General features: G+C 59.6%; 6 protein-coding genes across 9 annotated transcripts; 4 read left to right on the top strand and 2 right to left on the bottom strand.

Annotated features, from left to right (window-relative positions):
* The first annotated feature begins 6113 nt into the window (after positions 1-6113).
* Positions 6114-11399, top strand: CHLRE_08g373349v5 (uncharacterized protein). Of its 3 annotated transcripts, XM_043065079.1 has the most exons (13): positions 6114-6704; positions 6924-7016; positions 7326-7515; positions 7896-7990; positions 8286-8325; positions 8522-8588; positions 8814-8868; positions 9009-9103; positions 9432-9613; positions 9701-9832; positions 10091-10134; positions 10386-10549; positions 10779-11399. In XM_043065079.1, exons 3-13 carry the CDS (start codon positions 7389-7391, stop codon positions 10834-10836), a joined length of 1059 nt encoding a protein of 352 aa, XP_042922081.1. In that variant the 5' UTR covers positions 6114-6704; positions 6924-7016; positions 7326-7388; the 3' UTR covers positions 10837-11399. The 3 variants fall into 3 exon arrangements, with proteins under 3 accessions (XP_042922081.1, XP_042922082.1, XP_042922080.1); XM_043065080.1 differs by lacking the exon at positions 6114-6704 and having other exon boundaries at positions 6914-7040; XM_043065081.1 differs by lacking the exons at positions 9009-9103; positions 9701-9832; positions 10091-10134; positions 10386-10549; positions 10779-11399 and having other exon boundaries at positions 9432-9649.
* On the top strand, positions 11064-14859 carry CHLRE_08g373348v5 (uncharacterized protein). Of its 2 annotated transcripts, XM_043065077.1 has the most exons (3): positions 11064-11150; positions 11477-11645; positions 11958-14859. In XM_043065077.1, exons 1-3 carry the CDS (start codon positions 11095-11097, stop codon positions 12105-12107), a joined length of 375 nt encoding a protein of 124 aa, XP_042922079.1. In that variant the 5' UTR covers positions 11064-11094; the 3' UTR covers positions 12108-14859. The 2 variants fall into 2 exon arrangements, with proteins under 2 accessions (XP_042922079.1, XP_042922078.1); XM_043065078.1 differs by lacking the exons at positions 11064-11150; positions 11477-11645 and adding an exon at positions 11694-11879.
* Positions 14860-19284: 4425 nt separating this feature from the next.
* Positions 19285-22093, bottom strand: CHLRE_08g373347v5 (uncharacterized protein). The gene is made up of 4 exons (XM_043065076.1): positions 21689-22093; positions 20885-21334; positions 20265-20351; positions 19285-19813 (listed from the first exon to the last, which is right to left on the bottom strand). The coding sequence occupies exons 1-4, from the start codon at positions 21710-21712 to the stop codon at positions 19607-19609; spliced, it is 768 nt and encodes a 255-aa protein (XP_042922077.1). The 5' UTR covers positions 21713-22093; the 3' UTR covers positions 19285-19606.
* Positions 22094-39503: 17410 nt separating this feature from the next.
* CHLRE_08g373346v5 (uncharacterized protein) lies at positions 39504-41742 on the top strand. The gene is made up of 6 exons (XM_001702044.2): positions 39504-39814; positions 39879-39888; positions 39943-40264; positions 40316-40597; positions 40656-40753; positions 40808-41742. Exons 1-6 carry the CDS (start codon positions 39713-39715, stop codon positions 41272-41274), a joined length of 1281 nt encoding a protein of 426 aa, XP_001702096.2. The 5' UTR covers positions 39504-39712; the 3' UTR covers positions 41275-41742.
* Positions 41743-45133: 3391 nt separating this feature from the next.
* Positions 45134-48589, top strand: CHLRE_08g373345v5 (uncharacterized protein). The gene is made up of 2 exons (XM_043065075.1): positions 45134-45389; positions 45551-48589. Exons 1-2 carry the CDS (start codon positions 45332-45334, stop codon positions 45664-45666), a joined length of 174 nt encoding a protein of 57 aa, XP_042922076.1. The 5' UTR covers positions 45134-45331; the 3' UTR covers positions 45667-48589.
* Positions 48590-58991: 10402 nt separating this feature from the next.
* On the bottom strand, positions 58992-61553 carry CHLRE_08g373344v5 (uncharacterized protein). Its single transcript, XM_043065074.1, has 2 exons — positions 59752-61553; positions 58992-59492 (listed from the first exon to the last, which is right to left on the bottom strand). Exons 1-2 carry the CDS (start codon positions 61004-61006, stop codon positions 59482-59484), a joined length of 1266 nt encoding a protein of 421 aa, XP_042922075.1. The 5' UTR covers positions 61007-61553; the 3' UTR covers positions 58992-59481.
* Positions 61554-63259: the final 1706 nt, after the last annotated feature.

Below are 63259 nucleotides of genomic sequence, written 5' to 3'. Positions count from 1 at the left end.
CGGCACGCCGAGGGCGCGCGCGCGGCCAGAGCAGCGCTGCCACGCGCGCGGGCGCCGGCGCCGTCATCGCGCGGCGCCCGCGCTTGGGTCGCGGCGGTTGGGCGGGTTCTCGCGCTGCCGCGCGCGCCGCGCGCGGTTTCGCGGGGTTATAGGTGCGCGGGGCTGCGGGCTTTCAGACTAGCGCGCCGGGCGCGCGAACGAGGGCGCGGCGCGGCGTCTATGGCGCCGAAAGCCAAAAAATCTAGCGAGACCCTTAAGAGCGGGGGCAACAAGGCCTCTAGACCCACATGCCCCCGCCCGCCCCCGAGGGTGGCCACATGAAAGAGCCGGAGTGCGGGGGAGCATTTGAGGAGGGCGTAACAAAGGTATTCCCGCAGGGGGGCCAGCCCCCCTGCACCCCCCGGAAATGGACAGGGGGGCGGCGCCCCCCTGTCGACCCCCCTGGAACGCGGCGTGAAGTGCAGCATTAGCATTGTTGGGATGATCATTACCATTGATCCCTCGGGCCCCGGGTTCTCTCTTTGACAGGGGGGCGGCGCCCCCCTGTCGGACCCCCCAGGGATTGAGGGGCAGGTGGAGCACGGCGAGAGTATGGTCCAAGGCAAGTTACATGCAGGCCGACTTTGGGGCGACGTGTGGCAAGGCAGGGGCAGACTGGAAGGGGTGAAAGCTCTGCCGTGCGCTTGGAAATAGTTTGTGGCACGTGCGGTCATGCAGCATCGTGTGGCAAGGTATGTGAACGGGTGGGTTATTAAGCAAACCTTGTAGCGGCAGCAACGAAGTCAACTATGAAGACATACGTTAGGAACTTCTATTTATTATGGCACGAGAACCGTATGTGCCAGCAGCGTTGCTGGAACTGTTCGCGCCGTTAAAAGTATGCCAGGAGGGTTAGCTAGCGTGTTGTACACTTTGAACTCTGCAACACCAGGTGTAGGAAACGGCCCAGGCTCCACTGCACAGTAGTGGCGCGCCGCGCAGCCTGGTTGCGTTTGCAGTAAGCCTCAACTGCAGCGGGACAAACAAAAGGCAGGGGGGCAAGCGCTTTAAACCATGCGGCCCACAAAGTACCTTTGTGCACGCACGAACCCAGCTGAATAATACCCCGGCCACGCACGCGCACGTTGGACTACTCACAGCCAACGGTCAGGAAAAAAGCCAACAGCGTCAGCGCAGCGCCTGCAGGCATGCACCAGCGCGGGTTAAGAACGTCCATATCACACACGAGCAGCACGCCAGCACCGCACTGGTGCATTGATGGCTGCCCTGCAAACACGCCGAGCAGGATACGGAGTGAGCCCAGCTAGCACCAGCAAGGGAACTCAGGCCACGCCTATCTACAAGCAGGCAGCAAGCGGCTAGCTCACCTGGAACGCCACGCCGCGCCTGCACTGATGCCTGCAGCTGTGTGTTGCCGCGTGCACGGGAGAACGGTAAATACAACGTATGTGTGTGCGGAGCTGAACCAAGGAGCCGCCACGGGTACACAGGGCAGCAACCGCGCGCTGGCTTGTTTTGCTTGCTGCAGGGGCGGCCGTGTGACAGGCCGCTGTCATTGGCCGCTTGAAAACGCACCTGTCATCAGCAGCTTGCCCTCGGCGCGCGGGATTTGCGTGCTGTGCGCAATTACTGCATGGCTGCGAGGCGGCCCTAGCTAGTTATTAGTGTGCTGCAATGGGTTGAGCGGGCGTGGCAGCACGGAAACATGCTGACAGGTGACCCACGGGCGGTGCGGCAGCCGCCAAGATCCGCGGGTTACAACTGCACGTACGTCGGCGGTACAAGCACCCGACCAACGCGGACCCGCAAACTGGTGCCGCAGCACCGGTAGGCATGTGAAGGCTGTGCAAACAAAGCAGCGGCATAAAACGGGCCACCGCCGGCAGCGTGCAACCCTTCCTCGGAGTTACAAACGTGGGCTCCAACGTTTGCGTGCGTTTTTCCAACGTTCGCCGCGCCAATATCATGAGCCATGTAATGAGCAATACTGTTCACGTGTATCACCAGCGGATACACTCGCGGGTGCATGGCGAGAGCACCGCCAGCGGTGGTGCCAGTGATCATCGACAGCGCGGCGGCGGAATCACGGCTATCCTGGGCACCGCGCTGCACGCGCGTCAGCGCGGCTCACGCCTGCGTAAAGCCAACCCCGGCACCTGTGCACCGAGGGCGCGCGTGCGGCCACAGCAGCGCTGCCACGCGCGCGGGCGCCCGCGCCCGGATCGTGGGGCGCCCGTGCTTGGGTCGCGGCGGTTGGGCGGGTTCTCGCGCTGGCGCGCACGCCGCGCGCGGTTTCGCGGGGTTATAGGTGCGCGGGGTTGCGGGCTTTCAGACTTGCGCGCCGAGCGCGCGAACGAGGGCGCGGCGCGGCGTCTATGGCGCCGTAACCCAAAACGTGTAGCGAGACCCTTAAGAGCGGGGGCAAATAATACAAGGCCTCTAGACCCACATGCCCCCGCCCTCCCCCGAGGGTGGCCACATGAAAGAGCCGGAGTGCGGGGGAGCATTTGAGGAGGGCGTAACAAAGGTATTCCCGCAGGGGGGCCAGCCCCCCTGCACCCCCCGGAAATGGACAGGGGGGCGGCGCCCCCCTGTCGACCCCCCTGGAACGCGGCGTGAAGTGCAGCAATATCACTGTTGGGATGATCATTACTACCTATCCCTCGGGCCCCGGGTTCTCTCTTTGACAGGGGGGCGGCGCCCCCCTGTCGGACCCCCCAGGGATTGAGGGGCAGGTGGAGCATGGCGAGAGTATGGTCCCAGGCAAGCAAGGTACATGCAGGCCGACATTGGGGCGGCGCGTGGAAAGGCAGGACTGGAAGGGGCGAAAGCTCTGCCGTGCACCTGGAAATCGCTTGTGGCACGGGCGGTCCTGCAGCATCGTGTCGCAAGGTATGTGAACGGGTGGGTTATTAAGCAAACCTTGTAGCAGCAGCAACGAAGTCAACTATGAAGGCATACGTTATGAACTTCTAATTATGGCACGAGAACTGTATGCGCCAGCAGCGTTGCTGGAACTGTTCATGCCGTTAAAAGTATGCCAGGAGGGTTAGCTAGCGTGTTGTACACTTTGAACTCTGCAACACCAGGTGTAGGAAACGGCCCAGGCTCCACTGCACAGTAGTGGTGCGCCACGCAGCCTGGTTGCGCTTGCAATAAGCCTCAACTGCAGCGGGACAAACAAAAGGCAGGGGGGCAAGCGCTTTAGACCATGCGGCCCACAAAGTACCTTTGTGCACGCACGAACCCAGCTGAATAATACCCCGGCCACGCACGCGCACGTTGGACTACTGACAGCCGACGGTCAGGAAACAAACCCACAGCGTCAGCGCGGCGCCTGCAGGCATGCACCAGCGCGGGTTAAGAACGTCCATATCACGTGCAAGCAGCACGCCAGCACCGCACTGGTGCATGGATGGCTGCCCTGCAAACACGCCGAGCAGGATATGGAGTGAGACCCAGCACCAGCAAGGGAACTCAGGCCACGCAAACAAGCAGGCAGCAAACAACAGCTTACCTGAAACGCCACGCCGCGCCTGCGCTGATGCCTGCAGCTGTGTGTGGCCGCGTGCACGGGAAAGCGGTAAATACAACGTATGTGTGTGCGGAGCTGAACAAAGGAGCCGCCGCGGGGTAAACGGGAAAGCAACTGGGCGCCGGCTTGTGTCGCTTGCTGCAGGGGCTGCCGTGTGACAGGCTGCTGTCATTGGCCGCTTGAAAACGCACCTGTCATCAGCAGCTTGCCCTCGGCGCGCGGGATTTGCGCGCTGTGCGCAATTACTGCATGGCTGCGAGGCGGCCCTAGCTAGTTATTAGTGTGCTGCAATGGGTTGAGCGGGCGTGGCAGCACGGAAACATGCTGACAGCTGACCCACGGGCGGTGCGGCAGCCGCCAAGATCCGCGGGTTACAACTGCACGTACGTCGGCGGTACAAGCACCCGACCAACGCGGACCCGCAAACTGGTGCCGCAGCACCGGTAGGCATGTGAAGGCTGTGCAAACAAAGCAGCGGCATAAAACGGGCCACCGCCGGCAGCGTGCAACCCTTCCTCGGAGTTACAAACGTGGGCTCCAACGTTTGCGTGCGTTTTTCCAACGTTCGCCGCGCCAATATCATGAGCCATGTAATGAGCAATACTGTTCACGTGTATCACCAGCGGATACACTCGCGGGTGCATGGCGAGAGCACCGCCAGCGGTGGTGCCAGTGATCATCGACAGCGCGGCGGCGGAATCACGGCTATCCTGGGCACCGCGCTGCACGCGCGTCAGCGCGGCTCACGCCTGCGTAAAGCCAACCCCGGCACCTGTGCACCGAGGGCGCGCGTGCGGCCACAGCAGCGCTGCCACGCGCGCGGGCGCCCGCGCCCGGATCGTGGGGCGCCCGTGCTTGGGTCGCGGCGGTTGGGCGGGTTCTCGCGCTGGCGCGCACGCCACGCGCGGTTTCGCGGGGTTATAGGTGCGCGGGGTTGCGGGCTTTCAGACTTGCGCGCCGAGCGCGCGAACGAGGGCGCGGCGCGGCGTCTATGGCGCCGTAACCCAAAACGTGTAGCGAGACCCTTAAGAGCGGGGGCAAATAATACAAGGCCTCTAGACCCACATGCCCCCGCCCTCCCCCGAGGGTGGCCACATGAAAGAGCCGGAGTGCGGGGGAGCATTTGAGGAGGGCGTAACAAAGGTATTCCCGCAGGGGGGCCAGCCCCCCTGCACCCCCCGGAAATGGACAGGGGGGCGGCGCCCCCCTGTCGACCCCCCTGGAACGCGGCGTGAAGTGCAGCATTAGCATTGTTGGGATGATCATTACCATTGATCCCTCGGGCCCCGGGTTCTCTCTTTGACAGGGGGGCGGCGCCCCCCTGTCGGACCCCCCAGGGATTGAGGGGCAGGTGGAGCATGGCTGAAGTATGGTCCAAGGCAAGTTAATAATAATAATAATAATAATATGTACGCGGTTCACGAAGGAGGCCGCGTTTCTTAAGGAGGAGTGAGTTTTGCTCACCCCACCGTGTCAAAAGGTGGAAAGTTAGCCTGGATCGCGAGGGCTGGGGCCAGCAGCCGTGGCGCCGCCAGTGGGACCGACTTGGCGTGAGTTCACAATCCCCATTTCGCGCTCAAGGCGGTAGTAGAGGAGGGATGTGGTGCGCAGGCTGATGACACTGTGCATGTGTATGCGCAAGCAGCAGGATTTTGCTGATGTGGTGGTGGCACCCAGCGACCGAAGGAGGGGTTCCAAGGTGTTTGACACAGTGCCGCCGTGGCCCAGCGTCACAATCTGCTCCTTTTTATATACTACTTCCCAGCCTGCATCCCGCAGGGCGTCGGCTAGGCGAGTGTGCTGGGCTTGTTTCTGGTCACACTTTTCGCTGTGGTGGAGGTCCGATGTGTAACCAACTTCTATCAGGTAAACTTTGTGTTGCCGTCGGCCGGCGGTTGTAAGGCCGCGGGGTCCACTAGCCCCCACGTCGGAGCATGGTAGGGATGGGCTGAACAGGATGTCAGGCCTCATCAATTTTCGGTCGGCCTCGGGGATATTGTTGCGCAGCATCCATTTGGGGGGGCAGGTGCCCGCACAGTATTCGGGGCGTGCATCTGCACTGCTTGCGTCCATCAACATGTACCCGCCACCGTTGGCGCCATGGTGCAGGCATTCCGCGATCATACGGACGGCGGCATTGTGTTTGGCGATGCGGGCCCCAACAAGTTGGGGGTGCGCACAGTGGCCGGCAAGGTGGCCTGCGTTGCCCCGTTCGGGGGGGGGATCCAGCGCGCTGGTGAATCGGGGCGCAGAGTGCACATGTGTCACTCGCACGTAGTTTGAACAGCGCAAGCCGGGCGGGGCAGATGAGGCCTCCCTGCCTGGCATTCTGGATGAAGCGTCGGAGGCTGTGCCCAGCGCCGGGGTGCGTCATGTAGGCGGTGCTGGCCCTAGTGTCCAGGTGTGGGGCGGACTCCGCCCACTTGGTCGTGTAGAGTGTGTGTTTGGAATGACCGCCATGGGAGGAAGGGTCTAGTGTTTTCAGGAGGCCCCGATTGAGGTCCGAGATGTAGTGCACGGTGGTAGAGCCGTCTTCCCGCGTCCGGGTCTTTGCTGGCCACCAGTGTGCGGCGTGGGGGTTATTGTCAGCGAGCTCCGAGACGTCAGCCGGTTTAGTGTTTGTAGCTACGTCTGCTGCACCTTTATCGGCTTCTTCATTACCGTGCAGACCCGTGTGAGAAACGACTTTGAGGAAAATGGTGTGTGCGTCCCTCTTCGCTCGTGCATGGAGCAAATCGGCGATCGAACTCAAAAGTGCCTTATGTTTGCTCAGATGTAAGCGACGTGGTTCGTTAATAGCCCGTTTAATTAGATACAAGCTTGCAGCTGAGTCACTGGCAATGGTTAGCGTTTTCTTCGCGAACATACTAGTTTCACCTCCGAATTCTTCCAGGGCTGCACGAATTGCAGCGAGCTCGGCGCGTGTAATAGTGTTAGTGCAGCCAAATCCATTTGGGTTTACGTAGACAACACGGTCTTTATGCCAAGCACAAGCCCCAGCCACTTGTAGTTCTCTACCGTTTTCAGTAGTTATCTTGGATACCGAGCCATCGGTCCATACAATTTCCTCGGGGTTGTGGGCCAGCGGCAGTGTACGTTGGAATTGTGTCCGATTCAACCTCGGTGTCACTGGAGCTTCGTCAGGCGTGACCACAGTGGCAATGTTCTGGTGAGTTGCGAGGTACTTGGCATGTTTGGAGGTGTGACGTGGGATGTGGGGACACGACGTGTTTAACGTACCTGACCCGAGGTGGGTGTCAGCGACGGTTGCGGGCGCGTGGGGACCGGCTACCAGTGAGGAGCGAAGGCCTTTCCAGCTCTGCGTGAAGGCGTTTAGCCCAGCTGTGTTGCCAACGGCAACCAGTATGGCTCCGCGTTGCTTCTGCAGGGGCACGTCAGTGCCGAGTCCAGGCTCCATCCCAGCTGTGCCTGGGGAGTCCAGTTCTCCGTTCGTCCAGGTGGCGAGTCGGCGGCAGAGCGGGTGGGTTAGCCACTGTGTGTGTGGGTAAGTTGCGCACTTTGGGAGGACTAGAATGGTCAGTGTGGGTTCCGGGGAGTTGTTGACTGTCTCGGCACTGGCGAGGGCCCATACGAGGGCCTGTCGTGAGGCATCAGGGTTTGCAGGAGGGTGTGCATAGTGGAGCCCCGTCCATGCAGTGCTGTAGGCATCGTGTTGGGCGCCGAACACCACATCAGCGGCTTCCCGGCTCCAGTATTCATCGGCATCGGTCGTGTGGTTCAGGGGTGAGGCAAACATTTCCTTGACCCTCCCCCTGCCGGTGTTTCGCAGGCTGCGCACAACGGCTCGGACGGTTGCCGAGGGGAGGGACGTCTGGTGCTGTGGTGCCGTCTTATGGTCCGTTTGCCCCGGGTCGCGCCGGTATCGGTGCAGCAGGGCAGCCACCGCCACCTCGAAGGCCTTGGTCCGGTTGTTGTTGGTCCGGTTGAAGCTTTCCCAGAGCGTTTGAAGGCGTGTGTAGGTGAGCATGCCGAGCCAGCGTCCGCTGGGTTCATAGACATGGGCCTCTCGGGGGAGGGCCCGGCCTGCTGTGGGGGTGGTGATGGCGTAGCTGCCTGGGGGGGAAACGTCGTGGTAGGGATCGCTGGGGACGGTAGAGATGGTGGTTGCTGCGCGGGTCACCCGTGCACGCGTTGCTTGATCGTCCGGGTCGTCATCGTGTCGGCCCTGGCGTTGCCGCATTGTCAGGTTGCGATCTTTCGGAGGCCGTGTGGGGCGGGCGGGTGCATCAGGTCCCGCTGCAAGTCGGTTGGTGTATTCTGAGATCAGCTCCTCCCACTCCAGGTCATGCTTAAGGTCACGCTCACGCTCATTGCTGTTTGCCCACGTAACTTGGCGCAGGAGACGAGTCGACCTCGATGAAAAGAGGGCCGCACGTGGGGCAGGTGTTGTCTCGAGTGGCCCGGGCGCAGGTGCGGTGGGCGGCGCGTGTGCAGGTAGGATGCCAGCGGGTTGGGCCGCTGTTGCTGTGTCTGCGTCTGTCGTGCCGGCCCCGTCTGGGTGGGGCTGTGTCGCGTGTGGGCGAGCCTGCAGTGGGTGCTTGTAGCAGCGCACGTCTGTGACCGTGGCGTAGCCCATGCGTGAGAAGGCGGTGACTAGGCCGGGTGGGATGACAGATGGCTTCCATTGGACCGCGAAGTATGGCTCGCGGGTGTTGGTTGTGTCCTCGCCCGCTTTGCGTTTGCGTGCAATTTCCTTATCTGTGACAGTTTGTTGGTTTGTGCGGTACAGGATGGCCGCCAGCTCCTGGCCATCATTATCCAGGTCGTAGGTAAGCTGCGCATCTCCGTTGGTGCAGTCATCGGTGGGAGGGTGGACCAGGTCCTTGACTACACGTTCCCGGGCTAGTTTCCAAAGTGTTTGCTTGCCCCGCCGGCGAGACAGCCTGAGTGGTGAGGCTTGCTGCCTATCGTCCGCTTCCATCAGGTCGTGCTGACTATCGTCCACTTCCATTTGGTCGTGCTCAGGTGCTGCGGCGTCGACGTCCATTGGGTCCTCAGCGGCGGCCGCGGCTGGCTGCCCTTGGTGGAAAAGGTACGTTTGCACGGCGCCAGTAGACGGCATGGTTGCATTCGCAGTGAGCAGAGTGGTTATTGCGGGGGCCAGGGGCCGTTGCGTGCGGGTAACCGGGTTTCGGTTATTGAATGAAGGGGGGTCCCTTGGGTGGGGCTTGCAGAGGTGGTTGTGCCTGCTCATGTCTTTTGCCAGGGCCGTGAACACTGAACGTGCCGTTTCGTACCCTCGTGTGCCAACGGCCAGGCTTTCGTCTCCATTTGTGAGGCGCATAGCCGTGCTGATTGCGGCTTTATCACCGGTGAGCAGGTCGTCGGGTGTTGTGCGCGTGTTTTCTGCAATGCGGGCCTTTTGGGCGGCGTGTTTCGTGACGCGGCGGGAGTGGGCAGTTGGGTGTGTGGGAGTGCGCATGACGGGCGTCTTCCGTGGCCGTGTCCGCAGGTTGGCTTCGGGTTGGGCGACGGGAGCTGCGGTATCCGCGGCTGGGGCAGGAGTTGGGGCCATCTGCCCCAAGGCAGTTGGCGTGTGTTGCAAGGGCGGGTTGTGATAGAGTGGGCTGGCTTCTTCAATGTCCATTTGGGTTGTTGTGTTTGGGGCTGGGGTGAAGGGCTGTGGGGCGGGGCCTCCCGTCATGAGTGCGGTGAGGGGCGGTGCCATGCCCGGGGGTCGAGGGTCGTTCCGTGCGGAGAGGGCCTGGAGTTCTTCCAGGGGTGGGATCACACGCTGGGTAGGCGGAAGCGGGTTCGGGCTCCCGTGTTTTTCCGGTGGCATTTGGTCTCCGTCCAATCCCGCCGTGGCAACCAGGGCCAGACTCAGCCTGTTGAGTGCAACCTTGTGTTTGTGGCGGACCCTGCTTGCCCCCAGGAGTTTCTCGAGCTCCCGGGTGCTAATCAGATGGCGGCTCGTATTGCGGTCGACCAAGTGGCTGAATTCGAGCTGGAGTTCCGCTAGCGGGAGCACGTGTTCGACAGGGGGGGGTGCTGCCGCACGCGCTGCAGCTGCGGCGTCCAGGGCCTCGACAATTGACCAGGTAGGGGTGGTATACGGTGTGCCCTTGTAGAAGAGCTGTATACCATGCTCACGAGCGAGGGTCATCTGTTGCAGAGTTGTGAAGAAGCGCCCTCTGTCTGCAGGTAGGTGGTGTGCGAGGCTCGCACCCGCCAGGCTATGCTGCCGTGGCAGGAGGGCACGGGTAACCACGCCCAGTCGGCCTGTGTCGTTTAGAGCAAGGACAAGCGCGCGGTTGGCCACACGCGCGTACTGGGGTAAGAGTGAGCCCAGTCCTAGGCCATATTCATCGATTGGGAGAAGGGTGGTACGGGTAGGGAAGCTGCGTGGCAGCCCATAGCACCGTTTTGCGTATCCGGCCAGTGTAGCGTCAAAGTTTGCGATGTCCTGTTTCGTGTATGGCATCGCAGCAAATGCATAGGCGATTGAGGTGTGGACGCATTGCTGCAGCATGCGTAGGCGTTGTGCCGGCGTGGCCAGTGACGTGGCTATGGCCGTGCCCTTTTCTTTCACAGTTTCCGTGACGTGGGAGACTTGCGCCTTCCAGTCTAGTGAGAAGGTGAGTTGCACCCCCAGGTATTTGTAGGGTTTTGTGGGCGGGTAGTACGGTACAGTGGTGTTACCAATTCGTAGCTTGTTGGTCAGTTCACGGTGCATCGCGTTCAGCGTGGCTTGGCCGGTGGGTCCGTCAAGGGTCGGGGTGGACCGGGACTTGTTGTGCCAGATGGCGGTAGTTGCGCACTTGGTGTGATTGACTCGCAGGCTTGCCCAGTGTGCATAGTCCGAGATTTTGTCACATTGGATCTGCAGGTCTTCCAGCGTTGTGGTCAGGGCCGCCAAGTCGTCAGCGTACGCGGCGGCGCTGCAGTGGTACCGTGCATTGTCTTCCGGGCTGAGGCATCCGTAGCGGTAGCCCCGCCCACCTGCGTGGAGCCACCGCACAAGCGGTTCCATGAACAAGATGAACAGTACAGGTGACAGGGTGTCACCTTGCACCGTGCCACGTTCTATTGGGATGGCGGATGTGCATCCATGTTCAGTACGAATGCGGGTGGTGGCGTGCGCGTATAGGCTGCGGACTGCGCGTATCAGGTCGTCAGGCAGGCCCAGATCGAACATAATCTGGAGTAGCCTGTCCTGATCGATTGTGTTAAACGCAGAGCTGTAGTCAACATATACTGCGTATACGTCTTTCCCATACAGGGCAGCGTCCTCCAGTACATGCACAAGGTTCAGTATCTGCCGTTCCGTGTTGCAGTAGGCCCGGAAGCCCTCCTGTGATTCGCTGAACAGCTGGAGTGGGCCTGCCAGTTCGCCGATGCCCAGGGTGAGCATAGAAGTGTACAGTTTATAGCAAGTGTTGGCTAGAGCGATGGGCCTCTTGTTCTTGATGTCAAGAGCGTCCCCAGGTTTTGGGAGCAGGACCGTGTCCGAAGTGGCCCAGGACTCCGGGATTGTGGACTTGACGTACATGATCTTCAGTGTGTTGTGTAGGGCTCGCTTCATGCCATGAGGCAAGATGCGGAGCAGCTCGTTCGGAATGCCGTCTGGGCCCGTGGCTTTGTTACGAGAGAGGTGGGCGATACAGTGGTCGAAGTTGGCGGGGTCTGCCATGCTAGAAAGCATGGAGTGTGCTTCCGGGTGCTTGTTACGCTCAAGCGTAAAGGCATCCGTAGCGTTAGGTAGTTCGAACGGGTACCCACGCATTGCGCCAGGCGACAGGCGATATTCACCTGTGCGGGGCCCTCGTGGGGGGGCTGACAGTTTGCGGAAGTGGCCTTCCAGGGCGGTTAGAATGCTGGGGGGGTCGGTTACCACCTCACCTGTTTCAGGGTTGCGGACCGCGGGGAGGCCACGTTCAGTTGCTTCTTTCTGAAAGATGCGTTTGTGCCCTTGCGCAGGCCTGGTGGCGAGCGTGTGCTGGAGGGCAGCGGCAGCAGCTTCACGCTGCGCTTTGGCTCGGTCCGCCACCAACTGGCGGTGTTGGGCTTGGCAGTCCTTTATCTGACCTCGTATGGTGGCAGCCTCTCCTTCCGTTGTTGTGTCTGGCGCTGCACCGCCGGCTGTCAGGTTAGTGAGGGTTTGCTTGAGTTCCACCTCCTTGTCCCATAGTGGTTTAAGATGTCGGGCAGCTGACCGGGAAAGATGGTGTTTCCCAGTGTGTGGCGGTTTTAGTGTGCACTCTTCAAGTAGGCAGGTGAGGCCGTCTTCGAGAGCCTTGCCTAACCGCTCAGCTAGCTGGTTCACGTCGGTTTGTTGTACAATTCTGTTATGCGCCAAGTCCCAGTGCATTGTATTGGCCGGGTAGGTGGTTGGGTTTTTAGTGTGCTGTTTTAGAGCATTGTCGATCACCTGCACCGCGCCCTTGCTGGCATTGTGCAGGTCTGCCGTGGCCTCGACCATTATGTCCTCCAAGTGGGCGGCAGCGGCGGCCAGCTGCTTCTTGGTGATTGGAAGCGTCACACGAGACCAGCGTGGGCTGTCTTCAGATGTTGTTGCTGGTGGCGCTGCGGGCTGCGGTGCTTCCCATAGGTGCAGCGCGTCAGCAGGCAGTTTTACGTGTACAGGTTTATGGTCGAAATTGCCCGCGACGGTACTTACGTGCTCGTGTGGGCTGGGGCACGCGGTGAGCGTTGTCGTGCACATGAGTATGTCATCTATGCGGCTGCGGTGCGTTGAGACACCATGTTGCGTTTGTTCATAGGACCATTCGGCCGCTGTGGTCATGGTGCCTCGTGCGGGTAATAAGTCAGTTTGTGCCAGAAAGCGTTGGTGCAGTCGGTCAGCAGAGTCAAGCGGCCCTGTGCGATCTGCAGCGTTAGCTACAGCATTGAAGTCTCCCGCCACAACCAGGTGTTGTTCACAGGCGCTAGTGTGTGTCAGGGTGGTCTGGCAGTAATGGTAGATGGCCTTGCGGATTGCCGTGTCTTCAGGCGCGTATACACCCAGGACTGTAAGGGGCGTGCTGCCCCGTGTGCGGATCTGAATGTGAGACACATAGCCGTGTAGGGTGACTGGAGGAGTGTGGTGGGTAATGCTATTCAGGTTACTGTACCGTGTGGACACGGCAATGGCGACGCCGGCGCTGCCTCTTTCCGTGGTGTTACGTGGAACAGAGCTGCAATACAAGCGGTACCCTTCATTCATGAAGGCTCGCTTTAGTGGGTCGTGTCGGTGGCCAAGCTTAGTTTCAGTCAAAATCACAATATCGGCGTTCCAGGCAGCAAGATTGCAGAGTGTGAAGCTCAGGTTTCCCGGGGCACCTGCGGCTGTTACTTGTGAGAGTAGGCCCCGTACGTTGTGTGTGACAACATGTAGTGTGCGGGCCTGTGTTTGGTCTGGGCTAGGTTGTGCAGTAGTTGTGTCTTGCCGTGCTGTCGGTGCGGTTTGCTGTCGTTTGAATAGGTCGGTGAGCGTGTTTGTGCGCCCTGTCCAGCGGGCCAGCGCTGTCCCATTGGTGGCGGCGGCGGCGGCCAGGGCACGTATGGTTTGTATTTGGGCGGTTATGTTTGGGGCGAGGCGTTGGGCAGCATTTGTTGTGTTGTTTGGGCTTGTAGCAGTGTTCCCTTGTTCAGGTTGAGTGATGTCTATTTCAATGGGGGCATTTGTGCGGTCTGTTGGTGTTGCTGTGGGCAGTGGCCTTGCTTCTTGTGGAAAGATGTTGTAGCAAGGGCCGAGTGTATTGCGCACGGCCTCCATGTCTACAGTGGAGACAGTGCCGAGGTAGTAAATATGGCCTTCCATAGCACTCCATCCATCGTCTTCGAGGAGAGTGTTGTGGAGTGGTGTATTTTCTGAATCAACTATGCGCCATTGGCCTGCCTCAAGGCGGACTGCATAGACATGGGGCCGGCTATTCATGAGGACATTGAAGCCGAGGCGGCGTGCCTCGCGTGGTAATGCGGCGAGTACGGAGTCTTTGGAATGAGGGGGATCCCCTGGTGTGTCAAAATGTGACACGGCGCAGCGCATGACTAAACGCTTGTTGAGAAGTGCGTTTGCATTCCCGATTGTGGCGTTATAGTAAAGGTAGTGGTTGATGATGCTCATGTCAAACCTGCCGGCTTGTGTGTAGGCGTTTGCCCACCCGTCGCGGTTTGGATGTTGCATTTGGTTCAGTACAGCTGTTACTGCGTTGGCATGTCTCAGCACATCGAACGGATCAATCCAGGAGAATCCTAGCATGTTATTTATGGCATGGATGCCGCAGAATCCGAGTTGCTGTGTCTGGCGGTAGCTTGTGTTTGAGAGGCCGGGGGGGTAATGTAGTGGCCGTGGACGGGTCGGATTGGTGGGTTGGGCTGTTGTTTGGCGGACAGCTGGCCGGGTCTCCCAGGCCCCCCGAAGGGGTGGTGACCTTGTGGGATCCGGAAGTGGGGTGTGTGCCGTGGTGGGGTGGGGTGCACTTGTGAGCCACAGGGCGGCCTGACCCATGGAGGCCGAGCCGGTGACCATAGTCGGAACCCATGTTTGCAGGGCGGTGCCCGGCTGGTGGTCTGTGCAGAGAGATGGGAGGTGTGTGTACATTGCACACAAGGTGATTAGCATGGCTACTGTGCCTATGACGGCGTTTCTGTACGGCCATATGGCTGGTGCGGGCGGGCGGGCAAGGTGTGCGCTGTACAGGAGCATTGCCAGGGCCAGAATAGTGCCGTCAGTTGCAATTGTTAGTGTGGCGATCCCGAGTGGGATGGCGGCTGCACTGTAGAAAAGCATAAGGAAGCAGAGTGGAGTCATAGCGAGGCTGATGCAGAGCGGTCCAATAAGTAGAGTGGTCAGCGCAGCCCCATTGGCGTACAGCTCTGTTGCCGCTGTCCTTGTGTGTGTTTTCCTGCCAGCAGCACGTAGGTGCTTCAAGAGCAGGAAGGTAAGCGTGATAGTAGCTAGCGCCGTTGTGCCAATCATGAGAGCATTCAGCGTAAGTCGTGTGCACGCCGCTGCCCATACTAGGAATTGCTTTAGGGGGGTGGAGAGTCGGCTGCATGTGGCTAGGAATAGCTTCAGCGTCAGTGAGTGCCCTTGGTATGCAGCTCGCACCAGCCCGTTTCCCATCCAATGTGCTAGGGTTATCATCGAGATATGAGCACAGAGTGAGTTCCAGTCATGTTCAGCCTTACACACAACCACTGGGTACGGCCCAATCAGACTCTCTCCGCAAGCAAGCGCAATCTCAGTAGTAAACCGCATGCTGTCCATCCAGGCGCTCCTGGCGGTCTTCATTGAGTCCCTTAATATCACCCTTATAAGCTTAACTGCTGCGTTCTTGGTGTATTCGATCATCCGGAGTCGTCTGTGAGGCTGCGCCCGGGCAGGTTCCCAGGTCGAGTCCATTGTTTGCCCCGGAATGCCGCTCCCTGCCCTGCTTGGCGAGAATGTCGCAGTTGCCGAGTAATATCAGCACCAGCATCAGCCAGCCCCTGATTCCTTTGGTCCAGCGTCCCTTCGCTGGCATGTGTCGCGATCCCTGCTTCTTGCCCTCCACGATAGCACCGTTTGTGATAGTCTGAGTGTCAGCCGCCGAGCAAGGTGCCGTTCTGGTGGGTACACAATTGCCGTCACGGTGCAGCCACGAGGGACTGACGGATCGGCAAAAGGCTTTGCACACAGTGGTCCCCTTGCTCGTTTGGGCTTTAAATAGAACGTCCATATTCTGCTGCGGCATGCACAGCTCCTATGTTCGCCTATTTCACTTGTTCAGAAATTCAAACCGAGCTCGTTGGTGTATGTCGGGCGTAGTGTAGCAGTATGTATCGTATTATTATAACCCCTGCCTACGAACAACCCCAGTGCATGTGTACGAGCGGTGGTGCTAGTGATCATTGACGGCGCGGCGGCGGAATCACGGCTATCCCGGGCGCCGCGCTGCGCGCGCAGCAGCGCGGCTCGCGCCGGCCTAAAGCCAACCCCGGCACCGGCACGCCGAGGGCGCGCGCGCGGCCAGAGCAGCGCTGCCACGCGCGCGGGCGCCGGCGCCGTCATCGCGCGGCGCCCGCGCTTGGGTCGCGGCGGTTGGGCGGGTTCTCGCGCTGCCGCGCGCGCCGCGCGCGGTTTCGCGGGGTTATAGGTGCGCGGGGCTGCGGGCTTTCAGACTAGCGCGCCGGGCGCGCGAACGAGGGCGCGGCGCGGCGTCTATGGCGCCGAAAGCCAAAAAATCTAGCGAGACCCTTAAGAGCGGGGGCAACAAGGCCTCTAGACCCACATGCCCCCGCCCGCCCCCGAGGGTGGCCACATGAAAGAGCCGGAGTGCGGGGGAGCATTTGAGGAGGGCGTAACAAAGGTATTCCCGCAGGGGGGCCAGCCCCCCTGCATCCCCCGGAAATGGACAGGAGGGCGGCGCCCCCCTGTCGACCCCCCTGGAACGCGGCGCGAAGTGCAGCATTAGCATTGTTGGGATGATCATTACCATTGATCCCTCGGGCCCCGGGTTCTCTCTTTGACAGGGGGGCGGCGCCCCCCTGTCGGACCCCCCAGGGATTGAGGGGCAGGTGGAGCACGGCGAGAGTATGGTCCAAGGCAAGTTACATGCAGGCCGACTTTGGGGCGACGTGTGGCAAGGCAGGGGCAGACTGGAAGGGGTGAAAGCTCTGCCGTGCACATGGAAATCACTTGTGGCACGTGCGGTCGTGCAGCATCGTGTGGCAAGGTATGTGAACGGGTGGGTTATGAAGCAAACCTTGTAGCGGCAGCAACGAAGTCAACTATGAAGACATACGTTAGGAACTTCTATTTATTATGGCACGAGAACCGTATGCGCCAGCAGCGTTGCTGGAACTGTTCGCGCCGTTAAAAGTATGCCAGGAGGGTTAGCTAGCGTGTTGTACACTTTGAACTCTGCAACACCAGGTGTAGGAAACGGCCCAGGCTCCACTGCACAGTAGTGGCGCGCCGCGCAGCCTGGTTGCGTTTGCAGTAAGCCTCAACTGCAGCGGGACAAACAAAAGGCAGGGGAGCAAGCGCGTTAAACCATGCGGCCCACAAAGTACCTTTGTGCACGCATGGACCCAGCTGAATAGTACCCCGGCCACGCACGCGCACGTTGGACTACTGACAGCCGACGGCCAGGAAACAAACCCACAGCGTCAGCGCGGCGCCTGCAGGCATGCACCAGCGCGGGTTAAGAACGTCCATATCACGTGCGAGCAGCACGCCAGCACCGCACTGGTGCATGGATGGCTGCCCTGCAAACACGCCGAGCAGGATATGGCGTGAGACCCAGCACCAGCAAGGGAACTCAGGCCACGCCTATCTACAAGCAGGCAGCAAACAACAGCTTACCTGAAACGCCACGCCGCGCCTGCGCTGATGCCTGCAACTGTGTGTGGCCGCGTGCACGGGAAAGCGGTAAATACAACGCATGTGTGTGCGGAGCTGAACAAAGGAGCCGCCGCGGGGTAAACGGGAAAGCAACTGGGCGCCGGCTTGTATCGCTTGCTGCAGGGGCTGCCGTGTGACAGGCTGCTGTCATTGGCCGCTTGAAAACGCACCTGTCATCAGCAGCTTGCCCTCGGCGCGCGGGATTTGCGTGCTGTGCGCAATGACTGCATGGCTGCGAGGCGGCCCTAGCTAGTTATTAGTGTGCTGCAATGGGTTGAGCGGGCGTGGCAGCACGGAAACATGCTGACAGCTGACCCACAGACGGTGCGGCAGCCGCCAAGATCCGCGGGTTACAACTGCACGTACGTCGGCGGTACAAGCACCCGACCAACGCGGACCCGCAAACTGGTGCCGCAGCACCGGTAGGCATGTGAAGGCTGTGCAAACAAAGCAGCGGCATAAAACGGGCCACCACCGGCAGCGTGCAACCCTTCCTCGGAGTTACAAACGTGGGCTCCAACGTTTTGGTGCGTTTTTCCAACGTTCGCCGCGCCAATATCATGAGCCATGTAATGAGCAATACTGTTCACGTGTATCACCAGCGGATACACTCGCGGGTGCATGGCGAGAGCACCGCCAGCGGTGGTGCCAGTGATCATCGACAGCGCGGCGGCGGAATCACGGCTATCCTGGGCACCGCGCTGCACGCGCGTCAGCGCGGCTCACGCCTGCGTAAAGCCAACCCCGGCACCTGTGCACCGAGGGCGCGCGCGCGGCCACAGCAGCGCTGCCACGCGCGCGGGCGCCCGCGCCCGGATCGTGGGGCGCCCGTGCTTGGGTCGCGGCGGTTGGGCGGGTTCTCGCGCTGCCGCGCGCGCCGCGCTCGGTTGCGCGGGGTTATAGGTGCGCGGGGTTGCGGGCTTTCAGACTAGACTAACCAGGCCTCTAGACCCGCATGCCCCCGCCCGCCCCCGAGGGTGGCCACATGAAAGAGCCGGAGTGCGGGGAAGCATATGAGGCGGGCGTAACAAAGGTATTCCCGCAGGGGGGCCAGCCCCCCTGCACCCCCCGGAAATGGACAGGGGGGCGGCGCCCCCCTGTCGACCCCCCTGGAACGCGGCGCGAAGTGCAGCATTATCATTGTTGGGATGATCATTACTACCGATCCCTCGGGCCCTGGGTTCTCTCTTTGACAGGGGGGCGGCGCCCCCCTGTCGGACCCCCCAGGGATTGAGGGGCAGGTGGAGCATGGCGGAAGTATGGTCCCAGGCAAGCTACATGCAGGCCGACATTGGGGCGACGTGTGGAAAGGCAGGACTGGAAGGGGTGAAAGCTCTGCCGTGCACATGGAAATCGCTTGTGGCACGTGCGGTCGTGCAGCATCGTGTGGCAAGGTATGTGAACGGGTGGGTTATGAAGCAAACCTTGTAGCGGCAGCAACGAAGTCAACTATGAAGGCATACGTTAGGAACTTCTAATTATGAGCTGTATGCGCCAGCACCGTTACTGGAACTGTTCGCGCCGTTAAAAGTATGCCAGGAGGGTTAGGTAGCGTGTTGTACACTTTGAACTCTGCAACACCAGGTGTAGGAAACGGCCCAGGCTCCACTGCACAGTAGTGGCGCGCCGCGCAGCCTGGTTGCGCTTGCAATAAGCCTCTACTGCAGCGGGACAAACAACAGGCAGGGGAGCAAGCGCGTTAAACCATGCGGCCCACAAAGTACCTTTGTGCACGCATGAACCCAGCCGAATAATACCCCGGCCACGCACGCGCACGTTGGACTACTGACAGCCGACGGTCAGGAAACAAACCCACAGCGTCAGCGCGGCGCCTGCAGGCATGCACCAGCGCGGGTTAAGAACGTCCATATCACGTGCGAGCAGCACGCCAGCACCGCACTGGTGCATGGATGGCTGCCCTGCAAACACGCCGAGCAGGATATGGCGTGAGACCCAGCACCAGCAAGGGAACTCAGGCCACGCCTATCTACAAGCAGGCAGCAAACAACAGCTTACCTGAAACGCCACGCCGCGCCTGCGCTGATGCCTGCAACTGTGTGTGGCCGCGTGCACGGGAAAGCGGTAAATACAACGTATGTGTGTGCGGAGCTGAACAAAGGAGCCGCCGCGGGTAAACGGGAAAGCAACTGGGCGCCGGCTTGTATCGCTTGCTGCAGGGGCTGCCGTGTGACAGGCTGCTGTCATTGGCCACTTGAAAACGCGCCTGTCATCAGCAGCTTGCCCTCGGCGCGCGGGATTTGCGTGCTGTGCGCAATGACTGCATGGCTGCGAGGCGGCCCTAGCTAGTTATTAGTGTGCTGCTGCAATGGGTTGAGCGGGCGTGGCAGCACGGAAGCATGCTGACAGGTGACCCACGGGCGGTGCGGCTGCCGCCAAGATCCGCGGGTTACAACTAACTGCACGTACATCGGCTGTACAAGCTCGCGACCAACGCGAAACAGCAAACTGCCGCAGCACTGGTAGGCATGTGAAGGCCGTGCAAACAAAGCAGCGGCATGAAATGGGCCACCGCCGGCCGCGTGCAACCCCTCCTCGGAGTTACAAAACGTGGGCTCCAACGTTTCGGTGCGTTTTTCCAACGTTTGCCGTGCCAATATCATGAGCCATGTCATGAGCAATACTGTTCACGTGTATCACCAGCGGATACACTCGCGGGTGCATGGCAAGAGCACCACCAGCGGTGGTGCCAGTGATCATCAACGGCGCGGCGGCGGAATCACGGCTATCCCGGGCGCCGCGCTGCGCGCGCGGCAGCGCAACTCGCGCCTGCCTAAAGCCAACCCCGGCACCGGCACGCCGAGGGCGCGCGCGCGGCTGGAGCAGCGCTGCCGCGCGCGCGGGCGCCGGCGCCCGGATCGTGGGGCGCCCGTGCTTGGGTCGCGGCGGTTGGGCGGGTTCTTGCGCTGCCGCGCGCGCCGCGCGCGGTTTCGCGGGGTTATAGGTGCGCGGGGCTGCGGGCTTTCAGACTAGCGCGCCGGGCGCACGAACGAGGGCGCGGCGCGGCGTCTATGGCGCCGTAACCCAAAACGTGTAGCGAGACCCTTAACAGCAGACAGTCCTCGGCGCCCTGTGGAGTGCGTGTGTAGGAGTGGGAAGCTTGGTGGTAGAGAAGAGACGTTGCATGGAAGGTGTGTGCCTGTGCGTATCAGCGCCTGCCCGTCCTGCTTGCCTCCCATGCTCGCCTGCCCCCTCCTGCCCAGTTGCCACCCTGCCCCGCCTGCCACCCTCCGCCAGCTTTTGCCCTGGGCTTTGGAAGCATCGCCCGGCCTGCCACTGCCAGTCACCTGCCCCCGCATCCCGCCTGCTACTGCCTGCCCCCCGGCCTGCTACAGCCTCCCACCCACCCCACATCACCTTGAGCTGCGCCAGGCCCGCCTCCAGCTGCCGGTGGCTGTGGCTGTAGCCGGCCACCAGCGCGCTGCTGCGGGGGCCCAGGCCCACCTGGTTAGGAAGGGGTGGAGGGGTGGGGGTGCGCGGGTGGAGAGGCCGTGGAGAAGTGGCGTGCTTTGGAATACATAGCGCGGCGTGTATGCAGTTGCCATCCCGCGCGCCTCTAGAAACACTCTTACCCCTAAACATAAGCGGTCTCCAACCACAAACCAACGCACGCCGCCCGTTCGGATTCTGGGTTTCGTTTGGGACTTGGTTTGATTCCACCTACCCCGCCCGCCACCCCGCCCAATCTCACCCAACCAGCTGGTCCAGCCACTTCCCACATGGCCTACATACGGTATGGGACATGACGCGAGCAACGGAAACAGCCCCTACCCCAGTAGGAGTACAGAGCTGCCCTGTCAGAGTACACCAACGTATGGGTTGTGATACCATTCATTGTCCGCCCTTCCCCGCACCTTACAAGTCCCTCCTGCACCCGCCGCCCCTCATTCACGCCTTGGCGTCTGGATGGTTGGGTCTCAATGTCCCATTCCCCCTGCCTTTCCCCTCCGCCCCCCCTGCTCCCCCCAGCCTCTCACCCGCAGTGCGGACCGCGCCGCCGCCGCCGCCACGTCCGGATGTGATGCGAGCCCCAGGTAGTCATTCAGCGAGAACAGCTTTAGCCGTACCAGCCCGCTATTGCTGCTACTGCTGCTGGTGCTGGTGCTGATCGAGGTGCCACAGTTGTTGGCGCTGGAACCCGGGCTGCAGCCGCTGTAAGGACCTGCAGCACCGCTACCGCTGGTGGGGCCAGCCGCGGGCGCCAGCGCCCTGCCAGAGGTGAAGGGGCCGCCGCCGCAGCAGCTGCTGCCGCAACTGCTGCTGCCGCATGACGCACCGGCGGTAGCGCAGCTAGGGGGACCATCCACCGTCCCCCCAGCCCCAACCGCCACCGCTGCTCCCCCCAGCCCGGCGCAGTGGTCGTAGTGCCGGACCACCGGCGGCAGGCCGGCGGCCCACGCCTCGAGGTCAGCTGGGTGGATGAGCGCCTGTGGGATGGCGTGTGTAGATGGATGCATGGGGAGGACGGATGAGAGGGAAGGGGAGAGGGCAGAGGTGAGAGAGGGGGAAGGAGAAGGGTGTGTGTGTCGGGCGTGCGTGCCGTGGCCGAGAGCACGTTGAAGCCGCACGGAAGGCAGTAGGGACGGCATCGTGGCAGCATGTAATACAGGGGCACGGGTGTTGCATGAATGGGTACAGCTGGGCGCGTGTGCATGATGGAGCTCCTTCATGTGTCAGGTTCGGGATAGGTGTGGCTGGGAAGCACGTTCGACGAAGCGGTTGGGTGGCTGGGGGGTGGGGCGGCTTGGGTACCGCGCGGGTGCAGGTCCCAGCCGCCAAGCCCTAGCGAGCGTGACGGCGTGCATTTTTGCAAGTGCAGTTCAAAATTCGAGCTATCATCAAGCTTCATGTGCCAAAATACTATACTTGCCTGGCCCATCGCCTATAATGCAAGAAGCACCTCACCCACCTCAGATGATGGATTACACCACACGGTTGGCCTTAATGTCATCAGCAGCTTCGCGTCTGTCAGAGCAGCAAGCGAGCTCGCTAGCCACGCATACCAGTCGCCGTTTCGTCGCGTCGGCTCACATCCGCGTTCCATCTACTTGAATGCCTTTCAAGCTTCAGACAATGGGTTCCATAAAATTGGAACGTTGTGGCTGATGTGTACAGGCTGCAAGTTTCCAATATGCGTGTATTTTCGAAAAAACTATGGATGATAATGGTGACTGGCCGCTATCATCACTCGCAATTCTGTCTCAGGTAGCAATGTTCTAGCTCGATCCGCGAAATCCAAGCCCACGCCCATCCCTCACACAGGTACGACGCCGGGGCTCTGGAAATGGGGTCATACTGCAGGGGCTGTAACATGCACATGCGGCGACCTATGTGCCAACGTGGGGCTCTTTGTGCAACCACGTATGTGGCTGCTCTGTCACTTGGCGTCGGGGGGGGTGCGTGGGGGTGCGCCTGGGTGCGTTCCGCCATGCTTGACATGGTCCGGCACGGCTGTGGGGTCGACCTCCAATTAAGCTGCCGGTGTTGCTTATGTCGGTGTGTGAATGTGGCTGGGGGTGCGGGGGAATGGCCCCCAGCTGCCGTGGTGGATACGCCAACAAAACCCTGTACACTGAGAAATGGGCTGAGGCAGCACCTAGCCTTGATCCACGCGCCAGTAACGCGTACATGACGAATTCGGACGCCAGCCACGGCCTACCCCCCCAGCCCCGGGAATCGCCCACGCGGCTAAGTCCGGTTTCTATTATTATTCTTCTTATGATCAAGGCCTCTAGACCCGCATGCCCCCGCCCGCCCCCGAGGGTGGCCACATGAAAGAGCCGGAGTGCGGGGAAGCATTTGAGGCGGGCGTAACAAAGGTATTCCCGCAGGGGGGCCAGCCCCCCTGCACCCCCCGGAAATGGACAGGGGGGCGGCGCCCCTCTGTCGACCCCCCTGGAACGCGGCGCGAAGTGCAGCATTATCATTGTTGGGATGATCATTACTACCGATCCCTCGGGCCCCGGGTTCTCTCTTTGACAGGGGGGCGGCGCCCCCCTGTCGGACCCCCCAGGGATTGAGGGGCAGGTGGAGCATGGCGGAAGTATGGTCCCAGGCAAGCTACATGCAGGCCGACATTGGGGCGACGTGTGGAAAGGCAGGACTGGAAGGGGTGAAAGCTCTGCCGTGCACATGGAAATCGCTTGTGGCACGTGCGGTCGTGCAGCATCGTGTGGCAAGGTATGTGAACGGGTGGGTTATGAAGCAAACCTTGTAGCGGCAGCAACGAAGTCAACTATGAAGGCATACGTTAGGAACTTCTAATTATGAGCTGTATGCGCCAGCACCGTTACTGGAACTGTTCGCGCCGTTAAAAGTATGCCAGGAGGGTTAGGTAGCGTGTTGTACACTTTGAACTCTGCAACACCAGGTGCAGGAAACGGCCCAGGCTCCACTGCACAGTGGCGCGCCACGCAGCCTGGTTGCGCTTGCAATAAGCCTTTGTGCACGCATGAACCCAGCTGAATAATACCCCGGCCACGCACGCGCACGTTGGACTACTGACAGCCGACGGTCAGGAAACAAAGCCACAGCGTCAGCGCGGCGCCTGCAGGCATGCACCAGCGCGGGTTAAGAACGTCCATATCACGTGCGAGCAGCACGCCAGCACCGCACTGGTGCATGGATGGCTGCCCTGCAAACACGCCGAGCAGGATATGGCGTGAGACCCAGCACCAGCAAGGGAACTCAGGCCACGCCTATCTACAAGCAGGCAGCAAACAACAGCTTACCTGAAACGCCACGCCGCGCCTGCGCTGATGCCTGCAACTGTGTGTGGCCGCGTGCACGGGAAAGCGGTAAATACAACGTATGTGTGTGCGGAGCTGAACAAAGGAGCCGCCGCGGGTAAACAGGAAAGCAACCGGGCGCCGGCTTGTATCGCTTGCTGCAGGGGCTGCCGTGTGACAGGCTGCTGTCATTGGCCGCTTGAAAACGCACCTGTCATCAGCAGCTTGCCCTCGGCGCGCGGGATTTGCGTGCTGTGCGCAATGACTGCATGGCTGCGAGGCGGCCCTAGCTAGTTATTAGTGTGCTGCTGCAATGGGTTGAGTGGGCGTGGCAGCACGGAAAGCATGCTGACAGCTGACCCACGGGCGGTGCGGCAGCCGCCAAGATCCGCGGGTTACAACTGCACGTACATCGGCTGTACAAGCACGCGACCAACGCGAAACAGCAAACTGCCGCAGCACTGGTCGGAATGTGAAGGCCGTGCAAACAACGCAGCGGCATGAAATGGGCCACCGCCGGCCGCGTGCAACCCCTCCTCGGAGTTACAAAACGTGGGCTCCAACGTTTCGGTGCGTTTTTCCAACGTTTGCCGTGCCAATATCATGAGCCATGTAATGAGCAATACTGTTCACGTGTATCACCAGCGGATACACTCGCGGGTGCATGGCAAGAGCACCACCAGCGGTGGTGCCAGTGATCATCGACGGCGCGGCAGCGTATTTTTGGCAATCTCAGGCGCCGCGCTGCGTGCGCGGCAGCGCGGCTTGCGCCTGCCCAAAGCCAACCCCAGCACCAGTGCGCCGAGGGCACGCGCGGGGCCACAGCAGCGCTGCCGCGCGCGCGGGAGCCGGCGCCCAGATCGCGCGGCGCCTGTGCTTGGGTCGCGGCGGTTGGGCGGGTTCTTGCGCTGCCGCGCGCGCCGCGCGCGGTTTCGCGGGGTTATAGGTGCGCGGTGTTACGGGCTTTCACACTAGCGCGCCGGGCGCGCGAACAAGGGCGCGGCGCGGCGTCTATGGCGCCGTAACCCAAAACGTGTAGCGAGACCCTTAAGAGCGGGGGCAATAATACAAGGCCTGTAGACCCGCATGCCCCCGCCCGCCCCCGAGGGTGGCCACATGAAAGAGCCGGAGGGCGGGGAAGCATTTGAGGCGGGCGTAACAAAGGTATTCCCGCAGGGGGGCCAGCCCCCCTGCACCCCCCGGAAATGGACAGGGGGGCGGCGCCCCCCTGTCGACCCCCCTGGAACGCGGCGCGAAGTGCAGCATTATCATTGTTGGGATGATCATTACTACCGATCCCTCGGGCCCCGGGTTCTCTCTTTGACAGGGGGGCGGCGCCCCCCTGTCGGACCCCCCAGGGATTGAGGGGCAGGTGGAGCATGGCGGAAGTATGGTCCCAGGCAAGCTACATGCAGGCCGACATTGGGGCGACGTGTGGAAAGGCAGGACTGGAAGGGATGAAAGCTCTGCCGTGCACATGGAAATCGCTTGTGGCACGTGCGGTCCTGCAGCATCGCGTGGCAAGGTATGTGAACGGGTGGGTTATGAAGCAAACCTTGTAGCGGCAGCAACGGAGTCAACTATGAAGGCATACGTTAGGAACTTCTAATGATGGCACGAGAGCTGTATGCGCCAGCAGCGTTACTGGAACTGTTCGCGCCGTTAAAAGTATGCCAGGAGGGTTAGGTAGCGTGTTGTACACTTTGAACTCTGCAACACCAGGTGTAGGAAACGGCCCAGGCTCCACTGCACAGTAGTGGCGCGCCGCGCAGCCTGGTTGCGCTTGCAATAAGCCTTTGTGCACGCATGAACCCAGCTGAATTATACCCCGGCCACGCACGCGCACGTTGGACTACTGACAGCCGACGGTCAGGAAACAAACCCACAGCGTCAGCGCGGCGCCTGCAGGCATGCACCAGCGCGGGTTAAGAACGTCCATATCACGTGCGAGCAGCACGCCAGCACCGCACTGGTGCATGGATGGCTGCCCTGCAAACACGCCGAGCAGGATATGGCGTGAGACCCAGCACCAGCAAGGGAACTCAGGCCACGCCTATCTACAAGCAGGCAGCAAACAACAGCTTACCTGAAACGCCACGCCGCACCTGCGCTGATGCCTGCAACTGTGTGTGGCCGCGTGCACGGGAAAGCGGTAAAATACAACGTATGTGTGTGCGGAGCTGAACAAAGGAGCCGCCGCGGGTAAACGGGAAAGCAACTGGGCGCCGGCTTGTATCGCTTGCTGCAGGGGCTGCCGTGTGACAGGCTGCTGTCATTGGCCGCTTGAAAACGCACCTGTCATCAGCAGCTTGCCCTCGGCGCGCGGGAATTGCGCGCTGTGCGCAATGACTGCATGGCTGCGAGGCGGCCCTAGCTAGTTATTAGTGTGCTGCTGCCATGGGTTGAGCGGGCGTGGCAGCACGGAAGCATGCTGACAGGTGACCCACGGGCGGTGCGGCGGCCGCCAAGATCCGCGGGTTACAACTAACTGCACGTACATCGGCTGTACAAGCTCGCGACCAACGCGGAACAGCAAACTGCCGCAGCATTGGTAGGCATGTGAAGGCCGTGCAAACAAAGCAGCGGCATGAAATGGGCCACCGCCGGCCGCGTGCAACCCCTCCTCGGAGTTACAAAACGTGGGCTCCAACGTTTTGGTGCGTTTTTCCAACGTTTGCCGTGCCAATATCATGAGCCATGTAATGAGCAATACTGTTCACGTGTATCACCAGCGGATACACTCGCGGGTGCATGGCAAGAGCACCACCAGCGGTGGTGCCAGTGATGATCGACGGCGCGCCGGTGGAATCACGGCTATCCCGGGCACCGCGCTGCGCGCGCGGCAGCGCAACTCGCGCCTGCCTGAAGCCAACCCCGGCACCGGCACGCCGAGGGCGCACGCGGGGCCACAGCAGCGCTGCCGCGCGCGCGGGCGCCGGCGCCCGGATCGCGCGGCGCCTGTGCTTGGGTCGCGGCGGTTGGGCAGGTTCTCGCGCTGCCGCGCGCGCCGCGCGCGGTTTCGCGGGGTTATAGGTGCGCGGGGTTGCGGGCTTTCACACTAGCGCGCCGGGCGCGCGAACGAGGGCGCGGCGCGGCGTCTATGGCGCCGAAAGCCAAAAAATCTAGCGAGACCCTTAAGAGCGGGGGCAAATAACAAGGCCTCTAGACCCGCATGCCCCCGCCCGCCCCCGAGGGTGGCCACATGAAAGAGCCGGAGGGCGGGGAAGCATTTGAGGCGGGCGTAACAAAGGTATTCCCGCAGGGGGGCCAGCCCCCCTGCACCCCCCGGAAATGGACAGGGGGGCGGCGCCCCCCTGTCGACCCCCCTGGAACGCGGCGCGAAGTGCAGCATTATCATTGTTGGGATGATCATTACTACCGATCCCTCGGGCCCCGGGTTCTCTCTTTGACAGGGGGGCGGCGCCCCCCTGTCGGACCCCCCAGGGATTGAGGGGCAGGTGGAGCATGGCGGAAGTATGGTCCCAGGCAACCTACATGCAGGCCGACATTGGGGTGACGTGTGGAAAGGCAGGACTGGAAGGGGTGAAAGCTCTGCCGTGCACATGGAAATCGCTTGTGGCACGTGCGGTCGTGCAGCATCGTGTGGCAAGGTATGTGAACGGGTGGGTTATGAAGCAAACCTTGTAGCGGCAGCAACGAAGTCAACTATGAAGGCATACGTTAGGAACTTCTATTTATTATGGCACGAGAACCGTATGCGCCAGCAGCGTTGCTGGAACTGTTCGCGCCGTTAAAAGTATGCCAGGAGGGTTAGCTAGCGTGTTGTACACTTTGAACTCTGCAACACCAGGTGTAGGAAACGGCCCAGGCTCCACTGCACAGTAGTGGTGCGCCGCGCAGCCTGGTTGCGCCTGCAATAAGCCTCAACTGCAGCGGGACAAACAACAGGCAGGGGAGCAAGCGCGTTCAACCATGCGGCCCACAAAGTACCTTTGTGCACGCATGAACCCAGCTGAATGATACCCCGGCCACGCACGCGCACGTTGGACTACTGACAGCCGACGGTCAGAAGACAAACCCACAGCGTCAGCGTGGCGCCTGCAGGCATGCACCAGCACGGGTTAAGAACGTCCATATCACGTGCGAGCAGCACGCCAGCACCGCACTGGTGCATGGATGGCTGCCATGCAAACATGCCGAGCAGGATATGGCGCGAGACCCAGCACCAGCAAGGGAACTCAGGTCACGCCTATCTACAAGCAGGCAGCAAACAACAGCTTACCTGAAACGCCACGCCGCACCTGCGCTGATGCCTGCAACTGTGTGTGGCCGCGTGCACGGGAAAGCGGTAAATACAACGTATGTGTGTGCGGAGCTGAACAAAGGAGCCGCCGCGGGTAAACGGGAAAGCAACTGGGCGCCGGCTTGTATCGCTTGCTGCAGGGGCTGCCGTGTGACAGGCTGCTGTCATTGGCCGCTTGAAAACGCGCCTGTCATCAGCAGCTTGCCCTCGGCGCGCGGGATTTGCGTGCTGTGCGCAATGACTGCATGGCTGCGAGGCGGCCCTAGCTAGTTATTAGTGTGCTGCTGCAATGGGTTGAGCGGGTGTGGCAGCACGGAAGCATGCTGACAGGTGACCCACGGGCGGTGCGGCTGCCGCCAAGATCCGCGGGTTACAACTAACTGCACGTACATCGGCTGTACAAGCTCGCGACCAACGCGGAACAGCAAACTGCCGCAGCACCGGTAGGAATGTGAAGGCCGTGCAAACAACGCAGCGGCATGAAATGGGCCACGGCCGGCCGCGTACAACCCCTCCTCGAAGTTACAAAACGTGGGCTCCAACGTTTTGGTGCGTTTTTCCAACGTTTGCCGTGCCAATATCATGAGCCATGTAATGAGCAATACTGTTCACGTGTATCACCAGCGGATACACTCGCGGGTGCATGGCAAGAGCACCACCAGCGGTGGTGCCAGTGATCATTGTCGATGGCGCGGCGGCGGAATCATGGCTATCCCGGCCGCCGCGCTGCGCGCGCGGCAGCGCAACTCGCGCCTGCCTGAAGCCAACCCCGGCACCGGCACGCCGAGGGCGCGCGCGCGGCTGGAGCAGCGCTGCCGCGCGCGCGGGAGCAGGCGCCCGGATCGTGGGGCGCCCGTGCTTGGGTCGCGGCGGTTGGGCGGGTTCTTGCGCTGCCGCGCGCGCCGCGCGCGGTTTCGCGGGGTTATAGGTGCGCGGGGCTGCGGGCTTTCAGACTAGCGCGCCGGGCGCACGAACGAGGGCGCGGCGCGGCGTCTATGGCGCCGTAACCCAAAACGTGTAGCGAGACCCTTAAGAGCGGGGGCAATAATAATAATAATAATAATAATAATAATAATAATAATAATAATAATAATAATAATAATAATAATAATAATAATAATAATAATAATAATAATAATAATAATAATAATAATAATAATAATAATAATAATAATAATAATAATAATAATAATAATAATAATAATAATAATAATAATAATAATATGTACGCGGTTCACGAAGGCCGCGTTTCTTAAGGAGGAGTGAGTTTTGCTCACCCCACCGTGTCAAAAGGTGGAAAGTTAGCGAGGGATCGCGAGGGCTGGGGCCAGCAGCCGTGGCGCCGCCAGTGGGACCGACATGGCGTGAGTTCACAATCCCCATTTCGCGCTCAAGGCGGTAGTAGAGAAAGGATGTAGTGCGCAGGCTGATGACACTGTGCATGTGTATGCGCGAGCAGCAGGATTTTGCTGATGTGGTGGTGGCACCCAGCGACCGAAGGAGGGGTTCCAAGGTGTTTGATACAGTGCCGCCGTGGCCCAGCGTAACAATCTGCTCCTTTTTAGGCCCCCAAAGGTGTCATGGGAGGCTTAACGGTGTGACTAGCAAAGTAATAACAGAGCGATTTTTCCGCCTGCTGAATTTATAGCCCATAGTGCTCCGCGCACACACGTCAACGGCAACCAACTCTCATCCCCAACACCTGCGCCACTACCGCACCGACATCAGCCATCTCCTAGCAACTCGCGCACAAACGCAATCCGCCAGTAAGCATCGCAAGCATTAACATACAATCGGTCGGTGCGAAGATGGATCCTCACATGCTCCAGGCAATATTCAACCAGGGGTGCATCAAACCATGCATGCGTTTGGCCGAATCACACCTAGCAACCTACCTGGGTCCCAGCCCAATCCATTTTACCTTACACGCAGCGCTGTCTCCCGCGCCTGCATCCCGCAGGGCGTCGGCTAGGCGAGTGTGCTGGGCTTGTTTCTGGTCACACTTTTCGCTGTGGTGGAGGTCCGATGTGTAACCAACTTCTATCAGGTAGACTTTGTGTTGCCGTCGGCCGGCGGTTGTAAGGCCGCGGGGTCCACTAGCCCCCACGTCGGAGCATGGTAGGGATGGGCTGAACAGGATGTCAGGCCTCATCAATTTTCGGTCGGCCTCGGGGATATTGTTGCGCAGCATCCATTTGGGGGGGCAGGTGCCCGCACAGTATTCGGGGCGTGCATCTGCACTGCTTGCGTCCATCAACATGTACCCGCCACCGTTGGCGCCATGGTGCAGGCATTCCGCGATCATACGGACGGCGGCATTGTGTTTGGCGATGCGGGCCCCAACAAGTTGGGGGTGCGCACAGTGGCCGGCAAGGTGGCCTGCGTTGCCCCGTTCGGGGGGGGGATCCAGCGCGCTGGTGAATCGGGGCGCAGAGTGCACATGTATCACTCGCACGTAGTTTAAACAGCGCAAGCCGGGCGGGGCAGATGAGGCCTCCCTGCCTGGCATTCTGAATGAAGCGTCGGAGGCTGTGCCCAGCGCCGGGGTGCGTCCCGGTGCAGCAGCACCTTGTGCGCCGGGGTGGGCCTAGGCCGCCCCTGCTGGGGAGGGGGGGGGCTAGGTCGGCGGGGGCTTGCGTGGTGTTTGCTTGGGCCGGGGGCGCCGCCGGGAGGGGCTGCAGGTACCGGTCGAGGGGGTTGGCCATTCCGAGAGGGAGGGGGTCCGCCCTCATGGCTAAGGCCACGATTGCGGCCACGTCAGGCAGTGCACGCTGTGCGGTGGTCAGGGGGGCAGGGCTGCCGTGGGCTGGAGCGTTTTTCCCTGCACGTGCAGCCATACTGAGAGCAATGCTAAGCCTGTTCAGGGCTACCTTGTGCTTGTGTCGGACCCGGCTCGCTCCCATGTGCTTCTCGAGGTCCGAGCTAGTAATCAGGTGTTTGCCTGTGTTGCGGTCCACCAGGTGGCTCAGTTCGAGCCTCAGGTCCGCAAGAGGGAGGACGTATTCAATGGGGAGAGGTTCGACACCCCGGGCCTCGGCTTCTGCCTCAAGGGCAGCGGCGATGGACCAGGTAGGCGCAGTAAAGGCATACCCATTTTGGTACAGTGTGACACCGTACTCTCGTGCCGGGGTCATCTGTTTCAGCGTCGTGAGGTGGTGTGACCTATGGGCTGGGAGAAGGTGGGCCTGTGTGGGGCCAGCTATGCTTCCCTGGCGCGGCAGAAGGGCTCGGGTTACTATCCCAAGACGGCCCGAGTCGTTTAGGGCGAGGACCAGGGTTCGCTGGGCCACGCGCGCGTATTGCGGCAGGAGGGAGCCCAGGCCCAAGCCGTATTCGTCGGCGGGCACGAGGCAGGTCCGGGTGGGGAAGCTGCGGGGGAGTCCGTAGCAGCGCTTTGCAAAACCAGCCAGGGTAGTGTCGAGCGTTGTTATGTCATGTTTTGTGAAGGGCATTGCTGCGAATCCATATGCAACTGTGGTGTGCACGCACTGTTGTATCATGCGCAGGCGTTGTGCCGGTGTCGCCAGGGATGTGGCAATGGCTGTGCCCTTGTCCTTCACAATCTCGGTGACTCTTGCGACATGTGCCGACCAGTCCAGCGAGAACGTGAGCTGCACTCCCAGGTACTTGTACGGCTGGGTCGGGGGGAAGGACGGGACAGGGGTCGTGCCAATCTTGATTGTGTTGGTCATGTTGCGGCGCATGGCGGCGAGGGTAGCTTTTCCTGTGGGCCCGTCAAGGTTGGGGTCCGAGCGGGACTTGTCGTGCCAGATGGCGGTGGTGGCACACTTGGTGTGGTTGACACGCAGGCTTGCCCATTCAGCGTACAATGCAATTTTGTCACATTGAACCTGCAGGCCGTCGAGCGAGTTGGTGAGCGCCGCCAGGTCATCGGCATACGCGGCGGCACTGCAATGGTATTGCAGGTTTTCACTGGGGGTCAGGCAACCGTAGTGGTAGCCCCGTCCGCCCGCATGGAACCAGCGGACAAGAGTTTCCGTGAACAGAATGAAGAGCACAGGTGAGAGAGTGCCACCTTGCACAGTGCCTCGCTCTATAGGAATGGCGGATGTGCTTCCGTGTTCGGTGCGGATGCGGGTGGTCGCACGTGCATATAGGTTGCGGACTGCGCGGACCAGGTCCGTTGGCAGCCCAAGGTCGAACATAATTTGTAGTAATCGGTCCTGGTCGATTGTGTTAAACGCGGAGCTATAGTCCACAGATACTGCGTAGACGTCTTTTCCAAACAGTGCGGCGTCCTCAAGGGCGTGGACTAAGTTTAGGACCTGCCTTTCGGTGTTGCAGTAGGCACGGAAGCCTTCCTGCGCTTCACTGAATAGCTGGAGGGGGCCAGCCAGTTCACCAATGCCCAAGGTAAGCATGGACGTGTACAGCTTGTAGCAGGTGTTTGCGAGCGCAATGGGTCGTTTGTTTTTGATGTCCAGGGCATCTCCGGGTTTGGGAAGTAGCACGGTCTGCGATGCGGCCCAGGTTTCAGGTATTTGTGACTTGACGTACATGATTTGCAGGATACAGTGAAGGTAGCGCTTCATGCCTGATGGCAGGATACGGAGCAGTTCGTTTGGTATGCCGTCAGGGCCTGTCGCCTTGTTCCTGGAGAGATGAGAAACGCACTGCTCAAAATTTGCCGTGTCCGCCATGCTGGGGAGCATGGAGTGCGTGTCAGGGTGCCGGTTGCGGTCCAGTGTGAATTGATCTGTTGCGTCGGCTTTCTCAAATGGGTAGCCGCGTGTGGCGTTACTGGGCAGTCGAAGACCCCGTTCCATGTCTTCCTTCTGAAAGATTCTCTTGTGCCCCTGTGCAGGGCGCGTGGCCAAGGTATGTTGCAGCGCTGTGGCAGCGGCCTCTCGCTGGGCTTTGGCGCGGTCCGCCACTAGCTGGCGGTGCTCGGCCTGGCAGGCCTTTATTTCGTTCCGCAGCTTCGCCGCTGCACTGGCGGCGTCTACCTCAGGTAGGGCATGGGCCCCTTGCGTGAGGTTTGTCAGTTGTATCTTCAGGGCCACTTCCTTGTCCCATAGGGGCTTTAGCACCCGTGCGGTGGAGCGCGATGCGTGGTGTTTGCCAGTGAACGGGGCTTTCCGGGTGCACATTTCAAGGAGGCATGTTAGCCCGGTGTCCAGTGCGGAGGCAAGTTGTTCTGCAAGTTGGTTGATATCGGCCTTCTGGATACTCGTGTCCTGCGCCAGGTCTTAATGCAGGGCGCTGGCGGGGTAGCCTGTGGGGTCCAAGCTGTGTCTCCAGTATGTGTAGATTGCCTTGCGGGTTTGCATGTCCTCTGGTGCGTAGATGCCCAGTACAGTGAGAGGCGTGCTCCCCGGGGTCTTAATTTGAACGTGTGACACATAGCCATGGAGTGTTGGTGGGGGCGTGTGGTGTGTGACACAGCCCAGGTCACTGTACCGGGCGGAGATGGCCACAGCTACTCCAGCGCTACCGCGCGCTGTGGCCGCGCGGGGAGTAGTGCTACAGTAGAGGCGGTATCCTTCATTTTGGAAGGCTCGCTTGATAGAGTCAGACTTCCCTGTCAGGTTTGTCTCGGTTAGGACAACTATGTCGGCTTTCCACTGGGCTAGGTTGCAGAGGGTGAAGCTGAGGTTGCCGGGATGGCCGGTGGACATAATTTCTGAGAGCAGTCCCCGTACATTGTGGGTCACGATGTGTAGGGTGGTGTTGGTGCTGGGGGGTCCCCTGTGTGTGTGTGTGTGCCTGGTTGGGTTCCATGTGGGCATGGTTGCGTGCAGTGGGCCGTACAATCCAGTTCAGGATAGTTTGTCGGGTGCCTGTCATGTTGGGTCGGGGTGCGATGCCAGCAGTTGCGTTGTGTGCCTGCGCGGTTGCGGTAGTGTGGGGTGCTGCATGTTGTGGCGCTCTGTGTGCTGCCCGCAGCGGTGAGTTGTCTTGGGCATGTTGAGCTGGCTCTGGTGCCGGCCTTCCTGTGGCGGCGGGCCCTGTCTGTGCGGGTCTGGTGGCCTCCATGTGGGGTGGCGGGCGTGGTGGTGGGGCGATCTCACGGAGTTGCCCAAGTGCGTCCTGAAGTGTTGCCATGTCAGATGCACGCACCGCGTCAAGGCACCAGGCCTCCCCATCAAGTGTGTTCCATGTGTTATCATGTAAGACCGTGTTGCGGATAGGGCTGTTCACCGAGTCTATTACTCTCCATTGTCCTGTTTCGTAGCGCACAGCAATTGTGTGTCGCACAGTGTACTGGTGGACGGTAAAGCCGCGAGTTCGGGCGGCTACCGGAAGGCTCTCTAGGACCTTGTCTTTGCTGATGCCGCCATCGAGTCGCGGAAAGTGGGTTCGGCGCATAATCAGCTTCCTGTTGGGGTAGGCGAATATGTTGCTGATGGTGGCATTGTGGTACAGGTAGTGGTTCAGGAGAAGTTCGCCGAAGGCGCCACTGTTGGGGCAGTAGCATTCTTTCCAGAACAGGGCATTCGGGTCTTGTGTGGCTGTGAGGTGAGCGTGCACTCGTTTAGCGTAAGAGAGGACATCCAGGGGGCCGAGCCATGCGAGCCCCAAAGAGTTGTTGGGGGCGTGGACACTGCAGAAGTGTTGCCGCTGTGTTTCACGGTATGTTGAACTGGACCGGGGCGGCCAGTGCAGCGCGGCTGGTGGTTGGGTGTTCACTGCCGCATGAATGCGAGGGTCGGCGGGCGCCGGCGGGGCTGTCGGGCCTGTGGGCAGCGCACCTCGCAGTGTTGGCTTGACGTAGGGCACCGTGTGTGTCCGGTTTACTGCATATGTAAGCGTGAGGAGAGTGGTTGCCTGGCTAGCAGTAAGTAGGCCGGTGGCCAGTGCTGGCCCCCAGAGCGTCAGCTGTGCCGGTTGCACACTGCAAGGGTCCGGCAGTGTGAGGTACAGGTTTCGCAGGATGATGGCCATGGCAGTTCCCCAGAGTAGGAGCTTCCGCCGGGCCCAGGTTGCAGAGGCTATCTGCCGTGTCACTTGGACCACATGTTTGAGGAGAGCTGGGAGACAGAGGACGGCAAGGATGGATGTCACTGTCAGTGCGAACAGGAGACCGAGGGTTGCGGGGATGGCGGTTATCCCGAGGGCAAGCGCTATCACACACAGAGGGGAGAGAGCGAGAGTGGTGAGTGTGGGACCCCATAGTAACAGGCTGGGATTGCACCGTTTGTACAGATTTTTGAGTTGACTGAGGCAGTGCGGGTTTCGGCATGCAGGAGGTGGGTCCAGAGCATATACATGGCCCCTGTCGCGGCCATGATTGTGAGGCTGACAATGGCTTTGTCAAGTATGGTGTGCAGGGCTTTGCCAGTCTGGGCGGCTGTTTGGTAGATGGCGAGTCTAGACCGGGTAGCAAGATGTGCGGCTACTCTGATGGCAATTGTATGGCTGTGCATGGCTGCCCGCACATGCCCTGCTCCAGCCCAGTGGAAGTGGACGACGAGTGTAAGGTGCAGGCGAAGGAGTGGTGAACTTTCCCGGGGGGCGCTACAGTTAAGTGTCGGTTGCGGCCCGTAGGCTGTTTCTGCCATGGAGTGCAGTGCCGAAGCACCGGAGCGCAGCAGGGTTCCTCCATGCCGATTGCCCAGGTCGCCCAGCGCAAGTACAATCGTCCAGGGGTTCGGGGTGTCCAACTCGGCGGTTAGCTGTCGGTTGCCACCGACATTTGGTCCCGACCCCCCCTGGAAGTGGGCCGGCTGAGCCCCTAGCGCGCTAAGCCAGTACTCACGATGCCACAAACCCATATAAAACAGTGCGGTAGCCCTAACGCCGTGGTCAGATTGTCGCGCATTCTCAATGGCTCGGTCTTGGCCCAAAGCCCCAGGCGCGCACGCCGACCACCTGCTACTGCCCCAGGACAATAGCTTACAGGTTCTGAGACCCGGAGTGGGCTCATACAGGCTTTCCGAGCACCGTTCGGGATACATGAGATATGGATTGTGACCCTGCCGTCCATACTAAAGCAATCTAAGCCCCAACTTTCCCCATATGGCGCTCAATAGGGTACACCGCAATCCTCAAGCGCGCCAGGCACCACGTCTATGTCCGTCTGAAAGCGCTTCCGTCTGAAAGCCCATCCCCAAGCTTCAGTTCCGCCAGGCGAGGGCCCCTGCGCGGTGCGAGCCCATTTAGCGGCTGCTTTATTATGTACTAGGACCTAGTACGGCTGCTCGCGCTCGCTGTTGAAGCCACCAGAGCCCAGTTCTGGACTCCCAAAACCCGCGCGCAGCAGCGGCAGGCGTGCGCGCCGCCGCATTGCCTAATTCCCACATTCCAAGCTTTTGTGATATCATAGAGCGTGTTCCTACAGGCTTCCTTGTCCGTTCCTTGGCATGGCTGCGCTCGCCCAGCTTGAAATGTCACCCCGAGACATTGCAATGCCATTTTATCACAGTGTAGCATCAGAGGCCCATCGCAAACTATCGACGATAGAAAGCTTCAGCAACGTGTGTGATCATTCGTGCAGTTGGCTCAGCTAGAAATGGTAGAAGTGAAGCATAATATCAGGGGTTCGGGGTGTCCAACTCGGCGGTTAGCTGTCGGTTGCACCGAAATTTCTACCCGACCCCCCCTGGAAGTGGGCTTTCCGCGGCGACCAAGCCTGAGACCTATAGCTATGATACAATATAACTTATCTGACTCATTCACAGGCGTCAAGGCCCAGGCTCTCGAACTCGCACTTTCACAAGCGGCCATGCCGCCCAAGGCCGCACGCCCTAGCCCCCGCGCACGCCTCATGACCCCCCAATAAGTTTGGGGTGATGCGCGCTGGCTGAAATCCACGCGCAGCCCAGAGAAGCGCGAATTGTGTGAAGTGACGCATAATATCGCTGCATAACATCGTTGGCAAAGGATTCGTTAGCGTTGGTTTGCTCGCGTATAGACTCGCTGAGGCAGTGGGACTATGATTGTCATTTGGAGCCTCTTCCGCGTAAAATGTAGCCCATAGGAACCTTACATTACATATGTATACTGGGTCTGTCGCTTTGGCGAACACTTAAAACCCTCGGTGTGGATGAACCTGCTGCGCGCGCGATGGGCGTTTCGGCGATCCGGGTGCGTGCACCTTCTTGAGCGGCCGAATCATTCTATGCCTGATTTGTGGGCTCAAATGGCGATATGCACTTTAGGGAGTTTCGGGACGCTTCTAAAGGCCTCAATTAATGTTGACGTTTCCCCAAGAACCACGATATTGTAATTAAGGGCCCATAGGAACCAGCATTATGCTGACATAACGTCGTTTGCGGAGGTTTGCTGCCAAAAGGAGCCCAAACCGAGGAGTTCTTCCTGCGCGCGCTTGTAGTAACACACAATTCGCGCTTCTCTGGGCTGCGCGTGGATTTCAGCCAGCGCGCATCACCCCAAACTTATTGGGGGGTCATGAGGCGTGCGCGGGGGCTAGGGCGTGCAGGGTGGGCGGCATGGCCGCTTATGAAAGTGCGAGCTCGAGAGCCTGGGCATTGACGCCTGTTAATGAGTTAGATGAGTTATATTGTATCATAGCTATAGGTCTCAGGCTTGGTCGCCGCGGAAAGCCCACTTCCAGGGGGGGGGGGTAGAAATTTCGGTGCAACCGACAGCTAACCGCCGAGTTGGACACCCCGAACCAGGGTTGCACTGTACTAGCCATTTTCTTATAATACGCGTATTAATACGCAGTACACAGCTTTCTAGTACAATACACCATAATTCACTTATAATACGCCGGCGAGCAAGGGTTAGTACGTGCTATAGTACGTCCCATGCAGCCTATGCCCGGTCCCATTGCAAATTTCGCTCTCCGTGTTCCTCCTTAGTATCCTTCCCTGTATCCTACTATACATGACCATACTCGAGGCCGTTACAGCTCGCTATGCTGTTGGAAACGCATACTTGTTATTAAATGTCAAGAAATGAGCGGAGTGACAACTGCGCAACCTGTTTTGCCTACTGTTTGGCCATCAAGTATATCCATCCAGAGCTCCATTGCGCGTATCCAATAGGGCAGGCTCGGTTCGCGCATCGCATCGGCCATCGTGTCACTGATATCAGGCTTTTGGTTGTGAGCAACTACACACACAGAATCATATTATGCTTCAGGCGTTGCCTATGTTGCGTCTATGTTGCCTCTCGCCACTGCACTGTGCCATCGACGCATTGACACGGCACGACCACCGGCGACCGGCACCCGCCGGCGACCCCCACACCCCCGCCCCCCGCCCCCCTGGCGTATTTTGCGCCGTACTGAGACCCAGGAGAGGCGTACTAGTACTCAGTACGTACTAGTACGTACTAACACGTACTGAGTACTGTGCAACCCTGCCCCGAACCCCTGCACTCGTCAATAGGCTCTCGGCAAGCAGCCTGATTGTCTCAGTCGCATATGAACGGTATACTCCCTCCGCTGTGCATAACTTTGTCACGCCATTTCTGCATGCCTGTGCTATTCTCAGATTGGTAGAAAGGCGTCCCTCCCCTACCGGCTGCAAAGCCTTTATCATCGCATTGCGTATGTTGGTGCATCCAGGCTTGGGCTTAACCTTTGCGCGCGACCGGAGTCCGCTAGGGCTTCGGTATTGCCTTCATTCGTAGCTTGTCGGTGGTGGTTCAAGGTTCTGTGAGCAAACTCGCATTTTCATAGAGCTGGGAATTAGCTGTAAATACTGGAGGTTCGGCTCGGCCCCTTTCTGGGACGTCGTTGGCGAGCGGCTCTGAGGCAACTGGTATTATTATTGTCAGCGTTTATCTCGTCTGGCTTTCATTTGGACTACGGTGTTTTGGGACACGCCGACGTCGTCGGCACGCCCACAGCGCCCCAGCAGCGAACCCCCCCCCCCTTCGCCCCAGATTGTTGTCGAGCTCAACGTCACACCGTCAAGCCCAGCTGCCAGCCCGGTTCCTGGACGGGTGTGGGGAACCGTACTACGGTCCGCACCCGTCAGTTACCCTGTGGCCGGCAGCGCATCATGTCCCCATGCAGCGGCGCCTCTTGCCCAACTCGCCTGGCCGGCACCAGCCTTTCATACCAGTCTCGGCTCACCATTTACAGCAGCCAGTCAGCCCGGCCGCAGCTAGGCAGCCACCCTGGTTTGTTTTTCTGCGCCGGCCTCAACGTTCTGACAACCGCCATGCCGCACCCTCCTTTCTGCCGTTCTCTTTCCTCCTGCCCTCGCATGCACTCCTGGCTCGCCAAGGATGCCTGGCTGCGTTCCAGGTGGGTCTCTTGGGGTTCGCATTGTCACAACGCATCGCAGCCTTCGCTTGGTAGTCTGCGGCCAGTGTACGCCAGCCCAGTCTCTGACAGCCGTATACCAGCTGAGAGTGACAAGCTTTAGGACGCCGGAGTGGCGCAGCTTGGCGCGCGGTTATCTCGTCAAAGGTTACGTAGCAGTTGCGGTCGCTGCTCATGCTCACGCTTTTCGCCTTGCTTGTGCTTACTGGTCTCGGCTCTACAACGTCATGTTCACTTGTGCGTGTTGCGTTTTTCCAAGCGCGTCTAGCTTGCTTGTAGGGGGGGACGAGGGCAACGCGGGTATGGGTTTATTTGCTGCCAATGCGTTGGGAACCAACACCCTCTGAACGGCACGGCTACATAGCCCCATTCTTTTTGTTGCAGCCCGCCCCGGGAGTATAAATACGGACGGTGGTGAGAGACCTGACGGTGGTGCAAGAGGAGACTTGCAGTAGTATGTAAGGTGTGGGCGCCGGTATTGCACGGGCTCCGACCTTCCTTGCACGGCATTTCAACCCGCACCAAACACGCGCCGATCTCGACATCGATGACCCGACCATTCATCCGACCTTGCTCTCAAGCACGAGCTATTGCAAGAATTTCTTGCAACATGCACGGTTTCATTCTGATCATCTGCGTTGTTGCAGCTTGCCTGCAAGCATGCGATACGTTAAATGTTGCTTTGGTAAATATTCCTGGCTTTCACTTGGAGGTGCGGATAGTCACGATTTGGGAGGTTTGCGCTGTCGCATCTAATCACAAACACCGACGTCCAGGTCGTGAGTGGTGAGATGACCTTGGCAGCTATAGTTGTCATGAAAATGCATAAAGCATGTGCAGGTTACATTCATGTGTTGGCGCCTCTTTTTACACCCCTGACCGTTTACGTGCATCCTGCCAACCTGGAGCGTCCTACTGCTGGATATGGTTTTCGGGATTGGATTGGGCATAACCGGAGTGACATCTTACTGCGTGCGTTGCCTGACAACGGGTCGTATTCTGAACATGATGCGGTTGTTTTTGTTTCTCCTGAATATGATATTCCGACGATGCTGGCCTTTGTGAACCGGTCGAATCCGCGCACAATTGTACTCACATGTCATGGGGGTTGTTCAACTTTTGTCAAGGGCACGGCTGTATCAACCTTAGAAACGGCTAAAAGGTACTGCAGAGCACCATCACTGCAGGCCCCCACTCCAAAACAATGTTGCAGGTCGGTGCATTTTGTGGCACTTGCACCTCACGCAGCTGTCCATGCATCTCAAGTTTTAAAGCGTCGTGTCCATTGGGTATTGCCTATCCTTCCTTTAAATCCTCACCGTGTCTGCAGTTGGGAAGCTGACATGTTTCCGCCACTTATGTCACGAAGTATTGTCCAAGAACCATGTTTGTCAGGCTTCGCGATTCAAGGCCAGCTTCGTCTTGAGCGACGCGACTACATGATGTTGTGGCGAGATATTGAGGCGAATTGGGATGTGGTTTCAAAGCATCCGAGGTTTGCAATTGTTCACCACAGCGTTTTGCTGTTGTTGTACCATATTTTTGCCGCGTAGGTTTAATGTCACTATCCTTGGGTCTGGGCGACTCAGTGACCTCAACATTACGGCTAATGCAGCCAAGGTTGTATCACATCAATCACTTCCATATCTCGGTTAGTACCTTACTGTTTCCGTTCTTCTTTAGTACTAACGTCGTTGCTGTGTAGAGTTTTACTCGGCTTTGCATCAGTCGCTTGCTCTGCTTACATTATTTTCTGGTGACACTTATTACTCGGTCAAGTTGTCTAGCAGTTTCATCAGTTCGTTTTCCGCTGGAACTCCGTTGCTTATAGATCAGCGCGTGCACGAGGTGTATCAGTTCTTACATGGAGATGGGTTTGTTCCCCCACACTACGCAATCTACAAAGGCGAGAGTATGACTCAATCTATGTTACGCGTTTTAAGCGAAGGATGGACGTATCACAGGGCGGTTCGTGCGTCCCTGCTGCATCGGCGGGAACGCATCACTGAGCACACGCGCAATTTTCTGACAAATATACTTCTCATTGACCTCGCACGTAAAGGTCGGGTTTTACAAGACCAGGGTCTACATGGGATTTGGTACGACACCAGCAAGGGTTGGTGCACTTCAGCTCGGTGTGATCCACAGATGTCATCGTGGGTTAACCTGTGAACTCGCTGCATGGGTATGCAATACGGGGTCTCGCACAATTGCGCCTGGTGTTGGTGGTGCGGATGGGGAAGGCGGCGCAGAAACACAAACCAGGGTGGCTGCCTAGCTGCGGCCGGGCTGACACAAAGGCTCACTGGCTGCTGTAAATGGTGAGCCGAGAGTGGTATGAAAGGCTGGTGCCGGCCAGGCGAGTTGGGCATGAGGCGCCGCTGCGTGGGGACATGATGCGCTGCCGGCCACGGGGCAATTGACGGGTGCGGACCGTAGTACGGTTCCCCACACCCGTCCAGGAACCGGCCCACGCACGGTGCAACGGGGCTGGCCGGGAGGAGGAACCGGGCTGGCAGCTGGGCTGGACGGCGCGACGTGGAGCTCGACAAGAACCTGGGGCGAAGGGGGGGGTCGCTGCTGGGGCGCTGCGGGCGTGCCGACGACGTCGTGTCCCCACGCATGCAAAGGTCATCGCCCCGCCCTGCCCTCTTGCATATGGCCTTGGCTGTGTGTCAGAGGGATGGTCATGCAGTATGGCTGGGTGACTCCGTCGGGTGAGGTCAAGCGGGTCCCACTCGCGCACTGCCCTACGGGCCGGTCGTGTCCCCAGACCACCACCATTCCTATAGCATCTTATACCACACAAGGTCATTAGAGCAACCCCGGGGCACCAACTCGAGCCGGGGCCGACCTCAAACATCTAAATGTCGCGTTCGCCAGGACACGCCATATCAGGCCAGACAGCATCCTGATTACACCTATGCATGTATTTGTGTTGACTGCAATCGATAAAGCCCGAAAACAACGCCTATCTAGGATGTTGGCTTCGGTCACTTTCGCGACTTGAGCCTCGACGAGCACGTTTTAGCCTGCCGTCAAGCGCTATTACTCCAATAGATTGCAAGTAACATATACATTAAGTGGCGGAGTCTGTATCCCGCTCTGCATTTTTCTCGGGGCGACGTCTCCTGGCCTCCTCGGCGTGCGGGTTTGGCTGGGGAAACGCACCCCCCGGACGGCACGCGGTGAAACCCCCCTGATAGATTGTCCTTCAAGCATCAGCAAGCGACGACGTGGCGGCTTCCATGAAGGACAATCTCCCAAGGGCTTTTGGTGCCGCCGCGTGGGCGCCTCCCTGGGGACACGCTTTTTCCTGGAGTGGGACCCGCTTGGGTACGGATATGTATCAGATACGGTCCTAGAGTGTAGGGACCCCGTATGGCCACCAATGTCCCGATGCCCGGCCGCGTACCAGGGTGATCAAGTCTGGACGCTGACGCGGGGACAACCAATGATGAGCGATTCAGCCACGGAGGCTGGCTGCTGCTGCTGGCGCGAGGCAGGCTGACGCAGTCTAACGTAGTGGGATGCTAACGTTTGGGACGCGAAGGAACGGACAAGGCTAATGCTCGCGATGGGTTGGTTGACACAGTCTGATACACAGTCTGCTAGCTTGCGCTGTTGGCAACACAACCAGCGAGTCAGGGACTCGCTGGCCCGGCATACCCCCGCTGGGCCTGTAGCGGCTCCCATGCAGCCCTATGGCAGCCGGGGGTCAGTTGCGGTTCAGTTACGCGCGGCTCAGTACGGGTTCAGTATTGGTTCAGTTAGATTCAACTGAAGAAACTCACTACTAGATGTAGCAGCTTGCTTTGGTTCATAAGCTGCATTATAGTCGTCTCTTCCGCCCAGTGATGTCAAGTCTACTGCTGTAAATACTCGGCAGGCAATCCGTTCCCAATTACAAGCTTGCACAAAAGTATAGCGGAGTAAACTTGATAGTAAGTTATGTTTTGGAGGTCTGGCCCTGTCTCTTAATGTCGGCCCATGCAACGGCATGACCTACGGCACAACCCCTCGCTCGGGCACTTGCCCCCATGTTGTTTCACCCCCAGCTATCGCTCTGCAACAATTCAGCTCAAAGACAGCGATAGCCTGCGATGCACCGGACGATGCACCGGATGATCCCATGGCTATATGCGGTCGCATATAGCCAGGCTCAACTATATCTGGTCGGGCTTTGTCCCGCACCAGGTTTAGTCGGCCCGGATGTATCCGGGCACTGCTATATCCGGACCACTTACATCCGGCGCCGGCTTTACTCCGCCGCATATTACCCCGCCGGCTATAATACCCCGGTTATATCTGGGCCGGATAAAGCCCACATATTCTGGGGTCCGGATGATTATCCGGCGCTCCCGGATAAAACCCGCCCGCAAAAATACAGACGGAAAGCTGCAATCAACGCGCTGTGCAGGTAGTCCCACAGCCGCCCAGGCGCTGCGACTCCAGCCAGAGCTAGTACACATGGCCGCCAGACAAGCTGATGACGATAATACGCCACGCCAGCGCCTGGAAAGAAAAGCTGCCCAGAAGGAAATCTAGGGGGCCTGCACAGGTGATGCAAGCGTCAGCCGCAAAGTCAACTTTGGCGACCCACCCTGAACCTCCTCCACTTCACAAAACGCGCCACCCGCCGTCCAGCCCTATGGCACCCAAACGATCGTTACGATCGCTGTTACCTAGGTCGTAGATCGTTACCCCTCCGGCATCGTTACGATCTCGCTACGATCTGCTTACCATCTTAACCAGCCATGGTAACAGCCTTGTCACGGTCTACAAGGCACACCAGTAACCATCACTTTGACGCCCGTTACATGGCAGCCTTGTGCTTTGCTGAAGGCCTACATCAGTACTAACGTAAGAACTAAGACCGCTACTCCACATGCTAGCCATCTGTCAAGGCTTGATAGCACGACAAGTGCAGATGCTTAAGCAACACTACCGCAAGTCCATACGTACATGCAACAATACGCAAAGTCGCATCATGTCTGCATGTGAACGTGCAACTAGCCACTGGCAGCAACCACTTGCATGTCTACTGGGCGCAACGTCTCCGACCCACCACCTTGACGCCCGCCGCCACCACAGCTACCATGCCAAAGTATGCCACTGGCGCTGCCGCGCCCGCCTCCATCTCTAGCGCCAGACAGCTGGTGTCACGCTGGCTCCTGTAGTTTTGCTTCCACCGGCAGCGCCTGCATGCACGCGTGCACACACATAGACACACCCAGTTAATCGTCTGCGTCAAGGCGGGTAGGTGCCAATGCATGTCAAGGCCAGCCATGGAAATAATAATAATAATATCTACGCAGGGCACAGGTGCCCGCGTGTCTTAAGGAGGAGTGAGACAAGCTCACCCCACCATCGGAAAACTTGATTTCCCTACCCCGGCTCCCCTGCGCGGGGGCCGCCATTGGCGGTCCCCTGGGTGCGCCCTCCCGGGCGGCATCGGGTGTTGGCAATACCCATCTCTCGCTCTAGCCGGTAGTACAGGTTTGCGGTGCCCCGGAGCGTGGTGACGCTATGCATGTGGAGACGTGTGCAGCAGGCCTTGGCTGCCTGCGGTTTGGCTCCCAGGTCTTTGAGGAGAGTTTCAAGGGTACGGGGGACAGTGCCACCGTGGCCCAGTGTAATAACGTGTTTAGTATCGTAGTGCACAGTCCACCCTGCAGCTCGCATGGCAGTGGCAAGGGTGGCGTGCTGTGCTTGTTTTTGAATGAGCTTCTCGCTGTGGTGCAGGTCAGAGGTGTATCCAACTTCAAGGATGTACACTGGGTAGGCCCCTTTGTTGGCTGGTGGGGATGTCATGAAGCGTTCTGCTTCGGACCGGGGAAGGTTCGGGATAAACAGAATGTCAGGCCGCATCCTGTTGAGGTCTGCAGCGGGCACTTGCGGGCAGAGCCAGGGCGGCGGCCGCATGCCCGCACAGTACTCAGGCAGTTCAGCTCGGGAGGTGGCATCCATTATCATGTAGCCACCACCGTTGTGACCATGGTGTAGGCATTCGGCAATCGTCCGCACTGCAGTGTTGTGTTTGGCTATCCTAGCGCCAACGAGTTGGGGGTGCGCGCAGTGGCCGGCAAGGTGACCTGCGGTGCCACGCTCTGGGTCAGATCCGCGGCTGCGCAGGGTGTGGGCACAGAGACCACATTTGTCGCTGTCTCGTAGTTTAAACAAAGCCAGCCGGGCCGGGCAGATGAGGCCTCCCTGACGAGCATTCTGTATGAACCGGCGTAGGCCGTGGCTGGCGTCCGAGTTCGTCATGTACGCGTTACTGGCACGTGGGTCAAGGCTGGGTGCTGCCTCGGCCCATTTCTCAGTGTACAGGGTTTTGTTGGCGTATCCACCACGGCAGCTGGGGGCCATTGCCCTGGTGAGGCCCCGGTTTAGGTCCGACACGTAGTGCGTGGCTGTGCTATCGTCGTCCCTGGTGACCGTGAAGGTCGGCCACCAGTGCCGGGCGTGCGGGTCGTTGTCGGCCGGTTCGGATACATCGGCGGGTTTTTCCTGGGTGGCGACGGCAGCCGCCCCTTTATCGGCTTCCTCGTTGCCGTGTAGCCCGGTGTGCGAGATCACTTTAATCAGAGCGGTGGGTGCGCCCCGGGCATGGCGTGCATGGAGCAATGCCACGACTGAATCCAGGAGGTCCCGATGTTTACTCAGATGCAGTCGCCGAGGCTCGTTAATTGCTCGTTTGATTAGGTACAAGCTTGCAACAGAATCTGATGCAATAGTGAGCTTCTTAGTTGCAAATTCTTTACCTTCGCCACCAAATTCTGCGAGGGCAGCACGAATTGCTGCCAGCTCAGCTCTCGTAATAGTGTTAGTGCACCCAGCGCCATTTGGATTCACGTAGACAACGCGAGAATCGCTGAACCAGGCGCAGGCGCCGGCAACCTGGACTTCTTTGCCATTTTCAGTTTTGATTTTGCTTACCGAACCATCTGTCCAGACAGTGCCATTCACGTCGTGGGCCAGAGCATGGTGGGTCTGGAATCGCGCGTTAGGAAAGCGTCGTGCTTCGTCAGCCATGGCGTGTATCGTCTTTGGGTTAGCGTGCTGGTATTTGGCTTGCTTTAGAAGTGAGTTTGGGAGGGCCGGGCAGGTTGGGGCCGTGGCCGTGTGTGTCCACGTGCGCGGGTCGCTGATGTGCGTGGGTGCGTTCGCCCCCCGTTTCAGTGTGTCCACGAGCCGTTTCAGGTGGGGGGCAAAGCACTGGAGTCCGGCGGGGTTCCCAACAATGACCAGTCGGAGCCCCTTCTGGCGTTCAGCCTGGGTGTTGGTGCCAAGTCCTGTGTCAAGGCCCGCGGTGCCCGCGGACCAGTTGGCCAGCTCGTGGCAAAGTGGGTGTTGAAGCCACTGCGTGTGGGGGAAAGTGGCCGCTTTGGGGAGCGCCAATACAGTAAGGGTTGGTTCCTGTGAGTCACGCATAGCCTCGGCGCATGCGAGGGCCCACATGAGCGCCTTCCGTGCATCGTGGGGGGTAGAGGGGGGGTGGGCATATTGCAAGCCGGTCCATGCGGTCTGGTAGGCATCGTGCAGTGCGCCAAAGGCCCCATCAGCAGGGTCTCGTGTCCAGTATTCGTGGGCTGCAGTGGAGGAGTTAAGTGGGGACGCAAACATTTCCCGAATGTGTACTGCTTGTGTGACCCGCAGGCATTGGACGATGGCTGCTACTGTGCCTGCCGGCAGCGACACCTGGTGCATTGGCATGGCCTTGCGGTCCTGCTGCGCCGGGTCATAGCGGTAGCGCATGATGAGGGCAGCGACCGCTTCCTCAAAGGCGTTGGGCCGCTGGTTGCCGGTGTGCCTGAAGCGCTCCCACAGGGTAAGGAGGCGGGGGTAGGTGATGGTGCCCAGCCAGCGGCCACTGGGTTCATGGACGTGTGCCTCAGCTGGGTCACGGCGGGTGCCACCAGTGGTGGTAATTGTGTATGCTCCGGGGGCCACGATGTCCTTGTAGGGGTTGCACGGGCTTGTGGTGATGGTGGTGTTCGTGCGGATGTCACGCGCGCGGGATGCGGTATCCAGGGGCTCGGCGTCGTGGCGGCCTTGGCGCTGTCTGGCGGTAAGGTTCCGATCAGGTGCGGGGCGCACTGTTCGGGGCCGCGGGCCTTGGTTGGTACCGTTTGCTAGCCGGGTTTTGCACTCCTCCAGTAACTCCTCCCATTGTGGACTGTGTTTTAGGTCCCGTTCACGGTCCGTGCTCGGCGCCCACGTGACATGTCGCAGGAGTTTGGTCGTCCAGGACGAGAATAGGGGGGCCCCAGTGGGCTGCGGTGCTGCCGGCTCTGCAGCTTGGGCAGGCTCTTCAGGTGAGATTGCGTGGGCTTGGGTTTCAGCCGGAGGCTCAGCCTCGGTCTGCGCAGGTTGTGGGCCTGGGCGCGTCGCAAGAGGGTGCTTGTAGCACCTGGCGTTCTGGATAGTTGCGTAGCCCATGCGAACGAAAGCAGAGACAATGCCGGCAGGGCAAATGGACGGCTTCCACTGCACCTTCCAGTATTTTTCACGTGTCCCAGAGGTGTCCTCTCTGGCCTTGCGCTTCCGTGTCAGTTCTTTGTCCGTGACAGTTTGTTTGTTTTCGCTGTGCAGGACCTGTGCCAGTTCCTGTCCGTCATTGTCCAGGTCGTAGGTGAGTTGAGTGTCACCGTTAGTGCGGTTGTCGGCGGGCCGTGGGACTAGATCGTGTGTGATCCTGGCGCGGGCCAGTCGCCAGCTGGGACGGGCCCCGTGGCCTCCCGCAGCTTGCGCTGCCGGGGCGGTCAGGGGCGGCGTCGGGCTATCGGCGTCCATGGGGTCGTTGTGAGCGGCAGCCTGGTTGACTTCCATAGGCAATCCTGTGTTGTTCAGATACTCGCTTATGGCGTTGGGTTCGGGGTTGGCGGCATTCGCCGTGAGGCGGGATGTGAGGGCGGGTGGTAGCCCACGGCGCTGTTGGCGTGGTTCGACAGCATGTGCAAGGGAGGGTGGGTCTTGTGGGTGTGGGTGGCAGATCCGCATGTGTCCTGTCTTTGGCGAGCGCTTGGAATACCGAGCATGCCGTTTCGTACCCCCGCGTGCCCACCGGCAGGCTCTCATCGCCGTTGGTGAGCCGCAGGGCATGGTTGATGGCGGCGCGGTCCCCGGTGAGTAGGTCCTCAGGGGTAGTGCGTGTAGTTTCTGCAATGCGTGCGCGTTGCGCTGCATGTTTTGTAACGCGCCGTGCGCGTGTTTGGTTCTGTGGCCGGCGTGTTGTAGCCGGCTTGCGGGCTCTGGCCGGTGGCCGTAGGGAGGGTTGCGTTGCCCCATTAGCGGGGACTTCCGGTGCAGCAGCACCTTGTGCGCCGGGATGGGCCTGGGCCGGGGAGGGGGGGGCTAGGTCGGCGGGGGCTTGCGTGGTGTTTGCTTGGACGGGGGGCGCCTCCGGGAGGGGCTGCAGGTACCGGTCGAGGGGGTTGGCCATTCCGAGAGGGAGGGGGTCCGCCCTCATGGCTAAGGCCACGATTGCGGCCACGTCAGGCAGTGCACGCTGTGCGGTGGTCAGGGGGGCAGGGCTGCCGTGGGCTGGAGCGTTTTCCCCTGCACGTGCAGCCATACTGAGAGCAAGGCTAAGCCTGTTCAGGGCTACCTTGTGCTTGTGCCGGACCCGGCTCGCTCCCATGTGCTTCTCGAGGTCCGAGCTAGTAATCAGGTGTTTGCCTGTGTTGCGGTCCACCAGGTGGCTCAGTTCGAGCCTCAGGTCCGCAAGAGGGAGGACGTTTTCAATGGGGAGAGGTTCGACGCCCCGGGCCTCAGCTTCTGCCTCAAGGGCAGCGGCAATGGACCAGGTAGGCGCAGTAAAGGCAGACCCATTTTGGTACAGTGTGACACCGTACTCTTTTGCCAGGGTCATCTGTTTCAGCGTCGTAAGGTGGTGTGACCTATGGGCTGGGAGAAGGTGGGCCTGTGTGGGGCCAGCTATGCTTGCCTGGCGCGGCAGAAGGGCTTGGGTTACTATCCCAAGACGGCCCGAGTCATTTAGGGCAAGGACCAGGGCTCGCTGGGCCACGCGCGCGTATTGCGGCAGGAGGGAGCCCAGGTCCAAGCCGTATTCGTCGGCGGGCAGGAGGGAGGTCCGGGTGGGAAAGCTGCGGGGGAGTCCGTAGCAGCGCTTTGCAAAACCAGCCAGGGTAGTGTCGAGCGTTGTTATGTCCTGTTTTGTGAAGGGCATTGCTGCGAATCCATATGCAACTGTGGTGTGCACGCACTGTTGTATCATGCGCAGGCGTTGTGCCGGTGTCGCCAGGGATGTGGCAATGGCTGTGCCCTTGTCCTTCACAATCTCGGTGACTCTTGCGACATGTGCCGACCAGTCCAGCGAGAACGTGAGCTGCACTCCCAGGTACTTGTACGGCTGGGTCGGGGGGAAGTACGGGACAGGGGTCGTGCCAATCTTGATTGTGTTGGTCATGTTGCGGCGCATGGCGGCGAGGGTAGCTTTTCCTGTGGGCCCGTCAAGGTTGGGGTCCGAGCGAGATTTGTCGTGCCAGATGGCGGTGGTGGCACACTTGGTGTGATTGACACGCAGGCTCGCCCACTCGGCGTAAGATGCGATTTTGTCACATTGAACCTGCAGGTCGTCGAGCGAGTTGGTGAGCGCCGCCAGGTCGTCTGCGTACGCGGCGGCACTGCAATGGTATTGCAGGTTTTCGCTCGGGGTCAGGCAGCCGTAGTGGTAGCCCCGTCCGCCCGCATGGAGCCAGCGGACAAGAGGTTCCATGAACAGAATAAAGAGCACAGGTGAGAGTGTATCACCTTGCACGGTGCCTCGCTCTATAGGAATGGCGGATGTGCTTCCGTGTTCGGTGCGGATGTGGGTGGTCGCATGTGCATATAGGTTGCGGACTGCGCGGATCAGGTCCGTTGGCAGCCCAAGGTCAAACATAATTTGTAGTAATCGGTCCTGGTCGATTGTGTTAAACGCGGAGCTATAGTCCACGTATACCGCATAGACATCTTTTCCAAACAGTGCGGCATCCTCAAGGGCATGTACTAAATTTAGGACCTGCCTTTCGGTGTTGCAGTAGGCACGGAAGCCTTCCTGTGCTTCACTGAATAGCTGGAGGGGGCCAGCCAGTTCACCAATGCCCAAGGTAAGCATGGACGTGTACAGCTTGTAGCAGGTGTTTGCGAGCGCAATGGGCCGTTTGTTTTTTATGTCCAGGGCGTCTCCAGGTTTGGGGAGTAGCACGGTCTCCTATGCGGCCCAGGTTTCAGGTATTTGTGACTTGACGTACATGATTTGCAGGATACAGTGGAGGTTACGCTTCATGCCCAATGGCAGGATACGGAGCAGTTCGTTTGGTATGCCATCAGGGCCTGTCGCCTTGTTTCTGGAGAGGTGAGAAATGCACTGTTCAAAATTTGCCGTGTCTGCCATGCTGGGGAGCATGGAGTGTGTGTCAGGGTGCCGGTTGCGGTCCAGTGTGAATTGATCTGTTGCGTCGGCTTTCTCAAATGGGTAGCCGCGTGTGGCGTTGCTGGGTAGTCGGAAGTCCCCAGTGCGGGTGCCGCGTGGTGGGGCGGACAGCTTTCGGAAGTGGGTTTCGAGTATGGCGAGGATGCTGGTGGAGTCAGTCGTCACCTCCCCAGTTTCTGGGTTCCGGACCGCTGGGAGACCCCGTTCCATGTCGTCCTTCTGAAAGATTCTCTTGTGCCCCTGTGCAGGGCGCGTGGCCAGGGTATGTTGCAGCGCTGTGGCAGCGGCCTCTCGCTGGGCTTTGGCGCGGTCCGCCACTAGCTGGCGGTGCTCGGCCTGGCAGGCCTTTATTTCGTTCCGCAGCTTTGCTGCTGCATTGGCGGCGTCTACCTCAGGTAGGGCCTGGGGCCCTTGCGTGAGGTTTGTAAGTTGTGTCTTCAGGGCCACTTCCTTGTCCCATAGGGGCTTTAGCACCCATGCGGTGGAGCGTGATGCGTGGTGTTTGCCAGTGAAGGGGGCTTTCCGGGTGCACTCTTCAAGGAGGCATGTTAGCCCGGTGTCCAGTGCGGAGGCAAGTTGTTCTGCAAGTTGGTTGATATCGGCCTTCTGGATGCTCGTGTCCTGCGCCAGGTCTCGGTGCATGACGCTGGCGGGGTAGCCTGTGGGGTCCATGCTGTGCCTCGTGAGTGCATGTTCAATTGATTGCGTTGCCTGCCTTGTTGCGGAATGTAGGTCGGCTGTTGCTTCCACCAAGGCTTCCTCAAGGCGGATAGCTGCGGCGGCCAGTTGCTTTTGTGTGACGGGCAGGGCGACCTCGGCCCATCGTTGTTGGGTCTGCTGCTGGGGGGCTGGGTTCCGGGCGCCGGCCTGTGGTGCCGGCCATAGCTGTAGGTCCGCGGCTAGTAACTCTGCGTGGACTGGTTTGTGGTCAAAGTTGCCTGCAACTGTACTGGTGTATTCACGCGCTTCTGTGCATGCAGCGCGCGTGGCAGGGCATAGGAGGATGTCATCGATGCGACTGTGGTATGGGGCCATGCCCGGGCGTGATTGTTCATATGACCATTCGGCAGTGGTAGTGGTGTCTCCGCGGATAGGGCACAGGCCACTATCGGCAAGGAACCGCTGGTGGGCCCGGTCCACCGTGTCGATGGGGCTGTCCCGCTCATGTGCTCGGGCGACGGCGTTAAAGTCTCCCGCGGTGACTAGGTGGTGTCCGCACGCGTCCGCCCGGCCTACCACCTGCTGACAGTATGTGTAGATTGCCTTGCGGGTTTGCATGTCCTCTGGTGCGTAGATGCCCAGTACAGTGAGAGGCGTGCTCCCCGGGGTCTTAATTTGAACGTGTGACACATAGCCATGGAGTGTTGGTGGGGGCGTGTGGTGTGTGACACAGCCGAGGTCACTGTACCGGGCGGAGATGGCCACCGCTACGCCAGCGCTACCGCGCGCTGTGGCCACGCGGGGAGTAGTGCTACAGTAGAGGCGGTATCCTTCATTTCGGAAGGCTCGCTTGATAGAGTCAGTCTTCCCTGTCAGTTTTGTCTCGGTTAGGACAACTATGTCGGCTTTCCACTGGGCTAGGTTGCAGAGGGTGAAGCTGAGGTTGCCGGGTTGGCCGGTGGACAAAATTTCTGAGAGCAGTCCCCGTACATTGTGGGTCACGATGTGTAGGGTGGTGTTGCTGCTGGGGGGTCGCGTGTTTGTGTGTGCCTGGTTGGGTTCCATGTGGGCATGGTTGCGTGCAGTGGGCCGTACAATCCAGTTCAGGATAGTTTGTCGGGTGCCTGTCGTGTTGAGTCGGGGTGCTATGCCAGCATTTGCATTGTGTGGCTGCGCGGGTGCGGTAGTGCGGGGTGCTGCATGCTGTGGCGCCCTGTGTGCTGCCCGCAGCGGTGAGTTGTCTTGGGCATGTTGAGCGGGCTCTGGTGCCGGCCTTCCTGTGGCGGCGGGCCCTGTCTGCACGGGTCTGGTGGCCTCCATGTGGGGTGGCGGGCGTGGTGGCGGGACGATCTCACGGAGTTGCCCAAGTGCGTCCTGAAGTGTTGCCGTGTCAGATGCACGCACCGCGTCAAGGCACCAGACCTCCCCATCAAGTGTGTTCCAAGTGTTGTCGTGTAAGACCGTGTTGTGGATAGGGCTGTTCACCGAGTCTATTACTCTCCATTGTCCTGCTTCGTAACGCACAGCAATTGTGTGTCGCACAGTGTATTGGTGGACGGTAAAGCCGCGAGTTCGGGCGGCTACCGGAAGGTTCTCTAGGACCTTTTCTTTGCTGATGTCGCCATCGAGTCGCGGAAAGTGGGTTCGGCGCATAATCAGCTTCCTGTTGGGGTAGGCGAATATGTTGCTGATGGTGGCATTGTGGTACAGGTAGTGGTTCAGGAGAAGTTCGCTGAAGGCGCCACTGTTGGGGCAGTAGCATTCTTTCCAGAACAGGGCATTCGGATCCTGCGCGGCTGTAAGGTGAGCGTGCACTCGTTTAGCATAAGAGAGGACATCTAGAGGGTCGAGCCATGCGAGCCCCAAAGAGTTGTTGAGGGCGTGGACACTGCAGAAGTGTTGCCGTTGTGTTTCACGGTATGTTGCATTGGACCGGGGCGGCCAGTGCAGCGCGGCTGGTGGTTGGGTGTTCACTGCCGCATGAATGCGAGGGTCGGCGGGCGCCGGCGGGGCTGTCGGGCCTGTGGGCAGCGCACCTCGCAGTGTTGGCTTGACGTAGGCCACCGTGTGTGTCCGGTTTACTGCATATGTAAGCGTGAGGAGAGTGGTTGCCTGGCTAGCAGTAAGTAGGCCGGTGGCCAGTGCTGACCCCCAGAGTGTCAGCTGTGCCGGTTGCACACTGCAAGGGTCCGGCAGTGTGAGGTACAGGTTTCGCAGGATGATGGCCATGGCAGTTCCCCAGAGTAGGAGCTTCCGCCGGGCCCAGGTTGCAAAGGCTATCTGCCGTGTCACTTGGACCACATGTTTGAGGAGAGCTGGGAGACAGAGGACGGCAAGGATGGATGTCACTGTCAGTGCGAACAGGAGACCGAGGGTTGCGGGGATGGCGGTTATCCCGAGGGCAAGCGCTATTACACACAGAGGGGAGAGAGCGAGAGTGGTGAGTGTGGGACCCCATAGTAGCAGGCTGAGGATTGCACCGTTTGTACAGATTTCTGAGTTGACTGAGGCAGTGCGGGTTTCGGCATGCAGGAGGTGGGTCCAGAGCATATACATGGCCCCTGTCGCGGCCATGATTGTGAGGCTGACAATGGCTTTGTCAAGTATGGTGTGTAGGGCTTTGCCAGTCTGGGCGGCTGTTTGGTAGATGGCGAGTCTAGACCGGGTAGCAAGATGTGCGGCTACTCTGTTGGCAATTGTATGGCTGTGCATGGCTGCCCGCACATGCCCTGCTCCAGCCCAGTGGAAGTGGACGACGAGTGTAAGGTGCAGGCGAAGGAGTGGTGAATTTTCCCAGGGGGCGCTACAGTTAAGGGTCGGTTGCGGCCCGTAGGCTGTTTCTGCCATGGAGTGCAGTGCCGAAGCACCGGAGCGCAGCAGGGTTCCTCCATGCCGATTGCCCAGGTCGCCCAGCGCAAGTACACTCGTCAATAGGCTCTCTGCAAGCAGCCTGATTGTCTTAGTCGCATATGAACGGTATGCTCCCTCCGCTGTGCATAACTTTGTCACGCCATTTCTGCATGCCTGTGCTATTTTCAGATTGGTAGAAAGGAGCCCCTCCCCTACCGGCTGCAAAGCCGTTATCATCGCATTGCGTATGTTGGTGCATCCAGGCTTGGGCTTAACCTTTGCGCGCGACAGGAGTCCGCTAGGGCTTCGGTATTGCCTTCGTTCGGAGCTTGTCGGTGGTGGTTCTGTGAGCAAACTCGCATTTTCATAGAGCTGGGAATTAGCTGTAAATACTGGAGGTTCGGCTCGGCCCCTTTCTGGGACGTCGTTGGCGAGCGGCTCTGAGGCAACTGGTATGTGCTTGGAGCTTATAAGCCCCTCAATATGCGGGTGCTTTGCAGCAGCTGGGCTTTGCGAGGGTCTCATTTGCGACATGCCGAGGGGCCCGGTGCCAGCAAGCTTGCTAGCTGTGTAGCACGTTGTGTGCAGGATACTGGCATCAAGTATGCCTGTCTGAGAGCAGCGATGCGACGATAGCGTCGCGTTCGCGGGGAAGCTGTAGCCATGCGAAATCCTCTCCCTCAGAGAGAGCTCGTTTACATCCGTTCGAGACGGATATGCAAACCACATATGGTCGTGGGGAGTTCGCTGGTTGCCTAAGTGCACGAAAGCACTGGCTCGCCGGGGCGGTCCCCAGTCAAACCAGCGTTCGGCCGCGGCAGATCCAGCCCCTTTCCCAGCCGTGGTTGCGTTGGTTGTCAGCATGCAGAGTGCAAAGCATAGCAGAACACAGATACCTGCGGTCTTTCGCTCCACCTTTCGCCGAGCAACCATTTTCCACATATTTCCTAGCGACGAGCTTACAAGGGTTGGTACAGAGGTTTGGCTAAGCATTGTATTGCCCTAGCATTGACAAGTCCTTCTCGGTGTACTGTCCAGCCATGGACAGAGTGCTTGGCAGTGCACGGGGCCTACCCACACAAGGCGCGTCTGTGTGCACGTGTGCATGTGTGTGCGCCCACACGTGTCACGGACACTCACCGTTGATGAGCACAATGCTGGAGGTGTAGGGGCAGTCCAGCCAACCGTACGGTCCAGAGGGGACAACAGGGGTTGGGCAGCAAGCTGTGGCGGGGCAGGGTGTGTGCGTGAGGGGGGCGGGGTGGTATGAGACACAAGGCACCGTGGCAAGGGAGCCATAAAACACCTTGCAGCGAGCGCTAGTAAGGGAGGCAGCAGACAGTCACTAGTTGTAGGCGGGGCTCCCAACACGGCGCGAGAAGATGAACCATGCACACTGGCTTGCGAGGTACCACTAGGTTCAACGCATCCCATCGTCATTCAACCTGCGGACTAACCTGCGGACTAACCTGCGGACTATGGCGTGCGGGGCGAGGGTGATGTTGACAGAACGCGATGTTGAATGGTGTTGTTGAGGCCGGCGACCGCCGAGACTTCTCGGTCGGACATTTGAAGCGCAGCTGATAGATTATGAGGCATAGTCGTTTCTCTCACGTAATAGCTGGCTGCAGCTGGCGTGTGAGCAGCGTCGCCAAGCCGGTCAACGAGCGGTCAGCAGCGTGAGGACTCGCGTCCCAAGCCAGCCAAGCAGCGTCTGCCGCCAGCTCTTGTTCTAATGACATCTGAGCTAGCATAAATTTGTGTTACGAAGAGAAGTAGCGAGGGCGAGAGAGCAAAGTGGGGGAGAGGAACAGAAGTGCAGCGGCACCGGCATGAAGTGCAGTGTATCAGTATATGTATGGTACTATATCAGTATATGTATAGTAGTATCAGGGGCCGCTCTATGCTGCTTGGTAAGTCAGGCCCGCGAGAACCCCATGCAGGAAAAAGAAGGCGCGTAAATTCAAGTATTGACAGGTAAACACTAGCTCACTGGCCTCGGCTCTACAACGTCATGTTCGCTTGTGCGTGTTGCGTTCTTTCAAGCATATCAATAACCAAGCTGGGGAAAAAGCTAACAGAGGTCTCTCAGTTCATCCTCAGTTGGCAGCCCATCGTAACAGATGAGCCTCTCTCAATTGCAACTGAGTTATGGGGCAATAGTGCTACACAACTGAACCACCTGACTGAGGCAACTCAGTTATGCGCATGCTTCGATGCAACTGACCCGACCTCAACTGAACCCCAACTGAGCCTGTGGCGCATAACTGAACCACAACTGAGCCGCAACTGAACCGCAACTGAGGAAAAGGCTGCCATAGGGCAGGACCGGGTTTGACACGCTGAGTCACACGCACTGAGTCACCCGACAGGCACCGGCAACAACCTACCGCTCAGCACAGCACACACAGCAGAGCCACCCCCGAAAGGGGGGGGGTTATGCAGCAGCGGCAAACCACAGACACGACATCACACGACAGCTGACATGCGCCACAGTGTAAGCTAGCAAATGCTAGGAGCCCAGGAGATACTAGAATGCATGCGTCTTACTTGGGAAGTCTTGAGAGTCACCGGAGTCTTGAGAAGGCTACACACGATACGATACATACACCTAAAAAGTAGGAGAGCGGCCCTTAAGAGCGCGCACCGTTCTGTACGGTGCCCATGCGGAGCCGCGTGTCCGCCTCGACACGGCTCGGGAGAGAGAGACTTGCTCGTGTAACGGAATCCTCCTTACACTCCCCCCCCTCTGAAGTGGCCCGTCCCCGGGACACCAACGAAGTGTGATTATGGGCTGTGATGCGTGTCGGCACTGTGCGTGCGGACAGCTATGAGAGGTGTGCCTCGCCCGTGTGTGCACTGCTTAGGTCAGGCGCGGTTTCTTGGCAGCGCGTGGGGGTGGGCGTAGGGATACCCGGACAAGGTACTTGTCGACAATGTCGGCAACCAATTCGTCCTCCCGTAAATTCGCCTCTGGTTCCCAGGAATTGTGTTCTGGCCCGAAGCCTTCCCACTTCACCAGGAAATCCCGCACGGGTTTGCGGCCTACCCGCCTGTCCCTGTGTTCAATCACGTCGTGAACCGTCCAGTATGCGTTGCCGTCATCGTCTAAGAATGCGGGCGGAGGGGGTTGGTAATTCCCCTTGCAGTGGTACGGTTTCAACAGTGAAACGTGAAAGACGGGGTGAATTCGATACCCCGGGGGCAGTGTCAGCTTGTACGCTAGTTCTCCGATCTTCGCTTCGATCGGGAACGGCCCAATGAACTTGGGTAATAGCTTTTTCACACCAGGTGTCTTCAAAGCGATGTTCTTTGTGCTCAGCAAAACGGATTGACCCACCGCAAAGCTCGCATCCTGGCGATGAGAGTCGTAGGCTTGCTTTTGTCGTGTCCGGGCCCGTTCAAGACACATTGTAGCTCTCTGCAAGCGAGCCTGCATCTCAGCGGCAAAGGAAGCGGCCAGAGGCACCTTCGACTGCGCGACCCCGATGGTGCCGGGAGTGCGCGGCGCGTATGGCGAGTTCAAGCTAAAGGGCGATGCCCGAGTAGACTTGTTCATTGCATTGTTAATTGCAAACTCGACCAGCGCTAAGTGATCGTCCCAGTCGTCTTGCGCCGGGTTGATGTAATGTCGAAGTGTCTCTTCTAACAGGCGGTTCATCCTTTCGGTTTGACCGTCTGTTTGCGGATGATATGCAGTGCTTAGTTTAACTGAAGTCTTCAGCAAGCGCTGCAACTCGGCCCAAAACTTGCCGGCGAATTGCGGGCCACGGTCCGAGATGACCTCATCTGGGAGGCCATGATGGCGGAAAACGTTTTGCACATATAAGTGAGCCATCCCCTCGGCATCTACCGTTGCGTGAGTGGGAGCAAAGTGGGTCATCTTGCTCAGCCGGTCCACAAACACAGCAGTAGAGTCATAACCCGCAGGGGTGGTGGGGAGATGGGTGATCAAGTCCATCGTGACGCTGCCCCACACTCGTTTTGCAATTGGCAAGGGCTGCAGTAAACCGCGCGGCTTGGCGGTCGAGGCTTTGTTGCGTTGGCAATGCGAGCACTGGGCTACATACCGTGCTACGTCTGCGTCCAGACCTCGCCACGAGTACACCCGTTTGAGAGCCTCTGCTGTACGCTCTGGGCCAGCGTGCCCGCTGCACTCATCGTCATGGTGTGCGGCTATAAGCATTGTACGCAACTCGTCATCGTTGGGAACCACCACCTGGTCCCCCCTGTAATACAGGCCGTTGACTTTTCGCAGCTCTGCCGTGTTGCTCGGCTTCCTGAACCACGCATCCCGCTGGTAGGAGGAGCTAATTCGTTTGTGCACGTCAGTATGAGCGGACGAGCGTGTCATTGCCGCTACCTGGGGCTGATTTGGAGGGGGCCCTTCGCGCATGTCAGGTGCGCCCTCATAAACTCGACTGAGTGGGTCAGCCACATTGATTCTGCCCGGGCGATATTGCCAAGTAACCATCTGGCTCTGTAGGAACTCGATCCACCGTGCCTGACGGCGAGAGAGCAGTCCGTCGGCCCTCAAAGTGGCCAGGTGCGTAAGGGGTTGGTGGTCTGTAACGACTGTTACGTTGGGCGCTCCTTCAAGGTAGCATCGCCACTCACGTAATGCGTTAATGACACCCAAAGCTTCCTGGTCGGTGGTAGTATAGTTGCGCTCTGCAGGTGTAAACCTGTGGCTCAGATACGCGAGTGGGCGTCCTTCTTGCATAAGGACGGCGCCGGTTCCATACAGGGATGCGTCCGAAATAACCTCATACGGTTTGTTGAGGTCAGGCAGTGCTAACACAGGTGCGGAGATCAGGGCTTTCTTCACCGCCTCGAATGCGTCTTGGCACGCGTCACACCATTGCCAAGGCGTCTTAGATCCAGTGAGGGCAGTGAGCGGCGCCACTAAGGACGCGTAGCCTTGTATAAAGCGGCGGAAGTAGTTGGCTAAGCCAAGGAAACGCCGCAGCTGTTTAAGGTCAGTTGGCGCGATCCAATCTTGGACCACCTGAACCTTTTTGGGGTCCATGCGTAACCCGGAACGCCCCACAATGTGCCCCAGAAAGGGCAGCTCGGGACGGTTGAAAACACACTTGGACAGTTTGACACGCAGGTGTGCCTGCCCTAACGCCGTGAGCACGGCGTCAAGGTGCTTTGCATGGTCTTCTGCGGATTTGGAATAGATGATAACGTCGTCTAAGTACGCCATCGTGTACTCTCCTAGGCCAGCCTTGGAGAGAATTGTATTCACCGCGGCCATGACGTGTGACGGGCTGTTGCACAGTCCCATCGGGCACACACGCCACGCGTACTGTCCGAACGGGGTAATAAACGCCGTAGGTGGAATTTCCTTTGGATCAATCCTAAATTGGTGATAGCACGCTTTCATATCGAGCGTGGAATACACCGCCGAGCCTGCCAATTTGTCAAAAATGTCCTGGATGTTCGGTAGCGGATAACGGTGCTTTACTGTAATTTTGTTCAGTTCGCGATAGTCAATAACCATGCGAAGTTTGTGACCGGTAGGACTATCGGGGTCCTTCTTTTTCACAAACAGCACCGCCGCGCCAAACGGAGAATGGCAGGGCTCGATAAATCCTTTGGCAAGCAAATCGACATTTGCCGTTTGCATTCGACCAACTCCTCCGGAGAAAGGCGGTAAGCGCGTCGGTAAGACGGTTGTGCAACCAACGCGCCCGTCAATCCCTCCTGAAAGTAATGGATTTTGTCCACCTCGTTCATATGGCCAGCTTGCAGCATCAGGATGCGGAATTGAGTGAGATAGGTGATGTACGAGGACCCCATCTTCAGCCGAGAGAGTTTTCGGCGCGCTTCCTGCGGGCAGCTGTGCAGCGGGTTGTCAAACACGCTCAGGAACTCGTTGCGGAGGCCTGCGACTGTGAGCGGCGGGGTGCCCGCCGCAGTCTTAGCGTCCTGTTCCGCTAGGAAGGTGGATCCCCACTCTAGCACGATGCCCGACAGGTAGAACAAGAAGTGCGCGATGGGGTTGCGTCCGCGCAACGCTAGGTAGCGCATCAGCACCTCGAACCACGTCTTAGCGGACTGAATGTTTCCGCCCACCGTGCCGCTGAATTTGGGAATGTTCACGTTCTCCATATCCCGGGCGTCAAAGCCCTCCGGCACGGCGTACTCAGCCGACGGCACTGTGCCGCCGGCACCCGGTTCAGCCACCTCGCCCATGGCACCCGCGCGCTGCGGGGTGCCCACACCCGAGCTAGGCCCCGCGCCCGTCCCATCAGTTACCTGCTGGTTGCGGGCTGCCGCGCGGTCGGTGGCGATCTGGCGCGCCTGCTCGTAGGCGCCGGCCGCGATCGGGTACAGCCACGAGTGCGCCAGCTGGGGCGGGAGCTCGGCGCACTCCATCTCCTTCAGCTTCTGGTTGGAGTAGGAGTACATGCAGCCGGCCCAGTCAGCCAGGCTGAGGTAGAGGGCGCGCTGCTGCGCCGACTTGAGGCTGGGCCACTCGCGCGCGACGGCCTCGGCCAGCGACCTGTCGGTTCCACCCTGTGCAGCAGCGGCGCAGGCAGCAGTGGCAATAGCGGCATCCTGAACGGCGCGGCGCTGCATCACGTCTTGCATGTGTGCGGCGCCAAAGGCCTGCTCTAGGACTACCGGCACAGGAATGTCGCCTATGCCCTGGTTCTGTTGTGCGCCCGTCGCACTCACCGGGGAGGGCGCCGCGGCGGCCGGCGCCGGCAGCGCGAGCACCGGCGCGTTGGAGGGGCCGGCGCCTGCGGCGCCCGCCGTGGCGGCCACGACGGCGTCAGCAGCCGTCTTGGCGGCCACCTGTGCCTCCAGCTCGGCGATCCGCGCGAGGATGAGCGCCAGGTTGGGGTCGGGGGCCGGTGCCGGGGGGTCCACCGGCAGCGCGAGCGCAAGCTCGGTGCCAGCAGCGCCGCCGTGCAGGTCGGCCTCCATGGGTTCCGGCATCTCAAGGCCCTGTGAAAGGGCATAATCGATGCCGATCAGTACTCGCAAACGAGCTCGGGTCGTAGCACGAGAGAGCGGGAGGTTTTCACCAATCTCTGCCGCCGCAAGTTCAAATTGAGGCAGGGGAGAGTTGAAGAGGCGGCATTGAGAATTGCAGCCTTTTGGGTAATGATCTTAACCCACAAGCCACACAGCTTATCGCTGGGCTCGAAGCCCTCGCGAATCATAGCCATTGTGGATAAGGCCGGCGCTTAGCGCGGGCTCAGCTCAACGCGGTGCCTGAGGCGAACCGGTTTGTATTGACGGTCTGAAAGACGGTCTCAGTGAAACTAACAAAGTTGGGGGCCGCCGCCGGAGCGGGGCCGCCAATGGGGACGCGGTTCTTCGCGCCCCTGCGTTAGTTCACGCTAACAAAGAAAAAATGCGACTAGTTCTGGTCTCGATACCACTTGTAAGCTAGCAAATGCTAGGAGCCCAGGAGATACTAGAATGCATGCGTCTTACTTGGGAAGTCTTGAGAGTCACCGGAGTCTTGAGAAGGCTACACACGATACGATACATACACCTAAAAAGTAGGAGAGCGGCCCTTAAGAGCGCGCACCGTTCTGTACGGTGCCCATGCGGAGCCGCGTGTCCGCCTCGACACGGCTCGGGAGAGAGAGACTTGCTCGTGTAACGGAATCCTCCTTACACACAGCCGAACTTGCACAACACCGCTCCCGGGCGGAGAGATCCCCCCCCCCCCCCACGACTGAAGACAGGGGAGTCAGCGAGACTGGCAAAGTCGGAAGCACATACAGACGCACGGGACAGCAAACGCATGACACCAGAATGATATGCGAGTGAGTGCCACACGACAAACGAGAACAGACACCTAGCTAGTCACACGTCACTCCTCATTGCTGGCTTCGAGTCCAAGCCAGCTCCAAGCAGATGTCCGTGGATGCGCGCTGTTGGGATGCCAGCGCGGCACACGCCGTTGGGATGCCGGCGTGCGCGAGGTCCTGCCGTTGGGATGCCGGCAGGGTCGGTGCATCAGCGGCGAGGCTGAACACGGCGCTTGGCCGTGGGCTCGCCGCCCTGGGCAGGGGCTGATGCAGGTGACGATGGCACCGTTTGCCGTTGCAGGCGTTTTGCATCGGCCAGGGTGATGGCCTCGGCGGAGCCTCCCGGCCACTCCACCATGAAGTAGAAGGGGCGTGACAAGGGCCCGCGGAAGCGCAGAGTGCCGTTCTGCAGCTGCCGCGGCATTCCAGCTGGGCCAGGAACTGCCCGTACAACTGACACGCCGTCGAGGGTAGCTGCTTTCGCGTCGCGGCGTCGCGTGTCAGCGTTGGGGAACAGCACTGGACCCGCCGAGGGCCGCTGCGGCGCGGGGCCAGTGGGTGGAGCCTTGCCCAGCTCCACACAGCCCGGGCACATCCAGGCGCCAGGAGGCACCTTGCTGAGTGGCGGCGTGAGGCAGCGGAGGTGCCAGCCGGTGCCGCAGCCATCACACAGCAACATGCGGGAGGGCTGCTGCGGGCTGTGGCACACTTCGCACTCCAGGTCGTTGCTGGTGCGTAGCAGCCGGGCGTCCTGAATCGGGTCAAGGTTGGGCAGGTGGCACGGCACCAACTGCTCCACTCGCGCACGGAGGCGTGCGGTGTCCTGGGGACGCTGTTGCAGTTGTGAAAGATATACTAGAGTATACCGAATGCTGTGCTGCCTGCAGCAGGGAACGGCCTGCAGCGGAATATGTGTGTCCTGTGGCGGATACTGGACACCGCCCTACTGTGACGCCAAACGTTTTGCATCCGGTATGGGAGGGACTCCTTTCCACAAGTTTGAAAGTGGCACAGGCAGGCAGAACCAGTGTGAAGGAACTATGCAAAGAAGCCGGTATACATAGCTCATATGTACGTAAGCTGATTGGGCTGCTCAGAGAATGCCTGTGGACAAGTGTGCATGTGCTGAGCGAGCTGGGATGTAGACACGGACAAACAGTGCTACGCCTTGGTGCTACAGCACTGCACCGTGCTGCGGAGACAGCCTACGGGCCGCAACCGACCCTTAACTGTAGCGCCCCCTGGGAAAATTCACCACTCCTTCGCCTGCACCTTACACTCGTCGTCCACTTCCACTGGGCTGGAGCAGGGCATGTGCGGGCAGCGATGCACAGCCATACAATTGCCATCAGAGTAGGCGCACATCTTGCTACCCGGTCTAGACTCGCCATCTACCAAACAGCTGCCCAGACTGGCAAAGCCCTAC

The sequence above is a fragment of the Chlamydomonas reinhardtii genome, chromosome 8 (genome assembly GCF_000002595.2).
Source record: "Chlamydomonas reinhardtii strain CC-503 cw92 mt+ chromosome 8, whole genome shotgun sequence".
Taxonomy (NCBI): Eukaryota; Viridiplantae; Chlorophyta; class Chlorophyceae; order Chlamydomonadales; family Chlamydomonadaceae; genus Chlamydomonas; species Chlamydomonas reinhardtii.
Note: the sequence above shows the minus strand (reverse complement) of the source record. Positions and strands in the feature narration are given on the sequence as shown.

Excerpts from the sequence above, each read along its gene's own strand:
- CHLRE_08g373344v5 (XM_043065074.1), bottom strand. The coding sequence starts at position 61,006 with ATGCCGGAACCCATGGAGGCCGACCTGCACGGCGGCGCTGCTGGCACC.
- CHLRE_08g373346v5 (XM_001702044.2), top strand. The coding sequence starts at position 39,713 with ATGCACGGTTTCATTCTGATCATCTGCGTTGTTGCAGCTTGCCTGCAA. Across the intron at positions 40,265-40,315 it reads ACCTTAGAAACGGCTAAAAG|GTCGGTGCATTTTGTGGCAC; the intron begins GTACTGCAGAGC and ends ACAATGTTGCAG. Across the intron at positions 40,598-40,655 it reads GTGGTTTCAAAGCATCCGAG|GTTTAATGTCACTATCCTTG; the intron begins GTTTGCAATTGT and ends TTTGCCGCGTAG.
- CHLRE_08g373348v5 (XM_043065077.1), top strand. The coding sequence starts at position 11,095 with ATGCGGAGCAGCTCGTTCGGAATGCCGTCTGGGCCCGTGGCTTTGTTA. Across the intron at positions 11,151-11,476 it reads GTGGCTTTGTTACGAGAGAG|GCCTGGTGGCGAGCGTGTGC; the intron begins GTGGGCGATACA and ends GCCCTTGCGCAG. Across the intron at positions 11,646-11,957 it reads GCTGCACCGCCGGCTGTCAG|GTCTGCCGTGGCCTCGACCA; the intron begins GTTAGTGAGGGT and ends GGCATTGTGCAG.
- CHLRE_08g373347v5 (XM_043065076.1), bottom strand. The coding sequence starts at position 21,712 with ATGCACGCCGTCACGCTCGCTAGG. Across the intron at positions 21,335-21,688 it reads ACGCCGTCACGCTCGCTAGG|GCGCTCATCCACCCAGCTGA; the intron begins GCTTGGCGGCTG and ends GCCATCCCACAG. Across the intron at positions 19,814-20,264 it reads CGGGCCTGGCGCAGCTCAAG|CGCAAGAACCCGCCCAACCG; the intron begins GTGATGTGGGGT and ends CGCGCGCGGCAG.
- CHLRE_08g373349v5 (XM_043065079.1), top strand. The coding sequence starts at position 7,389 with ATGGTCCGTTTGCCCCGGGTCGCGCCGGTATCGGTGCAGCAGGGCAGC. Across the intron at positions 9,833-10,090 it reads GGCCACACGCGCGTACTGGG|TTTCCGTGACGTGGGAGACT; the intron begins GTAAGAGTGAGC and ends TTTCTTTCACAG. Across the intron at positions 10,550-10,778 it reads GAACAAGATGAACAGTACAG|GGCAGCGTCCTCCAGTACAT; the intron begins GTGACAGGGTGT and ends TTTCCCATACAG.
- CHLRE_08g373345v5 (XM_043065075.1), top strand. The coding sequence starts at position 45,332 with ATGAACCGGCGTAGGCCGTGGCTGGCGTCCGAGTTCGTCATGTACGCG. Across the intron at positions 45,390-45,550 it reads CATGTACGCGTTACTGGCAC|GTCGGCCACCAGTGCCGGGC; the intron begins GTGGGTCAAGGC and ends GTGACCGTGAAG.